The sequence below is a fragment of the Macaca mulatta genome, chromosome 4 (assembly GCF_049350105.2).
Source record: "Macaca mulatta isolate MMU2019108-1 chromosome 4, T2T-MMU8v2.0, whole genome shotgun sequence".
NCBI lineage: Eukaryota > Metazoa > Chordata > Mammalia > Primates > Cercopithecidae > Macaca > Macaca mulatta.
In genome coordinates, this window is record NC_133409.1 from 39,979,663 (window position 1) to 40,040,610 (window position 60,948).

Consider the following 60,948-nt stretch of genomic DNA (forward strand, 5'->3'; position numbering starts at 1 on the left):
TACGTACTGTGGGTCTTGTGCTACCCATGCTTATAAACAAGTGGATCCGTCTATTACCCAGAGAATTTTCATCCTTGGGCCTTCTCATCATGTGTCCCTCTCTCAATGTGCACTTTCCAGTGTGGATATATACAGGACATCTCTGTATCATCTTCATATTAACCAAAAGATTTACAGAGAACTGTGGAAAACAGGAATGTTTGAACGCATGTTTCTGAGACAAAATATGAACATAGCATTGAAATGCATTTGCCTTACACACATAAAGCCATGGAAATCCATAAGAATGAGTTTACCATTATCCCTATTCTGGTTGGAGCTCTGAGTGAGTCAAAAGAACAGGAATTCAGAAAACTCTTCAGTAAATATCTAGCGGATCCTAGTAATTTCTTGGTAGTTTCTTCTGATTTTTGCCATTGGTGTCAAAGGTTTCATTACAGTTACTATGATGAATCCCAGGGGGAGACTTATAGATCCATTGAGTATCTAGATAAAATGGGTGTATTATAGAATTAGACCCTATATCTTTTAGCAATTACTTGAGGAAATACCATAATATTACATGTGGAAGACATCCCTTTGGGGTATTATTAAATGCTATCACAGAGCTCCAGAAAAATGGAAGAATATGAGCTTTTCGTTTTTGAATTACGCCCAGTCAAACCAGTGTAGAAATTGGCAAGACAGTTCAGCACTTATGCAGCTGGAGCACTCACGGTCCACTGAAGCTCTGAATCCTCAGGGAGGCCACCTGCACATTCTCATACTCAGTCTAGGGTCCTAGCCTAACTTTTACCAAGATATTGGTCCTGGTTTGGGGGGATTATGAAACCTCAAACTAATAGAACTTTCTTCTCTTTTTTTCTAGTAGGCATAGTCCTTCCTTGATTTCAACTCATTAAAAAATGCTTTATAGTTTAGGGCAATGGTAGTGTGTCCAGAAATGGTGGGTTCTTGGTCTTGCGACTTCAAGAATGAAGCTGTGGACCCTCCTAGTTACAGTTCTTAAAGATGGCGTGTCCAGAGTTTGTTCCTTCAGATGTTCAGATGTGTCTGCAGTTCCTTCTGGTGGGTTCGTGGTCTCGCTGACTTCAGAGGTGAAGCTGCAGACCCTAGCGGTGAGTGTTACAGCTCTTAAAAGCAGCGCGTCTGGAGTTGTTCATTCTTCCCAGTGAGCTCCTGGTCTTGCTGGCTTCAGCAGTGAAGCTGCAGGCCTTCAGGGTGAGTGTTACAGCTCATAAAGTCGGTGTGCACCCAAAGAGTGAACAGCGGCGAGATTTACCATAAAGAGTGAAAGAACAAAGCTGCCACACTCTGCAAGGGGAACAAGGCTGCCGCTGCTGGCTCAGGCAGCCTGTTTTTATTCCCTTATCTGACTCCACCCACATCCTGCTGACTGGTCCATTTTACAGAGAGCTGATTGGTCTGTTCTGACAGAGTGCTGATTGGTGCATTTACAATCCTTTAGCTAGACACAGAGTGCTAGACAGAAGAGTTCTCCAAGTCCCCACTAGGTTAGCTAGATACAGAGTACCTGTTGGTGTATTCACAAACCTTGAACTAGACACAGGGTGCTTGGTATATTTACGATCCCTTAGCTAGACATAAAAGTTTTCCGAGTCCCCACTAGACTCAGGAGCCAAGCTGGCTTCACCTAGTGGATCCCTCACTGGGGCTGCAGGCGGAGCTGCCCACCAGTCCTGAGCCACACAGCACTCCTCAGCCCTTGGGCGGTCAATGGGACCAGGCACGAGGGAACAGGGGAGGGCGCCCGTCAGGGAAGCTTGGGCCACATGGGAGCCCACCACGGAGGGTGGGGCCTCGGACGTGGCAGGCTGCAGGTCCTGAGGCAGCTGAGGCCTGGCGAGAATTCCAGCCCGGTGCACGTGGGCCGGCTGTGCTGGGGGACCCAGCACAATCTCCACAGCTGCTGGCCGGAGTGCTAAGCCCCTCACCACCCTGGGCCGGCATCACCGGCTGGCTGCTTGGAGTGCCGGGCCGCTGAGCCCGCGTCCGTGCCCACCGGAACTCACGCTGGACTGTGAGTACCACGGGCAGCCCTGGTTCCTGCCGGCACCTCTCTCTCCACACCTCCCGGCAAGTAGACGGAGCTGGCTCCAGCCTGGGCCAGCCCAGAGAGGGGCTCCCACAGTGCAGTGGTGGGCTGAAGGGCTCTTCAAGCACTGCCAGAGTGGATGCCCAGGCCGAGGAGGTGCTGAGAGTGAGGCCTGCTAGCACATTGTCACCTCTCAGAAGGAAGGCTGGCATCAAAATATTTTGATTAAAAAAAGATAACAATGTAAAGGCTCGGTTGTGGCAGACAGCTTTTTGAAAGTAACTTGTAAAGCATTTACCATATCCTAAATTTGCACTCTTCACAGACTTGTGCACATATATTCCACTTTCAGAACAGTTTTGCAAATTGTACACAAACAAAAATGGTGGAAGCTTTTCAATAAAGAAATTGCATTTATAAATGGTCTGTATTATATATAATAAATCTCCAGTTACAGTCAATTACTACCCATGTTGTACAACAGAGACCTTCTATTTCAGTTGCTAACAAAGGGCTACACAATTCAAAATAAATAAATAAATTCACATTGTTATGCAACCATTATCATCAATCATCTCCAGAACTTTCTCCTCATCCCAAACTGAAACTCTGTTCCTATTAAACAGTAACTTCCCATTCCCCTCTTCCCCTAGGTCTGGGAACCACAATTCTACTTTCTGTTCCTATGAATTTGACTACTCTGGGAACCTCATATAAGTGGAATCATAGAGTATTGATTCTGTTTCTGACTTTTTTCACTTGACATAATGTTTGCAAGGATCATCCATATTGTAGCGTGTGTCAGAATTTCAATTCTTTTTAAGGCTGAATAATATCCTATTTCATCTCTATGTACAACCTTTTGTTCATCCATTCATTTGTTGATGGTGCCCTGCACTCCTACTTCCTTTTTTAGGAAATAGCACGTCACTTTTTTTTTTTTTTTTTTTTGAGATGGAATCTCGCTCTGTTGCCCAGGCTGGAGTGCAGTGGCACGATCTTGGCTCACTGCAAGTTCCACCTCCCGGGTTCAAGCCATTCTCCTGCCTCAGCCTCCCAAGTGGCCAGGACTACAGGCGCCCGCCACCACACCCAGCTAATTTTTTTGTATTTTTAGTAGAGACAGAGTTTAACCATGTTAGCCAGGATGGTCTCGATCTGCTGACCTTGTGATCCACCTGCCTCGGCCTCCCAAAGTGCTGAGATTACAGGCATGAGCCACTGCGCCCGGCCCACTTTTTTTTTTTTTTAAAGAAATTATCTTCCCCATTGAGTAAAGTCTGGTGGAAGTATTAAGATTCTCTGGGCAGAAAACAACCCAAACAACTGCTTTCTCATAGAACTTGAAACCCAAGCAACCTGATAAATAGAATAAAAATGAAATACGCTTTTAGAAAATATATACACAGCTCTACCCAGGCAAGTCTGAATCGTAGTTTTGGCTACATAGAGATGTTTCCATTCTAATTCATTTCCAAGCCTGGTTTTCCACACTTCCCTTGGATTATGCAATTTACACTATGGCCAATGTTAGATTCTGCTGCTGGAAACCAAAGAATTCTCACATTTATCAAAACTAAATAAGGGATACCCTACTCTACAGCCTCCATTCTAGCTATGGGTATAACTTATTTCCTCCTTAAAGAAGGCATCTAGGCCAGGTGCATTGTCTCACACCTGTAATCCCAGCACTTTGGGAGGCCGAGGTGGGAGGATCACCTGAGGTCAGGAGTTTGAGACCAGCCTAGCCAACATGGTGAAACCTGTCTCTACTAAAAATACAAAAATTAGCTGGGCGTGATGCTGGGCACCTGTAATCCCAGCTACTCGGGAGTCTGAGGCAGGAAAATCACTTGAACCCAGGAGGTAGAGGTTGCAGTGAACTGAGATGGCACCACTGCACTCCAGTCCGGGCAAGAGTGAGACTCCTTCTCCAAAATAATAATAATAATAATAATAATAATAAAATTTAAAAAGAATGCATCCAGTGTTTATTTTTGTAACAACTTAATACATTTGTGGGGACAGGATGCAGAATGTAGCGGGTAGGGAGAGGGGAAAACAGGATAGGACTGTGGTACCCTCTATTTATCCTGTAAATGAACTTGAATTTCCTTTAAAAACCTATTTAGATTCACTTTTGGTTATTTTTATGTCAAATCTGGGCCAAAGATATAAGGCCATAGCTGTCAGTATTTCCAGGCTTTACAATTCCTTCCGGTCTTGTCTCCTCAGATATCTTGAGGGTCTTTGAAATATGTTTCTAGGGGGTTCTATTTTCCTAAGTGTTCTACAATACCAAATACCATCAGTAATGCTCCTGCTTTCTCCTACAAAAAAAAGAATTCTATTTCCCTCAAAATATTCATTCAGTCAGTCAACAAATATTAACTGAACACTTAAAATATACCAGGCACTCGGCTAAGTCTATGGATCCAGCAACAAAAGGACAGACATGCCCTCTATCCTCAGGAAACATGCCTTTCAGTGGGAGAGGCCAGTAGTAATTAAATGATAGGGCAAAAATATGTAAAATTCCAACTCAGCTACCTGAGAACTTTGAAGCAGGATGCCACCTGGTCAGGGATGCAGAAAAGATTTCCCCAGAAAAGGGTGACTGAAATTAGGTTTTTAGTGCTGTTTTGTTTTGAGACGGAGTTTGGCTCTTGTTGCGCAGGCTGGAGTACAATGGCGCAATCTCGGCTCACCGCAACCTCCGCCCCCCGACCCCTGGTTCAAGCAAGTCTCCTGCCTCAGCCTCCCCAGCAGCTGGGGTTACAGGCATGCACCACCACACCCAGCTAATTTTGTATTTTTCGCAGAGACGGGGTTTCTCCTTGTTGGTCAAGCTGGTCTCAAACTCCCAACCTCAGGTGATCCACCCGCCTCAGCCTCCCAAAGTCCTGGGATTACAGGCATGAGCCACTGCACCCGGCCCGAAATGAGTTTTTAAAGCTTAGTATGGCTGGGTGCAGTGGGTCACACCTGTAATCCCAGCACTTTAGGAGGCCAAGGCCAGTGAATTGCTTGATCCCAGAAGTTCAAGACCAGCCTGGGCAACATGGCAAGACTCCATCTCTAAATAATAATAATAGTAAAAGACCAGTAGACTAAGTAGGGGTTATAGAGGCCTAGAGGAGGAAGAAAGGGCTTTTGCAGAAAAACAGACAGCTGAGACAAAAGTTCTATGCTTGAAGATGCCCTTGCATCTCTGTCTTATAAAATTTCTATGGAGAAGCCTCCATTCTTATTTGACCTGAGTTTTCACATGAATTTTCTTTCTGAAATTGCTTTAATATACGATACCTAATGTTGAACTCACAACAGCCCTGTTAGACCAAGAAGTATCAGGCTTAGGCAAGGTCCCAGCATCTGTAGCTCATTTTTGCCCCACCTCTTTCCCTTCCTCTGCACACACATCATCCACTTGACCTTCACCTCTAGGTTCAACCCAGCTGAGCCTTACTGAGCTGAGAAAGGAACGATTCAAGGACTCCAGGTTCAAGTCAATGTGGTGGCTAGCTTATTCCTGACACGGTGCCTCAGTTCTGATAATAGGTCACTAAGATAAGACTCTTTAAGTTCCCTGAAAACGTAGTAAAAACTCCCTGTCTGGATAACCCTGCCGGTGCTCCCATCACTGTCTAGCACTGGGGTTCTGCCTGGCTTTTTTCCTATCTCCCTGCTGGGAATCAGAGCCCCACCCCTGAATTTCAGCAGAGCCCTGCTGTCTATAACCAGGTTTCCTGATGCCATACTCTGCCTGCCAGAATTTGGGAACCTCTCCTGCTTCCCACTGTAATGCCCTGGCCCCGTTAAGACAGGAGGTGCCCTTCTGCTTCCCCCTGCTTGCAGCAACCACCCCCTCATGATCATTGCCGTAGTCATGCTCTCAATTCCTATCAGAGCTCTGCTGGGTGTCCTACCCTTCAGCACTCGCCTCAGTCCTTTGGGAACATCAAATGCAGGGTCCTGCCCCTTACTGGTCTCCTACAACAACCAGGCCATAGCCCAGTCGCACCACCAGGCCCCAGCCTGAAACACAGCAGAGCCACCTCTCCTAAACCCCTGGTCTGGGACTCTTTCACACTGCATCCAAGTAAATAAAACTAGCTCTGCAAACTGGGACTTGTGAGCTCAGATTCAGATGTCAAAAATAATTCATGATTAGAGAAGGATTTTATTTTCATTGTACTGAAAATAAAGGAGCGTCATTGTACTCAGTATATTTCCTTGGCTTCGTTGCAGAATGCTATTTTGATCAGCCATCTTCAGCCTGATGAAACTCATACTGTCTACAGGGGGACAGAGACCATGAGACATAGACCAGGGGGCCAAGGGCTATGATGATTAGGTCAGGATATACAAAGAGATCTGACCAGATCTCACGCACTTCCCCTTCCTGAAGTCGGCCAGGATTTCTGCGGGGACAGGCTGCAGAGAGCCACCAAGTTTCTCTGCTCAACTCTCAGCAGCATCACGCTCCCAGCCCAGCGCTGACCCACACCAGGGCCCTCAAGGCAGTAGAAAAGTAAAAAACATCGATTATTTTCAGTATTGAGCAGCTCCATGTAAGGAAACACTTAGCTAAAAAGGAGCCTATATTTGCCCAGACATCTTAGCAATCACTGTACCTAGGAGGAATTTCAGCATGAGTTAGCTCTCATGCCATGTCAATGGTAACAACCAGCCAGGCTGGACTTTTTTTTCCTGTTTCTGATCTTCAGCACAATTTGAAAAGAAGATAAGATGGGTGTCTCCTAACATGTCCCCATTCCCTGCCACTCAGCCAGAACAAAACCACTCAGCCATTTCCTTGAAAACTGCACAGGTTGCAGAAAGGCCAAGCTAGGAAAATGTGCCAGGGAACATTAGTCGTCACACCACCTCACATGATGTCTCAGGATCTGTAACCTAATACGGATCCCCGTAATCTTAACACTTCATCTTATTTAGCACTACTCAGTGACACAAATGCATGTACAGATTGCTGAGGAGCCCATGATCCAAGCTCTGGGTACAGGCTGTTCCGACGGTATCGAAGAAATACTTAAGGGTAGGAGAGAGGGAGGAGGGTGAAAAATGTTCGATGGCGCAGATATTTTTAAAAACCCAGAGATCTGTAGACAAATAAAGTTACAATGTAAAACATACCAAAAAATAAAAATAAGGAGAAGGAGGAGAAGAAAATGGAAGAGGAGGAGAGAAAGTCATGTAAAATGAGGGAAGGTAAGGAGGCTTCCCAAATCCCCACACCCAGAGTAGGTGTCCACACGAGCACACACCACGACAGACACTTATTCCTGTAGGCCCTCTACCTGGTTCCACAGAGAGCGTTTAATGTTCCTAAAATGACCAGCCCCTACCTCCTTAACTTTGGTAAGCAAACTTGCCATCCCTAGATGCCCACACTCCTCGTCTTATCACTTCTCCATGATTTATTACCTTTTTTTAAGATTGTATAAAGCCCCCCAAATTTAACCATTTCTTTGGATCTTCTTTTCTACGAAGACCTTTGTGCATGTAAATATTAAATAAAATTGTATGTCTTTTTTTTTTTTTTTTTTTTTTTGAGACAGAGTCTTGCTCTGTGGCCCAGGCTGGAGTGCACGATCTTAGCTCACTGCAACATCCACCTCCCAGGCTCAAGCCATTCTCATGCCTCAGCCTCCCGAGTAGCTGGGATTACAGCCATGCACCACCATGCCTGGCTAACTTTTGTATTTTTAGTAGATATGGGGTTTTACTATGTTGGCCAGGCTGGTCTCAAACTCCTGGCCTCAAGTGATCCACCCACCTTGGCCTCCCAAAGTGCTGGGATTACAGGCATAAGCCGTGGCGTCCGGCCTATATGTCCTTTGTTTTCTGTGAATCTGTCTTTTGTCAGTCTAATCTGCAGGTCCCAGACACAAAACCTACCAGGATAGAGGAAAGTTTTTTCCCCTCCCTTCCAAGGTATGTGTCTATTCTATCCATTTAAGGAAACAGAAAGGAAAAGCTATTCAGAAGTTATGATAAGAAGAGCAAACTGAAATGTGATATGACTTGGATAAATAGAAGGGTAAAAGTAAAAGGAATCCATTTTTTCACCTTTTTGGGTGGATATTTTTGGCAACATAAAATAGTCTTTCCATCTTTATGGACCTTACATACTATTTGATTCTGCAATTAATATTTATCTTATCTTTTGTTTGAGACAGGGTCTTACTTTGTCACCCAGGCTGGAGTGCAGTGGCACCATCATGGCTCACTGCAGCCTCAGCCTCCTGGGCTCTAGCAATTCTCCCACCTCAGCCTCCCGAGGAGCTGGGATTACAGGTGCACGTCACCACACCCGGCTAATTTTGTTTAGTTTTTGTAGAGATGAGGTCTCATCATGTTGCCCAGAATGGTCTTGAACTGGCCTCAAGCAATATTCCCACCTCGGTCTCCCAAAGTGCTGAGAGTATAAGCATGAGTCACTGTGCCCAGCCTGTATATTATCTTAATATTATGAATTTCTCTTATTGGTTTTTATCCTTCTTTATTTAAAGTCAAGCTGTAGACAAAGTACAAAAAGCTAACTTAAAATTACAGAACAGAGTGCAGAAGTTACTAGCCTAGATAATAAAATTAATCAGCAGGCGAGTTGAGAAGGGAAAGGATGGAGGCCTGGGATGGTGGTTACCATCTACTTTCCTCATCTTACAGAATAAGAAGGTAGATAATGTCAAAACTCGATAAATCAACAGATTAAAATTTATACATATTAAAGTTATCCACGGAACAATTAAATATCTTAATATATATTTATGTATTTTATATATATTTTATATATATTCATATATAAATATAAAATATATATTTATTAAATATAAAAATATATAATATATGTTTTATATTAATATATTTTATATTAATATATTTTATAAATATATATTTTTATATTTATAGAAAATGTATTTATATACAAATAAATATATATATATTTTTTTTTTTGAGATGGAGTCTCACTCTGTCGCTGAGGCTGGAATGCTGTGGTGTTCACTGCAACCTCTGCCTCCAGTTCAAGCGATTCTCCTGTACCAACCTCCCAAGTAACTGGGACTATGCTCAGCTAATTTTTGTATTTTTAGCAGAGGCAGGGTTTCACCGTGTTGGCCAGGTTGGTCTCAAACTCCTGACCTCAGGTGATCCACCCGTCTCAGCCTCCCAAAGTGCTGGGATTACAGGTATGAGCCACCACACCTGGCCAAATGTCTTAAAATATTAATGTAACTAATAAAAATTGGAAGGGGAGTTGCAGATGGAATGAGGTAGGGTACGTGTACTGAATTTCACACCTTTTCATTGTAGGAAACTGAAAAACTGTGTATTATTTGAAGTTGATATGGCCAGAAATGTGCGGCCACATATGGGTTAGTTCTGTTGTGTAGAAAACATAGAAGACCTAAATCCAGAACTATTTCTAAATGGTTAAATTCTGGGAAGAACAATTAAGGATGGAGAGGGGAGTGTTTAGCTCAACACGGAGAGAAATACTTTTACTTTCATTTGCATCATTAGGCACTCTTAAGGTTATTTTTATTTTTTTTTTACATGTCACAATCAGCCTTTTATAAATAATAATGTATATATTTACAAACTCCTGTTGCTGCTTTGGGAGTGGGAACTGGGAAGGTTGAGCTCCATGTTCTCCAAGGGTATCCCAGGTCTCTAGCCCTCTTATCCCCAGCTGCTTTAAGGAATGTGAGATTATCTGGTGTCATGATACACCCAGGGACATTGGAGAGAACACCTTCCCCAGAGACAACCTGGAAAGCCTGTTCCAGGTGAGGTCAAAGGAGAACAATGTCCTCTCGTGCGCCAAGTGCTGCCGGCTGCTCAGCAGGAAGACCTGGAGAGGCAGATCTCCTGGAAACCAACTTCCCATTGCACTACTCTTTCCCTTCTGCCTGGCACAGGGAGTGCCAGGGGCTGGTCTAGGATACTCCACCTGCCTTCAGGCCATCCATGTTAGATATTCCCATAAGCCACTGAGCTCAGACTTTTGAAAGACAATTTTGGCCAGGCGCGGTGCTCACACCTGCAATCCCAGCACTTTGGGAGACCGAGGCGGGCGGATCACCTGAGGTCAGGAGTTCGAGACCAGCCTGGCCAAAGTGGTGAAACCTCATTTCTACCAAAAATACAAAAATTATCCAGGCGTGATGGTGCATGCCTGTAATCCCAGCTACTTGAGAGGCTGAGGTAGGAGAATTGCTTGAACCTGGGAGGTGGTGGTTGCAGTGAGCCGAGATCACACCATTGCCCTCGAGCCTGGGAGACAAGAGCAAAACTCCATCTTAAAAAAAGAAGGAAGGAAGGAAGGAAGGAAGGAAGGAAGGAAGGAAGGAAGGAAGGAAAGAAGGAAAGGAAAGAAAGAAAGAAAGAAAGAGAAAGAAAGAAAGAAAGAAAGAAAGAAAGAAAGAAAGAAAGAAAGAAAGAAAGAAAGAGAAAAAGAAAGAAAGATTGATTCAAAGCCGTTGGTCCTTGCTTCAGATCTGCTTATCTTCTGGGAATTTCCAGTGTTCTTTGCTTGGGGCTGCCTGCAGCTGACTATGACTCCATTAATATAGGGTAGATTCACCCCTGAGATGTCCCAGGGCCAAGCCTCTCACTTCAGGCTTTGTTCATGAGTGTTTCGGGTTGTAGTGTGGGGAAGATATTTTGGTCCTAGGTATCTACAGCAAGCCTTCTGAAATGCGTGTAACAGTCCAGAACAGTCACTGTCAGTCTCTGCTGCCAAGCTTGTCGGTGCCTGGTGTCAGTGCTGACTCACCCAAAGGCCAGTGCAAATCATCGTCATCACGATTCTGAGTCTTCTGCCAAACAAATCATAGGCCGCTCTTCGGGGAAGAATCGTAATTCCGATTGTAGCTGGCCATTCATCAGGTGCTGGGAATCTGCCTAATCTTGTCTATTGGCCTAGGATATGCCAGCTCCACGCATCTGATGATGACTTTCCCATCCCACACCTCGTCACAGCCCTCCTCCACATTCCTCAGTCCAGTCTTACCCTTGGAGCGATCAGAACATTCCAACCTCATCTCATAATGGCAATTCATTTCAGTGTGACTCAACAATTTCCAACAAAGCCTTGAAAAATACTCCTGGAATATTAAGAATTCATGGAGTCACTGAATCATAACAAGGTTAATTGCCAGGGATGTTGAAATCACCCTGTGTAGCTCTCTCCCCACTGCCAGATGGACAACTGAGGCACGGAGAAGCTTATTGGCTCGCCAAGGATCTTACAGCAAACAATTCCTAAACAGAACTAGAATACAAAATATACAGAACCTATAGAAATAGACAAGAAGTAGAGGTATTCTGAGGACAATGACAACTAATTGCAAATTCTGATTAAGTATTTTGGAGCTCCTGCCTACATATAATAAGCAACTGGCCTCTATGTGTTCTTAATTACAGCTGTTGGCATTGAGTTACATGTGAAACCAGTACTCTATTTTAATATTTCAAGCTCAGACATAGGGAATGGCAGGAGAGGGTGGAAACCCCTTCCCTGGGGAACTGAAGGTGGAGTGGGGCTATCTGGGGTGGTTGGGCTGCTGTGTGGGGAGCAGCCTCTGATTCTACACAATTTATGTGACAGCCCCAGAGCCTCGGGCTCTGTGACTACAGGTGCCAATTGCCTGCAGGAGCAGGTTCCTGCACAGAGCATAAAATGCTCTCCGGAAGCATCTTTTGAAAGTGCCTACATATCAGGTCCCAAGGACTGCCACTGGGAAGTAAGCAGCAGGCGCTCATGAATTTCTAATAGAGGAAATCTGATTTTCATGCGACATCCTTGAGAAATCAAAGCATGTGAGAATCATCAAGATAGGTAAAAATTTGCATATCAGCATGTTTATCTCTTCAGGGGATTTTTGAACAATTTCTCTGATGTTTCAAGTTCAGCAAAATACATACTTCTGAGGTCCTCTTTGCATTGATTTTAGGTATTTTAGGGGAAATGCATTTTCCTACTAATAATCCACCAGAAAGCAGCTCTGAGGGCTTCTCTCTAGTAACTCCTGGGGTTCTGAGGCTTAGGACTTGGTCTCAGTTAGTGGTCTGCATTCAGGTTGAGTTCAGTCGTTGGGATGGAAGTGATACGGTCCCCCATGGAAGCGATACCAAAGTGCTTACCGAGCGCTTGCTTCAAGCTGAGATGACTGAACTCTCCTCCCCTCTCTTGCCCCTCCCTCTGATATCCTAAATAAAGGGAGAGAGTTCACAGCTCCTGGACAGTATTCGCAGAACATGTACTGCACCCTTTCCTCAGGATGTATTTAGTGCATCCTAATCTCGAGAAAGACTGACTCCCTGAACTTTAAGGTCAGAAATAATTAGACAAGAAAATCCCTTCTCTGAATTTCTTGTAACTGTCAAAAATGATGAGTAGTGGAAAAATGGCTTCAGGTCAGACTTCTCGCTCTCCCTGAACCTTTGCACTGTATTGTGTATAAAAAGAATATAATGTTCCTGTGGCATGATAGGGTGCATGTTGCTATTTCTGCCTTTTGACTGTTCATTATCATTTGCTATCATAAGCCAAGGGCCTGATAGATAGCTGCAGAAACCTAAATAAATGCAATAATTACTCAGGACTATTCAACCCACTCATCCTCTCATTCACCTCTCCTGTGCTACAGAAAATACCTCCTTTTGTCTTGGCAAACACAATTTGGAAAAATGATTTAAGCCTTGGCAGCAATAGATAGCTATTTATATTCTATTTTGATTGCCTTAGAGGTTAGCTATCCAGAAAGCAACGTTTCATTTCTGCATTCTGAAGAATCTTAAGGCATCCCAGTCCATTTTTTCTTTTTCTCTTTTCTATTATTTATATAGTTTTAAATATACATAAGCATTATCTCTATGCTTCAGTGCTCTGAAAATGCATTCCGACACTCTTCCATTCTTCATAGAGTGCAAACTCCTTGAAGGCAGAGATTATTTTTCATATTAGATGTATGCCAGGATTTATTTTATCCCTATAGATTCAAGATCAATGCCGTGGACAGCATAGAGACTCCACAAAAATCTGCTGCACTGAATGTAACAAAAATCAAAATCACTATAGTAATTGTCCTGTGTCCTGGAGAAATGACACACTTGTTTACAATGAGGCAGAAACCAAATTATAATTGTTATTCTAGGTTTTATTGATTTCTGAGTAGCACCCACACATCCCCTAAGTGAGAATATGGAAGCCAAGTGCCCTGGCTCATCAGATAGTGCAAAATCTGCTAACAGGCGCCTATTGCTTGGCAAGGACTATGGCCCAAAGAGTGAAGAATGGAGCCAGAGCCCTCCGACCGCCACCAAGATAGGTATGGCCTTGCCCAGCCCACTGCTCAAGTGAATCATATTTAGAGAGTTCATTACCCCTTGAATAGCCCTCTCCAGGGCTCTACTCTTCATCACGTGATTGAAAGACTGTGGTTATAACTCATAGAGTGAATCACAGCATTTCTATAATGTTCTCCAAAGTATGTGCTTGGGCTTTGAAAGAGAAAATAATACTTTGTAGTTGAAAACTTAGGAGGGAGAGTAGGTACTAATAAATCAATCTAACAAGAAAAAAGTCAACTTGGGAGTATGGAGTAATATTTTGTAGGAATTTACTGACTCAAGTGTTTTGGATTAAACTTATTAAAGTAATGAATTCTTCTCTTATAAAATGAAGCCTTCTAGTAGGATGATCTGACCATTTAATGAGGAGATAACATCCTGGCCAGAAAAGTCCCTGGGGCCAGTACTTAATCATGTCATCCACAACCTCTAATTTTAGCTCCTAAAAACTCTGAAGCCATCTTTTCCTCCTTTTTTAAAAAAATTATTCCTGTGCTAGTTCTAGAATCATGGCAAATGTAAAGTTTTGAGTTTGATCCATGCTTGACAAACACAAAGTAGACGAACATGCTTTTTATCTTATTTCTGTAGGAGAGGAAAACTTTTCCTCTACCCTCTTCAGTTGGGCCTTGTGAATTAAACTGGCAAAAGTCAGATTGACAGGGGGAAAAGGCATACAAATTTTATTTTACATTTTATGTGCATGGGAGCTCCATAGAAAAGAAATAAAAACCCAAATAAGTGGCTAGTCTTGGGGCCTTAAGTACTATTTCAACAAAAAGTGGTAAATTGTTGAGAAATGACTAACAAAGAAGAGGGGGTTTGGGCTTTTAGAGCCAATAAATTGTAGGAAGGTAAATATCTGGGGGAAAAAAACAGTGAAGGTAAATGTCATTTTGTAAGGTTTGTTTATGCAGACATCTCAGCACCATCTCTATCTCCAGAAATAAAGGTTATTCTTTATGTCCTGGTACAGGAGAGAACACTATCATAAGATAATGTTATGCTCTCCTTTTAGGCAAATAGGGGGAAAATAGCTTTTCCTGTGTCTGCTTTTTCTTAATTACCCTCAGCTCAAAACAATCAATGTGCCAAAGTAGCATATTTTGGGGTGGCATATTTCTGTTCCCCTTTAGCTTTTTCATATATCTAAGATCTTCCAGATTATTAAACCATATTTTTAAATCCATATTCTTTTTAAAGATGTTCTTCAATCACCATGTCCTGTCTTCCCTGTCCTGACTTGAGCCAATAGCTTTCTAGGACTCTTTTTAATATCTAACAACTTAAAATTTATTTTCATTTCTTTCTTCAGGCAGTTCTTCTGTTCTGTTGAATTCTTCTTCCTTTTGCTGCATTACATCCCCCAGTCAGTCGTTAAATATCTTATTGTACCTTCATTCGCAAATAAGAGTTTGGCTGCATATAAATTTAGGTTCAAAATAATTTTCCTTGAGAACTTTGAAGTTTTCCTTCTCTGTCTTTTAGCATCAATGTTACTAATGAAAAGAGTGATGACAATCTTATGTGCTTTTTTTGGGTAGGTATCCTGTTGATTCACTCTGTAAGCCTTACACTAGGATTTTTTTATTTTATTTTTAATATTTTGAGACAGGGTCTCGCTACATTGGCTAGGCTGGTCTCAAATTTCTTACCTTAAGATATCCTCCCACCTCGACCTCCCAAAGTGCTGGGATTACAGGTGTAAGCCACTGCACTCAGCCTACACTAGGAATTTAAAATTTTCCACTGAGTATTTCTTGAAACATGGTATTTTCCATCTAAAAAGAGTTTCTCTAGTTCAGATAAATTTTATTTTTCTATTTATTTGGTTATTTTCCCCCGTTTGTCTTCTTTTTTTTCAATACCTTTTGGGGAACAGGTGGTATTTGGTTACATGGATACGGACTTAGTGCTGATTTCTGATATTTTGGTGCATCCAGCACCTGAGCAGTGTACACTGTACCCAATGTCTTTCATCCCTCACGCCCCTCCCACCCTGCCCATTGGGAAACTCAGAGTCCATTATATCATTCTTATGCCTTAGCTTAGCTACCACTTATAAGTGAGAACATAGGATGTTTGGTTTTCCATTCCTGAGTCACTTCTCTTAGAGTAATGGTCTCCAACTCCATCCAGGTTGCTGTGAATGCTGTTATTCCATTCCTTTTTACGACTGAGTAGTATTCCATGGTGTATATGTATGTATACATATAAAATATGTATACACACACACACACACACACATACATACCACATTTTCTTTATCCACTTGTTGGTTGATGGGCATTTAGGCTGGTTCCATATTTTTGCCGTTGTTTTTACATTTTGAACTAGTTACATATTAATAGCTCTCTAAAACTATCCTGCATCTCGCCAACTCTCTCAGATTTTTCCTTTTCTGTCATTCTCTACATCCTGAGCTATTTTCTCAACTTTATCTTCCAGACTACTAATTTGTTTTCAGCCCTATTAATGATTCCATTCTATAAATTTTTAAAATTTGTTTGGAGAATCAATTGTTTAATTTCTCAAGACCCCTTTCATGTTGTTTGCTTGCTCCTTTTTCATAGAAGCCTGTTCTTATTTATAAATGCGCTATCCCCTCACATCTTTCTGAGGGGACTCATTCAACTTTTTAGTGTCTCTGAAAAAATTGATAATTCTTGGTTGCTTGGTACATGTTTTGTTGTTGGGTATTTTTGGTTTTGTTTTGTTTTGTTTTGTTCTGAGACAGAATCTCGCTCTATTTCCCAGGCTGGAGGGCAGTGGTGCAATCTCCACTCACTGCTGCCTCCGCCTCGCGGGTTCAAGCAATTCTTCTGCCTTAGCCTCCCAAGTAGCTGGGATTACAGGCGTGTGCCACCACGTTTGGCTAATTTTTTATATTTTTAGTAGAGATGGGGTTTCACCGTGTTGGCCAGATTGGTCTTGAACTCCTGACCTCAGGTGATCCACCCACCTCTGTCTCCCAAACTGCTGGGATTACAGGCATGAGCCACTGGGCCTGGCCAGTAATTTTTTAATAAAAATGATATTGTTGGCCGGGCTCAGTGGCTCATGCCTGTAATCCCAACACTTTGGGAGGCCAAGGCAGGTGGATCATTTGAGGTCAGGAGCTTGAGATCAGCCTGGCCAACATGGTGAAACCCTGTCTCTACTAAAAATACAATAATTAGCCAGGTGTGGTGGCGGGTGCCTGTAATCCCAGATATTCAGGAGGCTGAGCTCAAGAATGGCTTTAACCCAGGAGATGGAGGTTGCAGTGAGCCGAGATCGTGCCACTGCACTCCAGCCTGGGTGACAGAGAGAGAGTCTGACTCAAAGAAAAACAACGACAAAAAAAAAAAAGTATATTATTGATTGGCATGGGTAATTAACAAAGTTATTTTTTGAAATTTGGAAAAACAGTTTACTCATAAGACCCATTGCTGAATGGGGGACTAAATCCCCATTTTCTGAAGCAAAGAAGCTTCCTTTTAAGAAGTGTGGAGAGTTCATCTTGCATCCTCATTAACTACCAGTGAGGAGGACTTTGCCTTGGGTGGTGACATTTTGCAGTGCATGTCACTCTGAGACGGGGCTACCTCTCCCTTCCTCCTCCCCAGTGTTGCATGGAAGGTCCTGAGCTATCTCAGGCTTTGTGCCTGGAGCCCCATTAGAGGCATTCCTGGGAAGTTCTTCTACTCTAGTATCTCCAGCAGGGAGCAAATGTAGCCAGCTTCTCCCGAAACCTAGGAAGAGGAGAGGAGGCACTAATCTAGTGCCTAATTAGTCTTCTAATCAGTGTTTTCTAATTCCTCGACACTCCAAGTGCAATCTCAGGTCCCACCACAGAACTACTGAATCCAACTCTGTACAGAATCCCTGGTGATTCAGGAGCACTTCCAAGTCTAAGAAGCACTGCTCCTCAGCTGCTGTCCATTCCTGAGCCTCAAGCTTAGGACCTCTGGGCTCTGCCAGGAGGAGTCTCTCCCACCTTTTCTCAACTTCTCCTCTCAGCCTGTTCCTGGCTGTCCCTTCAATATGATCTACTTTCCTTTTTTGGTATATAAATAACTCTGACTTATGAAATAATATAGTGAGCACTTATATGCCCATCAACTGGCTTAAAAATGAAACCCTTGTGGACACCCTCACCCCAATTCTGTCTTTCGTCAATTCTGAGCACAGTACAGCAGGGGTGTGGAAGCCCCAAGCCAGGACACACCAGTCCCGTGGGACTCTGCTGCAGTGTAGGCACAGAATGGAGTGGTGCCTCCGCTGCTGTGGGGACCTGAGACTGCATGGATGGCCTGGGAGGAGTTCAGTCTCAGATCTGTAGGGGCTGGAACAAAACTAGGGAAGTTCTAGCTCGACTGCTAAGACTCAGACAGTGTTATAACAACTGACAGATGGAATAGTGCTGGTTGGAGGAAAAGCATTTGCTCAAATAGGCATTAATGAGGCTGCCTTGTGAGCTCAGGAGGAGTTTGAGAGATCCAAAAGACCCAGAAGTAGGGAAATGGCCTCCAGGATGTCTGCCAGCCGGAAGCAGGCCCCTCCGCAGGCAGGACCCAGGGCCAAGACAGGAACCAACAAGAGCAGGGCTGACTCTGAGCCCTGGAGAGAACAGTCTCCTGGACCAAGACAAGCCGGTGGAAGGTGGCTGTGCAGGCACAGGGAGCAAGGAGTCAGTTGCTAGAATTTGGAATCAAGATATGGTTTGGGTCTCAGGAATAAGGATGAGCTTCGGCCAGCCCATTTACAAGAGTGAAGATGCAGATTCCTAGAGACTGGAGTTGCTGAAATTCCTCCTGCTGATGTTCAAATTGGTTCTTCACTAAAGTGATTAAGGTCAAGGGGACTCAACTGAGGAAGAGAAGAGGCGAGGAAAGGAAAAGGGAAGGTAGAATCTAGAGCCAGGTATCATCCAACACCATCACTTGATCTGAAAGGGGCTGGCTTTTATTTCTCAGCATTTGCAGGTAAGCCAATATATCTGAAATCCTAAGCAAAATTATAAAGCTTGGTCTTCCCCTCTCATCACCCTCAACCACACACACACAAACCATGGAACAAATACCCCAGAGCACCAGGAAGACTTTGTTCCCTTCCCAGAACTTGCTTTGAGCACCTTCTGTATGCCAGGCACTATGCTATGAATTGAGACTCTTCAGAGTGCAGTTCCAGCAGCCTTGGCCTTCGACACTCCTGTCCAGTTACGGAGACAGACATGCAAACAGATCACTCCCATCGGTGTAGGAAGGCCCATGCTGGAGGTGTTCCTGAGTAGCACGACTACTGAGCAAGGGCCTTAAAGTGGAGGTGGGTAGGAGAGAGGAGAGGGGAGGCAAAACAAGAAGGAAACTTGGAGGGGAGATGCAACACCATGTGTGCCAGGAACCACAGGTACTTCACTGCTTCCTGAGCACCAGCTAAGGCAAGTGGAAGCGGGTGAGAGATCATGGGTTTTGGAACCTGAAAGTCCTGGGTTCAAACCGTACCTCTACCCATACCATGTGTGTGACCTTGGTTATGTTGCTCGACCTCTATAAACCTCAGTTTTCTCCTGTGATCATTTGGGGATCCAAAAAAGAAAAAAGCATTTGAAATCTTTATTACTTAGTAAAACGTCCATATTCCTAAGAGGATGGGGATAAGGAGGAATGCATTCAAAAATAAGATACATGCCATACTGGTTACTAAAATTGTTTAACATTTATTGCTTCTTTTGGAGTTAGTAAGTTGTAAGCCTCACTAGATGCACACACTAAGAAATGGAATTGATTGGACTTGACCATAGGAATAGATCAAACTATGTCCTCTTCTTGTTCCAAGTTTCCTCCAAAAGTGGTAGTTATTTTGCTTTTCTTCATCCTTGTAGAGATACATTTAGTAGAGCTTACCACATAAGCTTCCCCTAACAAATTCCAAAGACATCCACTGCCTCCTTATGTAATGAGGTACAATCAAAGATCAATTAGCCATGCTAGTGGTTAATAGACAAGGAGAACATCTCCAAAGATGGCAAATTATGGCTCTTTGTTTCTTTTGGGGTTTGTAGCATTTTTTTTTTAAAGACAAGGTCTTACTCTGTCCCACAGGCTGAAATGCAGTGGCATGATCATGGCTCACTGCAGCCTCAACAGCCCGGGCTCAAGTGATCCTCCCACCTCAGACTCCCAAGTAGCTGGGGCTATAGGCAGAGGGCACAACACCCAGCTAATTTTTAAATTTTTGGTAAAGACAGGATTTCACCATGTTGCCTAGGCTGATCTCGAACTCCTGAACTCAAGTGATCTGCCGCCTTGGCCTCCCAAAGTGCTGGGATTATAGGCAGGAGGCACTGTGCCTGATTGTAGATTTTTTTAAAATTTACCATATACTTGCAAATGAAATAATCTGATTGTCTGGAGATTCCGAAGAGTTCAATGAAGATGATGAAAGAAACACTATAAAAACATAACCTGGGAGGAGCTTGACAACTGTTTGGCATCATTGTTCTGTCTTCCTACTTAGAAGTCTTTTCTTCTGAGCCCACATTGAAAATAGACAGTATCTCTTCACTAGTGGGTAAAATTACTAAGAACTGAGGATAAGCTAGAGATATCCTTCTGCCAAGTCAAGGCATAGCTGGAATTCATGCCGTGATTTTCATCCAACACGTTGAACAACTGATCCCAGCAGCCAGGCATCAGCCATAGTGGCTCCACCATTAGCAAAGATCAGTGTTTAACGGTGATGGTTTTGATCTCAGTGAAGAAGTCGTAAGAGTCCTTGGCTCCTTCTCTACCTATTCCAGAACTCTTCATCCCCCCGAAAGGAAGGTTCAGCTCCCTGATGAGCCAGCAGTTGGTCCAGACCAAGCCAGACTGCAGCTTCTTAGCCACCCGGTGGACACGTCCCACATTGCTGGACCACACAGTAGCTGCCAGCCCATACTTAACGTTGTTGGCTCTTTCAATCACCTCCTCTTCGCTATCAAAGGGGACGACACACGTCACTGGACCAAATATCTCTTCCGTCATGCAGCAGGATTCATCCTTAATGTCTGTTATCACCGTGGGAAGCATGAAGTAGCCTGCCTGGCTCCTGGCGGGGAGGTTCAACTTATCCACCCCCTCCCCGCACCAAATCTGGGCACCTTCAGCAAGAGCTCTCTTGACGTAACTTCTGACCTGCGTGGGTAAAAATCATAATTAGCAATGTCTTACCATGTGGCTTCACACAAATCAGCAGAAAAGTCAATGTTTTCTAATCGGCTCAGAAGGTCATTCCTAAGAAATCTAGGGTCAATTATCTTATCACTCAACTGCTAAGCAGGAGGGCAGAGGTGCTCCAAGCATCATTTGGGCATTCACCTTTCATACATAAGTGAGGGAAGTAATTATTTAATGTCTAAGTGCCAGGAACTCAGATAAGTGCTTTTCATACAATCTCAGTTGATTGCCTCAAAACATTATTAGCTATTGTTAATCTATTATTATCTTCTATTTGCTGATAGTATAATTGAGTGTGAAAAATATAAATGGTTCATAGAGCTAATAAACAGTAAAGTTAGAATTCACACTCATGTATATTCTGTAGCTAAATACACGAAGAATATTTTCTCCCTTTTTGGAAGCTATGTCCATTGCAGAAAATGGGAAGAAAAAGATGTGTAAGATTTAGTTAAAGGCCAGAATGCCCTTTAATAGATGAGCTTCCAGAACAAATCATTTCTAATTTCTAGTCTCATTACTTAATATACTCTGAAAATATACCTAGGTAATATATTTTAGCTAACTATAATGGGAAATAAATTATGTAGCAAGTTAACTCGTAATAATTATACATATAAATAAACATTGTTGAAGTCACAATTATATGTTTTGCTACCCCAAGGGGTAATATAAGCAAAAGAGAAGTGTAAAAGTAGCCCTAAAAATTAAAAATGTAGAACAGCAGTAAAGAAGCAAACCAAAGACAGGGTAAATTTCACGATAATGTTTTGGATTTTTACTTATCTATCGAGAATTCTGCCCCAGGATTACGTTAGAACTCCATTGTAGAACTGTATTCAGTGTAGAACTATATTCAGTGTAGAACTATATGTATATTTTCCATGTAAAATAGAGGTAATATTATTCTATTATTAAATTTGCTCCAGGTTTGTAGAATTAATAAGCCATGAAGTTAAAGACTTTTTTGGAGACAGTGTCTCACTCTGTCACCCAGGCTGCAATGCAGTGGCACGACCATGGCTTGCTGTAGCCTTGAAGACTCCTGGACTGAAGAGATTCTCCCACCTCAGCCTCTCGAGTAGCTGAGACTATAGACACAAATCATCATGTCTAATTCATTTTGTTTAAATTCCTAAAGAGATGGGGTCTTGCTATGTTGCCCAGGCTGGTCTTCAACTCCTGGTCTCAGGTGATCCGCCCTAAGTGTTGGAATTACAGGAATGAACCACCACACCCAGCTCAAGACTTTTTTTAAAAAGTAGAACATTTGATACAGATTTATATCCCCTTCCATTAACCTCCACCCCCAACATCCATAGTGATCTCGAAGTTTTCCCAGAATATATGCTATTCTAGTTTGTGGGTAGAAACTAAAATAAGTTTGTACCTCTCTTGATCCCTACTCTCTTTCTTTTTTTGAAACTAACTCATCCACATTAATTAAAAGGCTCCAAAGGTGAGTGTCCTGTGTGAACAGGGGAATTGAGGTGCAGCTGTCCGGAGGCCCTGCTGGGATGCAGTGGCTGGACTTCATCAATGATTCAGCACAGCACAAGGAGTACCTGGCTTTAGACCATTATGTCTGAATGAGATCACATGATTTATCTCTCAGAAGCTCTTGGAATAATAAAAGATAAAGAGAAGTGTCAGTCTTCAAATTGTGAACTTATCAAAACATTTAATATCTAAGGTGACACACTAATTGAATTCATTTCCTAGAGAAAGTATGACTAGATGATATCTACCCTAGCAGCTTGGGAACAGAGATTTTCAATAAATTCTGGGGGGGGGTGGGGGGTTGGAGAACAAAACCGTGACTAGTAATATGCTATAAATGTAAGAAATTATTATAAAATTTTTTCTTCAGGAGAGAGAATAGTTAGTACTCAGTAGCTTTAGACATAAAATCAGAGCACAGGGGTTAGAAGAGTAACCCCGAGAGCCAAGCTGTATTCAAACCCCAGTTCACCCGTTTACTAGCTGAGGGCTTTTAGATGTCCTATGCCTCAGTTTCCTTATCTGAAACATAGAATTACCACAGTCACTAATTCATAGGGCTCTTGAGAGAATTAAATAAAATAATATATACCAAAGATTTAGCATAATGCCTGGTACATAGTAAGCCTTTTTGACTGTCAGCCTCTGTTGTTATTGATGATGTTGGTGATGACAATGAAATGACTGACCCGACACTTATTAGCAGAGAGACCTCAGAGACACCCCTCATTCTGTAGGTCAGGTTTTTTATCTGATAAAAGGGGACAGGAAACTGCAACAGTGGGCCTTGGTTAGGTCTGAATCTTGGCCCTAGCAGGGGATACACCCGTCAGCTTTTTCTGTGCTGCCTCCAGTCTCATTGTAAACCCTGCAGAATTATCTCTGTATAGTTGCCTGCATCTTTAGGCAGACAGGTACACAGCCAGATCCTCCAGAGTGTCAAGTAGGGAAGGATTCAGGAGGTAGAAAGAAAAACAAAAAGCAACCCTGCGAAAAGGCAAATGGAGCCTTATCTTCAATCCACAAGGATAGAATTCCCTGCAGGTTACTAAGCATTCCATGGAGTCACTGGGACCCTGGGAAATCATACCTCCATTTAGGAGCATGTTCTATCTCCATAAGTCCTTGAGCCCTCAGCCATTACAAAACAACTTGTACATATTCTAATTGGATTCTTTTGCCAACGGCATTGCCACCTATTGCAGCAATCACGCAGAGGTAGGACGGACACGAAAACTCCAGACTCCACATGGCCAATTTGATTTGGAGAAGACAAAAACACACCGTAGGGGCAGAGAGGGCTGGCATGCGGATGGCAGCCCGGTCTTCCTGGGCACTCAGCCCCAAAGCTTTCTGGGGTAACACGAGGAAAGATGACCATCAGCAGAGGGCAGCCACTGCCTCCTCCAGCAAAGATGGTTTGGCACACAGAACTTAAGAGTCACAATCTGAAGAGACCATACTTAACATTTCTCTAGGTGTTTCTATTAGCTGTCTCCCAAAAGGCAGATACAGCAGGGCTTTCTCACAAGAACTCAGCTGAAAGCCTCATGAGGAGCCCAGCTGGTGGGAGGCTCACTCAGTGTAAAGCCATATCTCATTTCATCTGTGCACACACTCAGAGTGAAGCAGTGAGGATGGCGGATGCCCAGTGATCCTCTAAGCCACAGGAAGATGGGGTCAGCAGGCTGTTTCTCAGCAGAAGGTAGATCCTCCTGAGGCTTTATACAGAGGAGGCATTGCGGGCAGAGCTGAGAGGAGTCCTACTCTATGTGGGAGGGATCGAACAGAGAGGATGACAAAACAAGGCAAGCTACATAGATACCAGCAGTTTTAGATGTGCTGTGGTTATGGAAATACTATCCTTATTGTTTTTCTCTTTAAAAACTTGGCTGCTGATAAGTACCATTTTCAAGTTTTCAACAGTGAATAAGTTTCTTTTTTTTTTTTTTTTCCTTTTTTTTGAGACAGAGTCTCACTCTTGTCACCCAGGCTGGAATGCAATAGTGCGATCTTGGCTCACTGCAACCTCTGCCTCCCGGGTTCAAGAGATTCTCCTGCCTCAGCCTCCCGAGTAGCTGGGGCTACAGGTGTGAGCCACCATGCCCAGCTAATTTTTGTATTTTTAGTAGAAACGGGGTTTCACCATGTTGGCCAGGCTGGTCTCAAACTCCTAACCTCAAGTGATCCGCCCTCCTTGGCCTCCCAAAGTGCTGCGATTACAGGCATGAGCCACTGTGCCCGATCTAACAGTGAATAACTTTTTAACCATGTCCAAAATCTTTCCCCTTTGAAGCAGTGGAATTTTGGAGCTTTCTGAGATGAGTACAAACTATTTAGCTATACTTAGTTTTAATAAGAATAGTTGCTGAAAAATTATTTTCTATAAGGATCAAGCAGAAAATCAAAAGTAGTTGATTGAAAAGTCTTCAGTTGAGTTAATAGTAACATGCTGGTTTCTTAGCATGAACAGATGTACCTTAGGACTGTAAGATGCCAACAACGGGAAAAACTGGGTGAGTGGATATAAAAATTCTCTGCCTTATCTTTGAAACATTCTATAAATCTTAAATTATTACAAAGTAGAAGGATTATTTTATTTTTTGAGACAGCATCTCACTGTCGCCCAGGCTGGAATTCAGTGGCGTGATTTCAGCTCACTGCAACCTTGACCTCCTGGGGTTCAGGTGATCCTCCTGCCTCAGCCTCCTGAGTAGCTGGGACTACAGGCATGCACTACCACGCCTGGCTAAATTTTTTTGTATAATTTTTAGAGACAGGGCTTTACCATGTTGCCCAGCCTGCTCCTGGGCTCAAGTGATCTTCCTGCCTTGGCGTCCCAAAGTGCTAGGATTACAGGCATGAGTCACCATGCCCAACGAAGATTTATTTTAAAAAAAAGAAAAAGAAAAAGAAAAGAAAAGAAAAACTGACTGAGAGAGAAAGTGTTCAATGGTAAAAATATCTAGGGGCTTTCAAAAGTTTTGTTTAAAAGATAAATATGAGTTTATGGCCTTATATTTTAATGTGGTCAGAAAAAAATTGGTAACTGCTAAGATTCATCATTTCCAAAGTGATGCATGGCACCTAAGTATACTAAATTGAAATGATATTAAGATAATACAACTAACATGTGAAACAGATGCTTGATTTTCAGGCATAATTTGGTTCAATAGAAGATGGCATTTCTGGACTTAGATACGTCCAAGAGAAGCTGGCACCATGTCTAGGGCTTTGCCAATATTTCAAGTTTTAAAAATATTGAATAAAATAAGTGGTTTAGATCTATTAGAAATCTTGGTTTTTGTCCACAGCTTCTGCAGCTGTGATGCTAGAAATAATGAGGAATGAGAAATGAGGAATAATGGCCTTCCCATTTCTCCTTCCTTTAGGGGAAGATGGGGTTGGTAAAAACACGTTGTATAAGATGGGGTGATGGAAGCACTACGTTAAGGCAAATTTATTATTAGGGAGGTGCAAGGGATGAAAATTAGTTGTAAAAATATTAGGAGCTCCAACACGAGAATCTTTTTCCTGGGAGTCATTGTGGTCAAGCCCAGCAAAGTACTCTAGGTCCCCTGATTCCCTGCATGCACAGCTTGGAGCTGGTCAGAACAAGGTGAGCCCTAGGGAAACCAAGCTCTCCCTGCATGTCTTAGTCTGGATTCAGATAAGAACTTGCTTGACAAAATCCAAATAGAGAGCTGCGCTGAGGCAGGAGGGCCGGCCAGAGAGCGACACATCTTCAGAAACTCAGAGTAGGGTGTCCCTCCCACATGTATGCCTGTGCTTCTGGGACATGAACTTGCAAACTGAGTCCTCTGCTACCATCTGCCATGGACAGAGTCCTCACACATATTTGCCTGATAACAAAAACTATCACAAGAGACTCTACCAAAACCACAACCTTGCACAAAGGCCACCGCAACCTTGCCCCAAAAATTGTCCGTTCAGCCTTGGACTGGTACTCCCATTTAATAATAAATCACCCTTATTATTGATCCTTGTAGCCAACGATAATTGTTTCAAAACAACATTCTGTCACCTTCCTCATTTGCCCTTTAAAAACCCTCGTCTTCCTTTACCTCCCTGGCTATGCCCAGAATCCATCACAACACGCATATCCCAGTTCATAATCTTCTGGCATTAATTCCCAAAGAAAGTCGCTTTTATTTTCTTTAGAGAGTCCTTCTCTATGTTGTTATTTTAGGTTGAAAGATTCTAACCACAAACCTACTGAAGAAAAGGTAATCTAGGTCTTCTCTGTGGAGTCACTCATAGACACAATGTTCAGGGTATATATTTTACTCTAGGGAAAAATATGGATATTTTATGCTGAAGTATTCTGACACCTAAACTTGCTAAATTCTGTGTTTATTTTATGGGTGATGAAAAGTAGGAATCACCAAAACACAAAGCTAAAGTTTAAGAATTTGGGAGGCATTCCAAATGTGAATGGTGTCTATAACTAAAATGTGTTATAATAGAAATATTTTGGTACCTTTTTAATATGTTGATTCTTGAGAAACACAAGGACAGTGGAGAAATATGAACCTGCAGAAATTTTTTCACTTGTATATTTGTAGTAATGCTATAGAAATCTGAAATTATTTTTGATAATCTAGATGTAATTTTTATATTCCTAAATTGGCATTTAAAAAGTCAGATTTGTATACTCTTGAGGTATTAAAGATCCATATTTAACCAAATGTTTTCAGAAAACTAGAGTTAGATACCAAAACTACTTGTGACCTAAACTGGAATCACCAATACTTGTACCAATGGTGAGCAGTTAAAGAGGAATTTCAAGCCAAACCTCAAACGCATGTATGTGTCTATATAGCCCCTTTATCATTGCTATGATTTAGTGATCAGTGATACTAGAGGCTCCAGGCTCGGATGGTTCAAGCATTTTCTTGGAGAAAGGCTGGGTTCTAGTTTTTGTATTTATTTTGTTTTTCCTTTCAGAGTCTTGATGCTGAGTCATGCTGGCCAGAGATGGCCAGGACCTGTGCATTTTGGACCGAATTCCAGGTAGTTTAATCTAAGGATCAAAAAAAAAAAAAAAAATTCAAAGAAAATGGATACCTTAAATTTGGGGGATATACTGTAACTGGAACACATCATGTGGTGTTAATTCAGTCATTCGCCCAACAAATACTATGCACCTACTATGTTCCAGGAGCCTTCTAGAGTCTAAAGATACAGCAATGAATGAAATAGACCAAGAAGCTGACATTCTAGTCCAGAGAAGATAGTCAGTAAAGGGGTAAGACATATATATTGCATGTCAGATGACAGTAAGAACCATGGAGAAAAATAAAGCTCCAAAGAAGCCAAAGTTTTACAAGGTACCACTGTGTATAGGGTAGGCAGGAAAGCCATCATTCAGGTGACATCTACTCTAAGAAGGGGAAGGAGAGAGCCATGCATACATCAGAAGGAAGAGCATTCCAGGCAGCATGAGCAACAAGAGCAACCTCCAAGAAGGAGGAGGGTGCCTGGTATTCCTCAGGAAGAACAGGGAGGCCAGTATGCAGGAGTGGAATGAGGAAAGGGAAGGGTCACAGAGGTAATGGGAAAGATTGTAGCCAGTTTCTTAGGTTATTCTAAAGACTTAGGCATTGACTGTGAGTAACATGGGGTATGACCATACACAGCATGACACATCATCACCGGTGATGAAATTACTACGATATTAGAGCAAGGTTTAAAAGGTAACTTCGCTACATTAGAAATGTCAGCATGGGCTCAGGAGCCTTCTGTTGTTGCTGTTGTCGCTGTTGCTGTTTGAGACAGGGTCTCATTCTGTGGCCCAGACTGGAGGGCAGTAGCGGAATCTGCAGCCTCCACTTTCCAGGCTCAAGTGTTTCTCCTGCCTCTGCCTCCCAAATAGCTGGGATTATAGGTGTGCACCACCACTGCCTGGCTAATTTTTGTGTTTTTAGTAGAGACGGGGTTTCACCATGTTGGTCAGGCTGGTCTTGAACTCCTCACCTCAAATGATCCACCCGCCTCAGCCTTCCAAACTGCTGGGATTACAGGCATAAGCCAATGCACCCAGCCAGGACCCTTCTTAAAAAAGGCAGTGTGGCCAGGCGTAGTGGCTCACACCTTTAATCCCAGCACTTTGGGAGGCCAAGGTGGGCAGATCACCTGAAGTCAGGAGATCAAGATCAGCCTGGCCAACATGGTGAAACCCTGTCTCAACTAAAAATACAAATATTAGCTGGGCGTGGTGGCACACACCTGGAGTCCCAGCTACTTGGGAGGCTGAGGCAGGAGAATTGTTTGAACCCAGGAGGTGGAGGTTGCAGTGAGCCAAGATCGTGCCATTGCACTCCAGCCTAGGTGACAGAGTGAGACTCCATCTCAAAACAATAAATAAACAAAAATAAAAAATTAAAAAAGGGCAGTGTGTGTGAAGCATCACAAGGTTTTAAGCCACCTCTTCTTGACCTCTTCTTGGATGTCATTAAGCTACTTGTTATGTCATAGGAAATCCCCTAATGGTCACCCTTAAGCTCAAACGCTGGCCTTGATCACCATTCTCCACTGAAAGGAACCAAGGCTCAGTAGAGAGAGGTCTTGTTGTCCATGTGTAGCAGAGCAATTGAGACCACCTGAGGCCGCCTGTTGTCACAGGACAGAGATGCCTACAGGTGGGCCTCCGGTGGGCTCAGAAGGACAAGAGAACAGGTTAAAGAGGGGGCTCCTGGAGTGGTTTTAAAGGTGAGGGCATGTGGCCTATTTAGTGTTGCATTTCATAAACACATAGAATCTGCAATCTATGCCAATTACTAGAACTCATTAGCGTCTTAAGTCATCACAATATTAAATATTTAATTCTCCAATAGTGGCTCATTTCAGCTTAGTACATGTTAAAAAAATAATAATAATAAGAAACCTCCTGTGGCCAAGGAGGAACATACTGGGCATCAAAAATATTGTATGAAAGTCCACAGGAATTACAACATATTGAAGACAAATTATTTAGAGTGTCACAGAGAAAAGCCATAGCTACCAATATGAGTCAAAGCGTGGCATCGATTTCTCTCTCTTACACACACACAGAGAGAGAGAGAGACAGAGAGAGAGAGATCATTCAACTGATACAAAAAGTTGCTACTTCTATTTGTTTCACTAATATATATTCTCTCACTGGGTAACTAAAATAGTTATTATGGTAGCGACTAAAATAGAAAAAAATAGTGTATCTGTTGAGTTGATACAGAAAGAACTTTGAAATTCTGAGTGAGTGAATTGCACAGGAACCTCACCCTGCAGTATTGCCTGAACCTGCTGAAAGGTACTCTAGGAGGTTAACTTTTGTTCCACCCCTTCCTGTTTCCCAGGAAGCGATCGGGGGCATACTAACATTGTTTTTCACCAGTCATTTGCAGGTGTGGGCAGGCAGGCAGGGAGCCCTAGTGTCCAAAAGAGCCAGAATGAGAGAGAACAGGGGAGTCTCTTGCACCTGGAAAATCTTCACTCCGTGCAGGACCATCAACAGCTATTGGTCTCACTGGACATTCGGCGGACCATTGTCTATGTACCCACAATCCTGTAGGTAAATTTCGCTGGAGAAAAAGACGCCATGCTGGTCAGCCTCACTTTCAGTAAATGACTACACGCCTCAAGTGAGCCCTTTGAGCTGCTCTGCTAATAACTGGGTCATTTTCCAGTTCTGTTCTCATGACCTACTGCGAGATGATTTCATACCCTCTCCTTCCTCCTGAAACCTTCCACACCTTTTCCCCTCCTCACCCTGATGCCTATTTCACTGAGAAAACAGAAGAAATAAGGACAGGCCTTCAAGCTACTTCATCTTTCCATCTGCAAGCAACTGTGTTGCAGTGTCCTGAAAGTCAAAGTTAAATATAGTCAATGTGGGAGTGCACTGTGCAGTGTCAGGGATTTCTACAAACTTACGCAAATGCTCTGTCTCTCATTGGCTGGCTGATGGGGACAAGTTTCCCTCAGTGGCCCTGAGCTGAAAGCAGAGTCCTTCTGACTCCAAAATGTATGACTTATTTTGGGAGTCACATCTGGTTATAAATTAAAATAACCCTAAATTGCAGTCAAGGGCCAGATCTGCTTTTCTTAAAAAATGACCCTAAAGATCTGAGTTTCATCAATCACTCAGAGACTATCAGTGGTTTCTTCCAGATGGGCTACCCCGGTCCCCCACTGACTAAGGACGACACAATTTGGACTGTTTGTGTTGGCACTTCTGGCTATAAACCAGAGGCAGACCTCTTCCAAAGAGAATGCTTGCCTATGGAAATCACTGGCACTCTTCCACATCACCCTTATTAGCTGACCTTTCTGTTTTGAAATTTGGCTTCCCCTCTCTACTGGTGGTATCTCCACGCTGACTTCTCAAGTTCATTAATTTCATGTGGATGCACTTTCACCGGGACTGCATTTGCATATTCTTATCCACAGTGTCTAGACTCTGTGTCCAAAAATGGGGTAGTAACTAACAATATTTCAGAGTCTGATGTGTGCAATGCTCATACTGAGCTTCTCTTCAAATAAGAACTTATTCTGTAACTTACATGGCAGAAATTTACTCACTTTCTCCAAATGTGCTTTACTTATCAGAGCACCCATGCTGGCCAATGGATCAGAGGGAATGCCGACTTTCCACTTTCTGGTAGCTTCTACAAATCTCTTTAAAAATTCAGTGTAGATGCTCTTCTGGACAAAGATCCTGCTGGTACAGAGACAGATTTCACCCTGCCAAGAATGAGAATAGGGACAAGGCTGGAGACACTCTCCTTCATGGATAGAGCACTCCGCACTTTTGAGTACCTGCCATGTATCAGGCGCTGGTCTAGGCAATGGGGTACAATGGTAAATAAGACAAAGTCCCCACCATGTGAAACACATAGTCTTGTGGGAAAGACAAACAAAAACACAAGTACAAAAACTCGATAAATAATATAACTTCAGGTTGTGATCAAAGCCATAAAAGAAAATTAAGCAGAGAATGGGAACGGAAACTGACGGCAGGGGCAGGGGCAGCTGTTTTACAGAAGGGAGTCATGGGGGGCACGTGCAAAGAGGGGGTATTCGCCTGGAATCTTGACTGATGTGAAGCCATGAGACGGGAGAAGATCTGGAGGCGGGGAATTCTTCAGAGTAAGTACAGAGGACCTGCAGCAGGAATGAGCTGGTGTGCATGAGGAAAAGCAGCTGGTGGGGCTGAGGCTGGAAGAGGAGGCAGGGACAGGAAGTGCATGGTAGGAGAGGAGGTCAGGAGGCTAGCAAGGCTCTATTGTGCAGTCTTGTAGTTTCATAAAGAGATTATGTTTTATTCTCAGTATCATGAAAAAATGAGGGAAGGTTTTAAGCATCAGAATGATACGATCAGATTTACATTTTAACATGCTCATTCTGGGAAAACAGGATGGAAGGAAACAAGTGTAGGAACAGAGCAGAGGAGTTAAGAGAATATTCCAGAAGTCCAGATGCGTGTAGGTAGCTGGGACCAGGGAGGCATCCATGGAGATGCAGAGAAGTGAAAAGGACCCACTGAGTTCAACAGGTTCTTCCAGGGGCCCGGGACCTCCGAAAAGTGATGAAGCTGGCACAGATGCACCGGAGAAGTGATGGGATTCAGGATATACCTTAAAGACAGAACCAACAGGACCTGTCGATGGAAAGAGAGGGCAAGAACAAGAGTAGGCCGCACAGGGATTGGGGGTGCTGTTCCCTGGAAGGGCAGACTTGAGGTGGGAAGAGGATTGGTATTGCAAGGAAGGGAGAGGGAGGGAAATGAGAGCTCTGCTTTGGACACGCTGGGTTTCAGATGCCTCACAAACATCAAATAGAGATGCTGAGTGTGCAGGGGAGGGGTTATAACAGATTTCTCAGTGAAAAATAACCCTATCATTTGAATATAGCATGTAACAGTTTACAAACCACATTCTAGACTTTCAAAGCATCATTTATGCATGACAAGTACATAAACGCATAAACATTTTCACCATGTTTGTGTTTGACTTCACAAAAATCCTAGGAAATAGAAGCCTCCTGATTGTCCTGGTATTTGTACAAAGATTCATTGTCCAGATTAAACCATTAATGTTTTGAAATAATATATTCTTTCTGCAACCAGGATTGCTGTTAGGATCATCTCCATATCTAGCTTGGGAAATGTCTAAACACTTGATACTTTCATTTGCACAAGTGCCCTGTGACATCAGGGAAGGAGAGCATGACCAAGAGGCTAGAGGGGTTCACCCAGTTCCCTGTTGCTCAGTGCCCAGAAAGCATCGGTAAGCATACCAAGATGCCCAGAAGAAAGACTTTGGAGAGAGTAAGAAAAGGATAGTATCATTCACTGAGTGCCTATCGTCAAGCCAGACACTGCGCAGGGTGTTTTCCTCATTATAAATAATTCCGTAGCCTGTTAGCTTTTCCAGTTTACAGTTAGGAAAAAATGTTTTGAATTAGTACATGTCCAAGGTCACACAGAGATGCTTCAAAAAAGCCAATTACATTCAATTAAGGAAGAAATATGCACGACATAGAATTCATTGCTCAGCTAAATCAAGCTGCTTTATTTATTTTGCCTAAAATCCATTTGTGACCTTGGATTAGCCAATGAGTTAGGTACATGTCTCTTTCCCCATTGACATTTTAAAACACTCCCAAAAGGAAGGTTATCTGGGCAAACTCAAATCCTTGCACAATTCTGGTAGGAGAGAAGCTTACACTTCTTATCTCCATGCTCAGAATTTGTTTTTTTGTTTTGTTTTTGAGATGGAGTCTTGCTCTTGTCACCCAGGCTGGAGTGCAGAGGTGCAATCTTGGCTCACTGCAATCTCCGCCTCCTGGTTTTAAGAGATTCTCCTGCCTGAGCCTCCCAAGTAGCTGAGATTACAGGTGCCCACCGCTATGCCCAGCTAATTTTTGTATTTTTAGTAGAGACGGGGTTTTGCCATGTTGGCCAGGCTGGTCTCGAACTCCTGACCTCAGGTGATCCACCCACCTCGGCCTCCCAAAGTGCTGGGACTACAGGTGTGAGTCACCATGCCCAGCTCCTCAGAATTTGTTTAGTACAGAGTTTAGCTTTCTTTCATCTTAGTTTCTCAGTCCACAAAATTTGTCACTCTGTTGTTGTCTCTAAGCCATGAAAACACTTGGTTTAATTGTTCACTTGAAACTTGCTTAATGGTTAAATTAGTTGTATTGTAAAAGTACATTGTCTATTTATCCAGAAACTAACTTTCTAGCCACTTCAAGAGCTACAGTGAGAGAAATAATTACACGTATGATTATCATGAAGATAATAATTGAAAGTAACATTTGTCACTCTATACTCATGAAAACCCTGTTAGAAGACATCATTATTGTTCACATGATTTTATCAGTGAAGCAATGCAGGTTCAAAAGTTTATGCAATATTCAATGTCACCTGAGTTAGCTCAATACACATATCTCTCATTTCACTGCTCTTTCCTTCTGTGAAGTTCTAAGTCTTTGGCCTATATCTTTATTCTCTGTTAAAATAAAAATATCCTTTGAAGAAAATCATCCAGTGTTTATGTACATCTGCTATATCCTAGGCAGTATTCTAAGCATTGACACTGAAAATACCACACAAAAGCAGGCACCGTTTCCATCTTCTTGCAACCTACTGTTTAGTTGATCTGGTCTAGTGTTCTTAACTCTTTGGAATGCCATAGCCTTAAAGAATCTGCCAAAAACTACAGAGCCCAGAGAAATATCTGTTATGTAATTTCAGAAGCTACAACGATGCCCTGAAGCTGATCCATGAATCCACGCCGAGAAATCTTCTCTAGTCAGTTTCAGGTATTTGGAACTCAGTGTATGAATGCATTTGGAATACTTTTGAAATGAGAGTAAGATTTACTGGGAATAGGACATTTGAACCACAAGCAAAGACAAGGTTTAAGAAAAGAATAAAAGACAAGACAGGGCAACTGTGTGAATAAAGAAATGGAGATGCTCGGAGCAGCAAAATCAATCATTCCACCCCCGGCTGGTGCCTGATAAAAGCTGTGCAACTCAAGAAGAGGAGTTTGCTGAACAGAAGCTGTGACTCCACAGGGCCACTAATTAATGTTCAAATTGAGCAGAGAGTTAAGGGAATCACACAATGTACTGGTCCTGCCTTCACGGAAATGGCACTGGATTGAGTTGCTTGCTCCAGGCATTGCACTGTGATGAACCAGATCCAGCTTGACAGGGCCATGGAGGGGAGGGAGAAGAACCCCAGGGGACATACCTGGTTGGCAAAGCTGGACCTGACGGTTGCCGGAATGCACTCATCCAGGTTGGCGTCCTCGAAGATGATGGCAGGATTCTTGCCCCCCAGCTCCAGGGAGAGCTTCTTGCAGTGTGGAGCGCTCAGCTGGGTGATCCGCTCGGCGGTGGGCTGGCTCCCGGTGAAGGAGATCAGGGGCACCTCTGGATGGGACACCAGGGCCTCACCCACCCTGGGCCCAGTTCCAAACACAATATTGACCACACCTGGTGGAACACCTGGATAGGAAACAATATCAGTTATAGTAATTCTCGGTATGTTGAAGAGTTCAAGTTACATGGAAATTCTCCTTGAAAGTCCAATCGCTTGAATGGGAGTGGGTGGGGATGGAGGAAGCACTTGGGTTTTACAACACTTGGAACTTTCATGACTGCCTCTGGTTTAATAGCAAAGCAAAACCCACAGAGTCACCTCAGCCCACAGTACACACCAGGTAGGATCCCACCGGATGCTTTGCCCTAGAGAGACGCAGGGTGGAACATATTTTAGGTGATTCGTTCCATAATACTGGCTAGGCCTTAGGGCTTGAGGATGCAGAGATAGTCTCAGGCAGGTCAAGCCCACTAGGGGAGCAGCCCCCTGCTCCATCCTGGTGTCCAGGAGTCACAATGCAGTGTGAAAATGTTAAGTAGAGAGGTGTATACACGCTGCAGAGGAGCAAAGAAGAAATCGACTATCTTGGCCCAGGGAAGAAGGGCGAGGCTCCCAGGGAGGGTGGGTTTTAGGTTGGAAGTCCTGTGCACCATGCTTATAAACAACATCACAACACTGTAGGGCCAACTTACAAGTACCACAAACAACCAAAAATGGGTGCCCCAATCTTTTCTATCACAAGACCCTGCTACCCTGTATATTTGTGCATTTATGCATGTGTTTTCTTTTTTATTATTTTATTTTATTTTTGAGATGGAGTCTGGCTCTATCGCCAAGGCTGGAGTGCAGTGGCGCCATCTTGGCTCACTGCAACCTCCGCCTCCCGGGTTCAAAAGATTCTCCTGCCCTCAGCCTTCCGAGTTGCTAGGATTACAGGCATGCACCACCATGCCTGGCTAAATTTTGTATCTTTAGTAGAGAGGGGATTTCATCATGTTGTCCAGGCTGGTCTCGAACTCCTGACCTCAAGTGATCTGCCCACCTCAGCCTCCCAAAGTACTAGGATTACAGGCATGAGCCACTGTACCCGGCCTATCCATGTGTTTTCTGGACTTACTTGTTCATTGCCTGCACACAACTAGAAGGTACACTAGCTAAGGGCAGAAACAGTATCTGTTCTTTGCTCTCCGTTGTATACTCTGTGCCACAGCCTAGTTTGGCATTGAGAAATAAAAATAAAATCCTAAGCTCCCCCAGTTCACTGAATAGACCCTCTCTTGGCCAAAGGGATACCAGAGAAACCTTAAAAACTGAATTCCCAGCCATTATAGGATGAGAGGTCAAACACGCCGTAGTATGACCCTTCCTTATTAATCTTTAACCAGAATTCTTTCCTGAGTGTAAGCAGAAGCCAGCTCTAAAAAACAAGAAATGAACAACCTATTCCTTTATCGCCTTTAGCTAAACATCTGAAACTGCAACCAAATTTTCCTCCCTCTTTGCAGTTTAGATGTGGCAGCTCACCAGTCTCACAACGCATCCCTTCCTAAAAACTGACCACCATCTCTGGACTGGTTTTGGCCGACTGCCGAGGGTATGTCATGAGGGTTTTCATGTCCTCTGCTTCACCTTTTGACGTCAGATGACCAAAAACTCCACCCTCGGAACATGCTAAGGCTGCCATCTTTTTGAGCACGTGATCCAGTGAAGACACATGAAGCTCACCTGTGCACGCACCTGTTTCTCCTTTCATAAATATTCATGACTCCTCCCATATCCTACTGAACATGAATATTCAACTACCCTGCTCAGGATAAATTTCTGTTCCCTTTACCCCTCCTCCAAGTACTTGTTCTCCACTTTGGGCAGAGGCTACGCTTCCCAGCCTGCAAGATGGCCAGTCTGCAGGCTGCAACGATTTATAAGAAATAAAACCCTCCTTTCCAAATGCATGAACCTTATGATTCTTCAGCTGATAGCACAGGGAACTCAGACCAGTAAATGCAAACATTAGATGGGGTGCTTACTGTGGGGTCACCACTGCTATCCGTGACTCACACCCTTCAGGCCTCACAACAACCTTAGGAGGTAGGTAGTTTTATTACACTTAGTTCACCAGGAAGAAATTTGAGGCAAAGTGAGATTGAATAACAAGCAGTAAGCAGCAAAGCCAGCAGGTTAATGACTTAAGTAAATGAATGAGTGAATGAATGCTTAGTGTACATTATTCAAATTAGAAATGGTTCATGAATGAGGAAGTTTTAAAAAGAAAATCATCTCTATAATGTCCAAAAAGAAAGTCATCTGTATAATCCCGCTGTGTCTAGGCAGTTCTTAGGATTGGCCTAAGTGTTGCATCTCTGTACCCAACGTGCACATTTGTTGAAATCTAACTTAGGTCAGTCCCAGACTGTAGGTCACTGTCAGAGGAGTGGCTGGCACCATGTGAGAGCACCCCAGCTCTGGGTTGGGGCAAAGAAAAGTGTGGAAGGAGAGGCCCTCCCTTGGGATGAAACAAGGACAAGTTTCCCACAGTTTCCTGGGCGGGGCCCAGCATCTCCACCAGTGATGGGATGTGCGTGTGGGTGAATGGGGTGTGGGGCAGGAGGGGGTGGACTGTTAGACTTTATCAATCCTGAAGGCAAAAACTGAATGGAATCACTGCTAATGTTCACAGTAGTTTCTTGGTTGTTTTTTTTTTTTGAGACAGAGTGTCTCGCTCTGTCATCCAGGCTGGAGTGCAGTGTCGCCATCTCAGCTTACTGCAACCTCCACCTCCCAGGTTCAAGCCATTCCCCTGCCTCAGCCTCCTGAGTAGCTGGGACTACAGGCGTCTGCCACCCCCAGTTAATTTTTTTGTATTTTAGTGGAGACGGGGTTTCACCATTTTGGCCAGGATGGTCTTGATCTCCTGACCTCGTGATCCGCCCGCCTCGGCCTCCCAAAGTGCTGGGATTGCAGGCATGAGCCACCACGTCCGGCCCACAGTAGCATTTTAACCGAGGGTGAGAGAGAATGCAGAAGCACTGCATATTTATCCCCACAGTAAAATGAGCCCATGCCGCAGTGAATTGCCTTCCCCTCGATGGTATTAACATTTTGATCACATTCCCTTGGGCTTGGATGCTAATGTCGGCTGGCCATTATTTCCCAGTACCATTTTGACGTTTTATCCAGAAATTAATGGAATTTTTCTCAAGATGTCTGCCCTCTAACCCTGAAGAGATTCTGGTGATAAGAGAAGGAAAGCAGTTTAATTGACAAATAACAAGTTAGCAAAACTCAGGGGAGGTGGCTAACAGACAAGTTAGGAACAGACGAGAACAGACTAGAAGGAAACCCCTCAAATGCCGGGGCTTGGCAGGGTGGCAACAAGAAGAATTTTAGGCTTAAATAGAGCACATACACATACCCCCTCACACACACACATCCCCTGCCCCACACCCACACCCACACACACACGTTCCCTACCCGCCCCCCCCCACACACACACACATCCCCCACCCCACCACCCCACACAGCTAATGGGAAGAGCCAGGAAAATGCAGTCAATGGGCACTCCAGGAATTAGGGCAAATATTTGGTGCCCCCAAGAAACAATGACTATTCCAGGAATCCCATAGAAGTATTCACTGTGTCCTTTTAAAAATTAGTTTATTTCAAAGGAAGGTTATCCGTCAAGTCTGTTTAAATGCCCAGGACTAGAGGAGCTGACTCTTTAAACATCCAGAATGAATTAGTTATTTTCGCTTTTCCCTCCCCACTAAAAGCTTCTCTTACATGATTCTAAAGCAGATGACACAGATGTGGTTCACATTCCTCCCAATCCCAGTGGAGAAACCGAGGGCTCAAGAGAGGAGCAAGGTGAAGATGACATGCTGTATTTGTCAGGGGAGGAAGTTTCAGCCCATGGAGGAAAGAGGAGAAGGACTGTCTTAGTTTCATGGGCTTATTAGCCCACAAGAAATAAGATCAATGCTGTGCGGAGATGGAAACAGAAACTCTCATGCAGGCCAGATTCAGGACAGACTGGCTGGGAAAGATAACTCATCACTGATCCAGACGTGCTTGGTCTCAGGAGAGAGTGGTTAAGGGAACACGGTTCTGCGGCGCCACCCCTGCCTCCAAGTCCCAGTAGAGGGGAAGCCCCAGGCCTAGTCCACTCTGGGGAACCTGCAGTCACCAGGCAGGGAAGAAATATGTCGTGCCTTTGCAGACACCACAGACTTCATTTCACAAAGAATGGGATTAGACTGTGGGGTCTTTTGTAGAGGAGGAACATGGGAAGGGTCGGCACTTTGAAATTATATGCCCCACCCCACTCCCTCCACTTCGAAGCCTGGGATGTCCACAGATGACAACCCAGAGTCCTAGGCTGGAAGGCCTCATTCCTCCGGAGGACCTGGGATCCGAAGGCCCAGTGCCGTTCCCTAAACAGCCTCAGTTTTGAGCCATCATCTTCCTCGTGGACTAAAGAACTGGCTAGGGTTTACTGGAAGTTAATGTGTCTGTCTGTGCTTCTAAGAAAGGTGTTCTGAAGAGGGAGAGAGGGATGGGCTCTTACCCACCGGGCATTCTGTGGATACAGGAGAGCCCAGCAGTGCCCCTCTATGAGCTGAAAGGCAGCAAGGAAAGACTCAGCTAGACAGACGGTGAGTCTGTCCCCACCACCCAGCACTCCTGCCCTGGCTGTGGGGTGACGTGGCCAAAAGACCTTACATTAAGGGGACTTCTCACAGGAGGGCTGCTGGGGTCTCCCGCCTGCTGCCTTGAAACAGTGCCAGCCTGTGCCTGTGCGGAGCTACACCCCAGAACAAAACCAGGAGCGCATCCTGAATGTGGCCAATAAACTATTACCAGAAAAAGAACAAGGAGCAAACGCGTGAACCTTGATATGCTAGGAAGAAGCCATATTGTATTAGCTTTCCAGGAGCGGTCCCAAAGGCAGGGAAAACTGAAGGATGTATATTTAGAGCTCTTAAAATCGGGTTACTTCTACTAGGTATTCTGTAGCTAAGCACACTATAGGTGTACCTAGCAATATTCTTATTGTCATCAAGATTAACTTGTGATTCCAACTTAAGATTTTATTTTTTATTATTATTATTTTATTTATTTATTTATTTATTTATTTATTTATTTTTTGAGACAGAGTCTCGCTCTGTCGCCCAGGCTGGAGTGCAGTGGTGCAATCTCAGCTCACTACAAGCTCTGCCTCCCAGGTTCATGCCATTCTCCTGCCTCAGCCTCCCAAATAGCTGGTACTACAGGTGCTCGCCACCATGCCTGGATAATTTTTTGTATTTTTAGTAGAGACGAGGTTTCACCGTATCAGCCAGGATGGTCTCGATCTCCTGACCTCATGATCCACCTGCCTCAGCCTCCCAAAGTGCTGGGATTACAGGCGTGAGCCACCGCACCGAGCCCCAATTTAAGATTTTAATTGACTCTCTGGAGCAGGCTGGTGTCTTTGATTTGATGGGGCTGTTTAAGTCTGTGTCACTATTGTGCTGCCAGTGGCCCACCCTGGGGAGTGGAACTCACCTGCATTAGCACCTTTCTGGCGTTGAAGACAGGACGCAGGATGAGGGAACCCTGTGGGTGGAGGGGATTTCCCAGACAAGGATCAGAAGACAAAGCCCAAGGCGTCACTGGAATCAATTGTGCTGCTGAGTGGAAGATTTCTATAAACTATAGCTTTGCTCCAACTCTGTGCCTGCCCCGCAACCCCAACACCTAATTACCTGCTTTATCCAGGAGAGTGCACAACATCCACGCCGTCACTGAGGTCAGCTCACTGGGTTTGGCCACCACAGTGTTCCCTGCAGCAATCGCTGGAGCTATCTTCCAGGTCAGCAAGTAGAGTGGCAAATTCCACGGGCTGATTAGACCAGCTAAGGGATGAGAGCAGAAGCACTGCCTGTGACAGAGAGCACACCCCTCTGAGGCGGACTGGCCAAGTGGGGTTATTAACGCAAAACTCCTTCATGCTGCAGGAAACTTAGCTTACTCTTCTAACTTCTTCCCAAGCTTTGCTTATATGTAGCCACCTTCAGGGAAATGAGTCTAAAATATATTCCAAGCAACTGCACCTTTTAAAATAGAGTAAAGTCAATATGATTTACCCATTTCTGGATGGTTCATGATTATGAACAACAGCAACACAAACTCCAGAGCTAAAGAGTTGTCACCTATCATATAGCCAAAGCAATATAAATCATTCTGTTACAAAGATACATGCACGCGTATGTTCATTGCAGCACTTTGCTATTCACAATAGCAATAGCAAAGACATGGAATCAACCCAAATGCTCATCAATAATAGACTGGATAAAGAATATGGAGTACATATACACCATGAAATACTATACAGCCATAAAAAGAAACGAGATCATGTCCTTTGCAGGCACATGGATGAAGGTAGAAGCCATTATCCTTAGCAAACTAACACAGGAGCAGAAAACCAAACACCTGAATGTTTTCACTTATAAGTGAGAGCTGAACAATTAGAACACATGGACACAGGGAAAGGAACAACACACACCAGAGCCTGTCAGGGAAGGTCGGGGAAAGAGCATCAGGATAAAGAGCAAATGCATGCTGGGTTTAACACCTAGGTGATGGGTTGATAGGTGCGGCAAAGCACCATGGCACACATTTACCTATGTAACAAACCTGCACATCCTGCACATGTCCCCTGGAAGTTCAAAAAAATATAAAAAATAAAAAAACAGTTGTCACCTATCACTAAACAGTTCCAGAATGTGATGCATTTTGAGATTTATAGACTGAGCTTTACTTTTTCAAAAACGTCTCCTTCCTCATTATTTTAACTGTCCGGCTGTTATTTCTTCTAACACGTTTCTTTACCTTTATTTCAAATCTGTTGTGGGTTGAGACATAAAATCTCAAGCTTTCTATAATTATTCATAAAATAGGGGCCAATAGGTTCGGCGTATTCCTTGTGAGGGCCCTCCTATCAGTAAAGCCAATAAACTTTGGCACATAGACTGTGACATCCATTTTGGCTAAATATTTTTAAATAAAAATTCTCTCTAGATTATCACTTGTATCCTGATCAGAGAGATTTGCTGGATGAATAATGTAATCAGCAGCTAGAATGTGTCTCCATGCAATATTCTGAAACTACCCAGGTTTCCAACCACAAAACACACAAATATAAAAATCTACCTTCTGAAAGGAAATTGATTCACCTTATTTTATACTCTTCCCTCAAGCCTGTGCTATGAAAGTAAATGCATCTCTTAGATTATTACATTTCCCATTGAAAAATCCATTCTTTAGGGGATAAAAATATTTTTGCAGCAAAATGTATTAGCACGTTTCTTAGGAGGAGGTAGAGCTTTCCACAATGCCTTGAAAACATAATTTCTGAAGGTTTCAAGGAACCAAAGCAATGAGATGTCCCAATTTTTTTTTCCTTTTAACTTATATTCATAAAATGTAACAAGTTAAAAAATGATTGTTTTTTTCTTCGAGGAAACAGTGACATCTAGTGGAAAGTTTTAGTCATCGCAGACATTTATTTATACGTTCCTCCAAAGGTCAAGAGGCAAAGGAATGCATGAAGTAAGAAAGTTCTCAGTAGAGGCTTATTTATCACATACCTGGCACCATACTACATGCCCTACGCTTATTAATTATTTAATGTACATAAATAGTTCCTCCTTTTTTTTTTTTCTTTTGAGACGGAGTCTCGCTCTATCACCCAGGCTGGAGTGCAGTGGCCCGATCTCAGCTCACTGCAACCTCCGACTCCCGAGTTCAACCTACTCTCCTGCCTCAGCCTCCCAAGTAGCTGTTGCAGATGGAACCTCACTCTTGTCACCCAGGCTGGAGTACAATGGCATGATCTCAGCTCACTGAAACCTCAGCCTCCCGGGTTCAAATGACTCTGCCTCAGCCTTCCAAGTAGCAGGGATTGCAGGCGCCCCACCACATCCAGCTAATTTTTTGCATTTTTAGTAGAGACAGGGTTTCACCATGTTGGCCAGGCTGGTCTCGAACTCCTGACCTCAGATGATACACCCATCTTGGCCTCCCAAAGTGCTGGGATTGCAGGTGTGAGCCACTGCGCCCAGCCTGGTTTTTCCTTTTTTAAATATAAGTAGAAAAAAAAAATCCTAGCATGTGAATTTATGTATTTACTCTTAGCATCATTCTTTTCCCTATGATTTTCCAAGATAATGTTTCAGGAATAAGTCGAGAACATGAGGCCTGGCATGGTAGCTCATGCCTGTAATCCCAGCACTTGGGGAGGCCAAGGTGGGAGGATCACTTGAGGTCAGGAGTCCGAGACTAGCCTGGCCAACATGGTGAAACCCTGTCTCTACTAAAAATATAAAAATTAGCTAGGTGTGGTGGCTAGTGAGCCGAGATCATGCCACTGCACTCCAGCCTGGGCGACAGAGAGAGACTCTGTTTAAAAAAACAAAAGTAGGGAATTTGACACAAATAAAATAAACTAGAAATAGATTTTTTAGGCCAATGGATTTTAGGTAAAAGAAAAATATCAGCTTTTCCTTTTCCTTAGCCTGTTCCTTGAGGACAATGACATAGAATGTTGTGAGCATCTGCAAGCATAAGCAGGAGGCGGGCTCTCACTGAACAGCACCTACCGACTCCCACCGGGGCCCGAACCGTGTAGTGCATGCAGCCCAGGTGGTCCATCTGCGTGCACTCCGACGTGTGGTGCAGGATGGAGGAAGCGAAGAACCTGAAGTTCTGCACAGACCGGGGAATGTCCATGGTTCTTGCCAGTGCTAAGGTTTTCCCTGTAAGAAGCAAACAACATAAAGCACTATCGGCTAATGGGGACACTCTATCCGTCAGCTTCCACCGCCCACGTGTCCCAACTCACACTGAAACGGCCTGGATTCCTTCCAGCCTGGGGCAGGCATTTCTTGACCTCACAAATATTTGATCATGGTTTGACAAAACCATAAAATATTTCGGTATAAGGTTGGAAACTGAAGTGGGGGGTTTAAATGGAGTCAATAATCTTTGTTTTGTGGACTGAACACATCATTCTCATCCTCAGTTTGCCAGATGCCACCACTTCACCCACACAAACTCTTGCAATTCAGTCACCAGGCTTTGTACCTGTGACAAAGGCATTGAAATATGGGTGTTAGGACCGTTGTATTTGCACAGCAGAAAACGAAACACTTTCACACACGTGGAATGTGTATTTCATGACCTCTCAACACATGGGAGAGTCATCAGAAGGGCGGCTGGGAATTCCCTGGCATGGGATGCTGCATGGCACCTGCTCGCCCATCACATGCCCTGCACGTCCTCGCTCCTGGATGGAGTAGAAAGAGAAATAGAAGCTTACCTGGACTGCTACTGAGTTCTCTTTAGCGATGTAGGGAGACTGGCCAGGAACACCAACAGAGAACTATTTCCTTTTCAAGGGCTTAGGACTCAGGCTGCTTTCTAATTTGGGCTTGGTTTATAGCACACATATAATTTTTAAAACTCTTGCCTTATCCTAACAGATATTCTTGCAAACATTTACAGATATTTACTCCATTACCCTGACCTCAGGGAAGGAGTGGAAAAAAAAAATCAGAAAATGTATCGGGGGTGGAATGGTGACTGACATATCAGAAAACATCCTAAATAACCTGACTGCATAACTGCTTTTCGAATTATCTTTGCTTTGAAATTTTCTGCTTAGAATGAGTAGGAGACTGCATGATCAGCCCTAGTTCTTCATCTCTCTATGTCCATGCCCTTTGCTGTATATATTTGCACTTCCTTTCATCCAATGGACAGAGTATATTTCTTTGCCCCTCAGCTTTTGGGTCCAGCCATGTGACTTTCTCTGGCCATCTGAATGAGATGGGGTGGGCCAGCTGCAAATCCTGGCCTTCCCAGGCCTGGAGCAGGAGAGGGTTTGCTCTCCACTTCTACTATTGACAGAGGAGCAGGCATGTGGGCTGGTCCGATGGCCCCAGGAGGGGTAACATGAATAATCAGAGATGCCCTGAGTCCCATGTTACAGTTAAGAGGCAACTCTCACCTTGGTCTTTAGACTCGGCCTGGGCAAACTCCTCCAGGGACTGCTCCAGCAAATCCGCCACCTGGTTCAGGACCCGCGAGCGCTCCTGGGGGCTGCGGGATGACCAGCCGGGAAAGGCTTCTCTGGCGGCCTTGACCGCGGCTTCGATCTTTGAGGAGCAAATGGGAGAGAGGGTCACCTTAAAGCTGCTACTCCTGAGGGGATGGACGAAACCAGAATCCTCAGGTCTCCATACACCTCATTTTTTTGTTGTTGTTTTTTTAGACAGATTCTCACTCTGTAGCCCAGCCTGGAGTACAGTGGTGCAATTTTGGCTCACTGCAACCTCTGCCTCTGGAGTTCAAGTGATTTTCCCACCTCAGCTTCCTGAGTAGCTGGGATTGCAGGCATGGCTAATTTTGTATTTTTAGTAGAAATGGGGTTTCACCATGCTGACCAGGCTGGTCTCGAACTCCTGAATGCAAGTGATCCACTCGCCTCAGCCTCCTAAAATGCTGGGATTGCAGGTGTGAGCCACCACGTCTGGCCCACACCTAATTTTGAATATTCAGCATGCCCCAGTGCTGGGCCACCCACCAAGTAAATGACACAGGTGTTTACATGACCAGCAAAGGAGGGGTACCACAGAAACAAAGAAACACACTCCATTTCAACCAATGCATCCTGAATGTGGTAATCAGAGCATTAGAAAGAAGCTATTTGAATTTTAACAGATGTACATTTTCAATCACTTCAGAAACTAGAATTTTTAAAAATATCGTGGGCCAGGAGTGATGGCTCATGCCTGTAATATTAGCACTTTGGGAGGCTGGGTTGGGAGGATCTCTTGAGCCCAGGAGGTTGAGACCAGCCTGGTCAACATAGTGAGACCCTGTTTCTACACAACGTTGTTTTAAAAAAATTAGTTGGGCATGATGGTGCATGGCTGTACTCCCAGCTACTCAGCAGGCTGAGGTGGGAGGATCACTTGAGCCCAGGAGGTAGAGGCTGTAGTGAGCTGTAATTGTGCCACTGCCCTCCAGCCTAGGTGACAGACTGAGACCCTGTCTCAAAAAAATGTATATATTATATATATAGTGCATATATATAGTATATATATTACAGAAGAAGAAAATTAATCTAGATATGTGGAATCTCTAAAGCTTCTAACTCAGCTCTGACATATCTTATAAGGTCTGAAATTTTGGGTGAAATCACATCCTCAGATTGTCAATTTCACTTGAAATGACTAATTATATTCATAATTTATTGACTAATTTTTATATAAGGGAATATGCTAAATACTTTATACAAATTATTTTGTTTAAGTCCTTTTAAAATTCTATAAAATAAGTATTTCTATGCCCAATTTACAGAGGAGAAAACTGAGACACAGAAACTCAAGTAACTTGCCATAGGTCACACAGCTAATAAGTGGCAGAATCAGGACTCAAACCCAGATTTTGGTGGTTCCCAGGATCACAGGTTGCTCTGCCTACTGCCTGGTTCTGCCCAGTGGAAGAGGCCTTACTGGGGAAGAGGAGATTTGTGGCTGAACAGATGGCTTGGGTACTTGCTTTTAGAGTTACATACAAAAGGAAACAATATATGTATGAGAAGGTATGGGCAGGATCAACTGATGGCCAAAATGTGATGTAGGCAAAATAATTTTCAAGTCCTCTTCTGCCTTTCTCTTCTCTCTAGCAATGTCTAAGTAATGCCTTCTCCAGAGATGACAAATCCCTAACCTGTGTCTCACTCCTGTCCTTTCTCACATGCATGAAAAGTTATTAGAATCACAGCTGTCTTCCACCACTGGGCCCTGGCTCAGACTCAGAATCCTTTTCCATAGGCTTCTGGCAGCCGTGAGCATCTTTTTTGGAGGACTTGACCTGAAGCAATCTAGCCACCCAAGCCTGTGCTAGCCCTTATGCAAAACTTGACCCACACCCCTCCTTCATTTTCCTCATGCAAACTGACTGATATGGTTAGGTTTTGTTTCTCAACCCAAATCTCATCTTGAATTATAATCCCCAGACATCAAGAGAGGAAAGTGATTGGTTTGTGGGGGCTATTTTCATGATAGTGAGTGAATTCTCATGAGATCTATGGTTTTATAAATGATAGTTTTTCCCGGGCTTCACACGCTGTCTCACCTGCCGCCAGACATGCCTGCTTCCCCTTCAGCCATGATTGTAAGTTTCCTGAGGCCTCCCCAGCCATGCAGAACTGTGAGTCAATTGAATCTCTTTCCTTAATAAATTACCCAGTCTTGGGTAGTATCTTTATAGCAGTGTGAGAACGAACTAATACAGTCACTTTTAGCTGAGGTGAAGTAAGGTTTAAAATGATTCTCATCTTAATTAGAAAATTCTAGAAATATGGTGGCTTCACCTCAAAAACTAAATCTCAGATGTGGACCTGTAGACAGGATGGGGGAAGAGATTCCTTTGGTTTCTTCCACCACTAGCTGCAGCCATGAGGAAGCCCCACTGCCAGCCAACAAGAGGAGCATGAATTCCTACTCAATGTAAAAATCTGATCTTTTTGCTATTCAGAAAATTCAAGTCCACTCATATTTTCTAAGTTGCCTTATAGCACATCTTATGTCCATGTAATACAGAATACACATTAATGTACTACATACAATAATATTAGCATAAGCTAATACATAGAAATCATTTACTATATGCCAAGCACTAAGGGCTTTACACATATTAGTCTGTTTAATCCTCAGAATAACACTACAAAGTAGATATCATTATTATCCTCATTTTATAGATGAGGAGACTGAGCCTTGCAGAAGTTCAGCCCTAAGTCAAGGCCATGGATATCAAGTGGTGCAGCTTGTCTTTGAACCAGGCAGTCTGACTCTAGTATGTGCTTATAACTGCAATGCTATAATGCAAATGTGCTATGCACACAGGTGTGCATGTGTGTGTGCACACATGTGCACATACCAATGGATCTAAGCATCAGAGATGAGAGTGTTAGCACTGTCCTCTGTAAAATAAGGATCATAATAGAGACTTCTAGGTTGTTATAACTTGCTTCTTTGGATAATCCATGTTAAAGGGCTTACTGAATGTACACTACCAGACTTTAAAATATACTACAAAACTATAGTAACCAAAATAGCATGGCACTGGTGTAAAAACACACACATAGACCTATGAAACAGAATAGATAATCCAGAAATAAATCCATGCATTTACAGCCAACTCGTTTTTTACAAAGCTGCCAAAAATATGCATTGGTGAAAAGATAGTCTTTCCAATAAATGGTGCTGGGAAAATTGGATAACCATATGCAGAAGAATGAAACTAGACCCCTATCTCTCACCAAATCAAATCAAAACAGATTAAAGAAAGACTTAGACAGATGTTAAGACTCAAAACTTTGAAACTACTGTAAGAAAACACAGGGTAAATACTTCAGGACATTGATTTGGGCAAAGATTTTTTTGGGTAAGACCTCAAAAGTACAGGCAACAAAAGAAAATTAAATAAATAAATAAATAAATAAATAAATAAATAAATAAAATAACATTAAGCTAAAAATCTTCTGCACGACAGAGGAAACAATCAACAGAGTTAACAGGCAACCTACAGAATGGGAGAAAATATTTGCAAACTATCCATCTGACAAGGTATTAATAACCAGAATATATAAGGAGCTTGAGCTTTTATGTATACATATACAACTCAATAGCCCCCACCAACAAATCCAACTTCAAAATAGGCAAATGATCTAACTAGATAGTCCACAAAAGAAGACGTACAAATGGCCAAGTATATAAAAAATGCTTAACATCACTAACTATTAGGGAAATGCAAGTCAAAACCACAACGAGCTATCATCTCATCCCAGTTAAAATGGCTATTATTAAAAAACAAGAAATAAAAAAGGCTGTTGAAGCTGCAGAAAAAAGGGAAGACACATACACTGTTGGTGTGAAAGTAAATTAGTGCAGCCATTATGGAAAACATATAAAGGTTTCTAAAAAAAAAAACTAAAAATAGAACAACAATATGATCCAGCAATCCCACTACTGGAAATTTATCCAAAGAAAAGGAACTCGGTATACTGAAGAGATACCTGTACCCCATGTTTGTTGCAGCACTATTTACAATAGTCAAGATATGAACTCAACCTAATGTCTATCAACAGATGAATGGATAAAGAAAATATGGTATATATACACAATGGAATATTATTCAGCCATAAAAAGGAACAAAATCCTGTCATTTGCAGCAACATGATTTCAGCTGGAGGATATTATGCTAAGTGAAGTAAGCCAGGCACAAAAATACAAGTATTACATGTTCTCACTCATATGTGGAAGCTTAAAAAAGTTGATCTCATGGAGGTAGAGAGTAGAATTATGGTTACCAGAGGCTGGGAAGGGTAGAGGAGAGGATAGAGGTTGGCTAATTAATACAAAAATATGGTTAAAAGGAATAAGTTCTAGTAGAGTGACAATAGTTAACAATAATTTATTGTATATTTCACAATAGTTAGAAGAACGATTTGGAATGTTCCCAACACCAAGAAATGATAAATGTTTAATGTGATGGAGATCCTAATTACCCTGATTTGAGCATGACACACTGCATGTATCAAAATGTTGCATATGCCCATAAAGATGTACAATTATTATGTATTACTTTTTTAATTTTTTTTAAAAAGAGCTTAATGACTGCAAAGCACATAGCAAAAGCTGAATAAATGGGAGCACCAGCAACATTTTTCTGAGTGATGTTTTGGGAAATTGGACATGCGGTTTGTATGGTAACCATATTTTTGAAGCCAGAAAAAAACTATGACTTATGGGATCAGATAGGATATTTGGAAGTTGGATTGCTGAGAAATTGAACATATCTATTACTCTACTAGCTAGTGCATCCATACCTCACTCTATTTTCTAAAAAGGTATGAGCAGTTAACTGCAGGAAATATTTCAGCTGAAATTGGCATGTTTGTCATTTTTAACTTCACTTTGGCAAACAAGGAAGAGTGGAAAACACAAAGCTGGATTTCCCAGAGCTGTGTTAGGTCATTTGAAGCAAACAAAATTGCAGATTATAATTTAACCAATGCATTAACCAACATTTGCAAACATTAATCCCTAAGTCTAAAGGTTTATTTTAAATGCAAGACGGATTTGAAGTATTAACAAAAAAGAAAAAAAATAGCAGTGTTCTTCAAAAAAAACTTTGCATAGAATATGTATCTTTATATAAAGGCTATAATTATATTTTAAATAATCTAGCTCTTTGTGCCTTAAAAATAATAAATTATAATTCATAAGGCATTAGATGACTATATATACATCAGCTACATTTACCACTTCAGATATATTTACATTCTCAGTGCAATAATTGATAGCTAATCAAATATATCTCAAATATTTTACAAAATTCTCCAAGTAAAATTAATACTACATTGCTAAAAAAATGTAATGCATATGCCATTAAACACTTTGAATAAGAAAAAAGATGCTGTTAAATCTAACTCCAAAAATATATGGGAATTTGATTTTGAGTTTCATCATTCAAATGATTGATTTTATTTTACTAGGTATTTTGAAGACATGAGAAATTATGAGAAGACAATCTAAAATAAAGCCCACAGTTTTTTGCTTGTTTGTTTTAGTAACGCCACACATTTTTTTAAATTCCATGGATATAGTGGTAAATTTAAGCAGTGCTTGGTGGAGAAAAGGGAATATTTAACAAAGCGATAACTCTTACAAATAATACTTTGTACTAGACACTGATTAGGAAATGTTTGAGAATTACAAAAAAAAAGAACTGCACACAGGGCTGTGTTAGGTTGGCTAGAAAATGACTTACTTCTGAATATAGTAAGAGGTTTGTTCTATGTATCATACAGTCCAGTTACAAGGTAAATCTTCTCAGAACTCAAATCTTCCTTCTATCATGTTTAACAATCCTACATCTTCCCCCAACTGCCTCTGCTTTTAGAAAATTGTTACCCATAATTGGCCAACATATTAAACACATTTCAGTCTTCTTTAAGTGCATATACTCACCTCATCTTTTCCACTATTTGGCACTCTGCAATACACTTCCCCCGTTGATGGGTCGTAAGAATCTATGTATGAGCTACAAGGTAAAAATTTTCCATCTATGAAGTTTTCCAGCATCAAAAGTGCCTTTGTTCCAGCCATAGCAAGGAAAAATTCTGCCTTTCCTCTTTACGACTGAGCACTCAGGTTGTCCCCACCACTGTCTGGACTCCTGAGTGAGCCTCCCCCTTCCCAGCCCCCATCTCCCCTTTGCCAATCAGTGAACGTGGGAGGACACCTGACACTCTCAGAGAGCATTCCAGTCTCCAAACTCAGAACTAAGAGAGTGGCTGAATGTTTCACAGACTTCTAGTGCAGTACTTGACATGGATAATTGTGTGTAAAACTAACAGCTACTTACGTATGTGTTCACAACCCTTTAAAATCGTCAAAAGGCATCTGAGCGTGTGATTTTATTGGGTTCACACTGTAAACTGTTCATTGCTCAAACACTGATTGGATGTCAGGCCCCGAAGCAAGTCCTTTACATGAATTTACTCATTTGTTTCACACAACAGTCCTGTATGAAGTAACCATTACTTCCTCTCTTTATAGAAGAAACTGAGCCTTGGAGCGGTTAGACCATTTTTCCACGGTCACATAGCTAGCAGGGGATGAACTGTAGCCTTTTAATCTCCAAATCATACACTTTTTTCTCAACACATCACTGCTCACCCTGCACAGGTGACTGAAGACAGATGCCCTCTTTCCATGGCTCATCTGTGTTTCTTTACCTTGGCTGCCCTCTCTCGGAAGAGCTGTCTCTCCATCCCAAAACCGGGGCCACAGTGGCTGTTCACATCTTCCTAGATGTGCCATGGAAATAAAGACAAGCCAAAAACATGTGTGACACATATAGCAAGGGGTTCAGATCCATGATGTAGCTGCGAATTTCTACAAATTGGTAAGAGAAATGAGCACCCCAACAGAAATGATAAGCAAAGATACAAAAAAGCAATCCATAGGAAAAGCAACACAATTGACTAACGAATATATTAACAATGCTCAGCTTTGTTGTTAAGCAAGGAATGTGAAATACAGAGGTGGCCTGATTTGCCAATCAGACTGGAGAGCATTTTTAAAGATTGAGAACATCTACTCTGTGGGGATGTGGAGAAGCATCCCTAGGCCATAGGCGGGAGGGTTCGCAGAACACTGCTTGGGGCAATTTGTCAGTGTCTGGTCAATTTCCTTTCTAGGAATCTCTCCTACAGAATTACGTGCTCATGAACAAGTAGGTAAGTCACAGGACATCGTTTTTTATGATAATTTAAAAATCAAAACAACCTAAATGTCCATGAATTGGAGAATATTACAGTATAATTGTTATATTCATAACAAGGAATACTACTTAGACATTAGAAGGATGTATTGTTAAGTGAAAAAAGAAAGCTAGTGAATAATATATATGGTATAATTTCTTTGGCTATTTACATGGTTGAGGGGAAGGCGTTTTTACTCTAAATACTTTTAAACTGCTTAAATATTTTATGGCAAGCCTATATTACTTTTATAATTATGATTTATAGTTGTAATTCAGTTGAACATTAGGTACCGATATTCTAAAATTCATTGATCACATGGGGGCACTTGCTGGCTGTGCACCTCCTTAGGCCCTCTCTGCTTCCATCTTTATTGGTCCCTAGATATTCTCCAAAATTCTTGCTAATCTCTGATGCAAAGCAATAGGCAAACCCATTCCCTGTGAAACTAAGCTCCGGGCCCCTGTCGGCCTATCTAAAGACTGTCTATGACACTCTGCGGAACAAAGGACCAACTTCTTGGTCTTTTTTTCTTTGCAGCTCAAAAGTTCTGCAGAAGCTTTGGAAATATAACTCATTATCTTTAGCATAACTACATTCTTTTTTTTTTTTTTTTTTTGACAGTCTCACTTTGTCGCCCAGGCTGGGGTGCCGTGGTATGACCTTAGCTCACCGCAGCCTTGAACTCCTGGGTTCAAATGATTCTTCTGCCTCAGCCTTCCTAGTCACCAGGACTACAGGTGTGTGTCACCACGCCTGGCTAATTTTTGTATTTTTTGTAGAGATGAGGTCTCGCTATGTTGGCCAGGCTGATCTTGAACTCCTGGGCTCTGGTGATCCTCTTGCCTCAGCTTCCCAAAGTGCTGGGATTACAGGCATAAGCCACTGCACCCAGCCATAACCACATTCTTGGCAAGAGCTCAATCTCCTCACCCAGTAAAAAGTAGAAAAGCTGTATAAAGATGTTAAAGGTGTACATTTTTTCTCAGCTTAAAATTTTTAACATTCCTTTTCTAGGTTACTTTTTTGTTTTTAAATGAACTTTTATTTATTCCTCGCACCATATGCAAAAATTATTTTTTGAATCCATTTTATTTTTTATGTTTTTATTTTTATTTTTGGATACAAGTTTCCCTGTTACTCAGGCTGCAGTGTAGTGGTGTGATTATAGCTTACTGCAGCCTTGAACTCCTGGGCTCAAATAATCCTCCTGCCTCAGGCTCCTGAGTAGCTAGGACTACAAGCATGCCACACCATGCCTGGCTAATTTATTATTATTACTATTATTGCTATTTTGTAGAAACAGGGTCTTGCCTGCATTGCCCAGGCTGGTCTCAAACTTTTTTTTTCCTTTTGTTTTGTGTTAATGATTTTTGGTCGTATTACTATGCTTTTGTTGAAAATATCTTCTGATTTTTTTAAACACTGGTCACATATATATAAATACAGTTATCACCACATAACAACATTTCAGTGAACGACAGACCCTATATACAACGAAGGTCCCATAAAATTATAATGGAGCTAAAAAGTTCCTATTGCCTAGTGACATCATAGCCATCGTAATGTCATAGTGAGAGGCATTACCCACATTTGTGGTGATGCTGATGTAAACAAACCCACTGCACTGCCACTTGTGTAAAAATCTACCACATACAATTATGTGCAGTACCTAATACTTGATAATGATAATAAATGACTGTTAGTGGTTTATGTATTTACTGTCTGTACTTTTATCATTATTTTAGTGTATATTCTTTCTACTTATTAAAAAAAAAAAAAGTTAACTGTAAAAAAACCTCAGGTGCTTCAGGAGATTTTCCAGACGAAGGTATTGCTATCTGAGGAGATGGCAGCTTCATGCATATGACTGCCTCTGAAGACCTTCCAGTGGGACAAGATGTGGAGGTGGAAAGTATTGATGATCCGGACCCTGTATAGACCTAGGATAATGTGTTTGTGTCTTCATTTTTAACAAACAAATTGAAAAGTAAAATTTTAAAGTAAAAAATGTAAAAATAGAAAAAAGCTTATGGAAAAGGGGATATAAAGAAAATATATTTATACAGCTGTACAATGCATGTGTTTTAAGCTATTATTACAAAGAGTCAAAAAGTATTTTATAAATGGAAAAGTTCATAAAGTAGGAAAGTTACAGTGAGCTAAGGTTAATTTATTATCGAAGAAAAGTATTTGCTCATAACTTTAGTGCAGCCTAAGTGTACAGTATATTGTCCAGTACTGTCCTAGGCCTTCACATTCACTCACCATTCACTCACTGACTCACCCAGAACAAATTCCATGGATAAGTGGCCTACACAGGTGTACCATTTTTTATCTTTTATACTTTATTTGTTATGTATTTTTCTGTTTAGATACACAAATACTTACCATTGTGTTACAATTGCCTATGGTATTCAGGACAGTAACGTGCTGTACAGGTTTGTAGCCTAGAAGCAATAGGCTATCCCATTTAGCCTAAGTGTATAGTAGGCTGCACCATCTTGGGGTAAGTACAAGCTAAAAGTTTTGCACAACCATAAAATCAATTAATGTCACATTTCTCAGAATGTATTCCCATAATGAAACAAGTATAACTATAAATACATATATGGGTAAATAAATACAATCATCTATACATTAGGGTCCATTCAGAAAACGGAAAGCATGGCAGGTTTGTCAAAATTAATACCAGGAAATGTTTACCCAGACAAAGCTGAAACAGCATGTAAGGGCTGCTGAGATAACCCAGAGATTAGCAACCAACCACAAAAAGCAGCTGCCATTCTTTAAACTGGAAGACAAAAAGGAAGAGGTGGGCTACGAGAAACCAGAAACTTTCAGGGGACCGCCCCCCCCGCCCCCCCCGCCCCCCCCGCCCTCTGCCCCAGCTGGTGTTGGGACTTTTTTTTTGAGATGGAGTCTTGCTCTGTCGCCCAGGCTGAAGTGCAGTGGCTCCATCTCAGCTCACTGCAACCTCCGCCTCCCAGGTTCAAGCGATTCTCCTGTCTCAGCCTCCTGAGTAGCTGGGATTACAGGCGCACGCTGCCATGCCCGGCTAATTTTTTGTATTTTAGTGTAGACGGGATTTCACCATGTTGCCCAGACTGGTCTCGAGTTCCTGAGCTCAGGCAATCCACCCGCCTCAGCCTCCCAAAGTGCTAGGATTACAGGTGTGAGCCACTGTGCCCGTCCGGTGCTGGGACTTCTGAAGGGCATGGTGTGGCTGATGCTGGGAGGCCCAGAGCAGTTGGAGTCTGGAGCTGGCGCCGTTGCCTGTCGCCGGAGAGTCGCTGACAGGCACTGGAGACAGAAGGTAGTCTCAGGCTCTTACTGGTGCTGCCCATGGTCAGAAGGTCAGCTGGAGACAGAATGCGAGAAATACACAGCTCCCAGCCCTGGCACCACAGAGCAAAGTACCAGTAAGTGAATTTGGTGCTGAGAGACAGTGAGTACCACCCGGTGTGTGTATAAAGACTTCTGTAGCCCATCTCCTTGGGTCTCCAACAACTCTGCCTAATTGATGGACTTATCAGAATGTTTGTCTTTTTGTACAGAGTGCAAAGGATTCTAATGGGAGGACTATGAAAGGGAGATCTTTTTGAAGAAAGGACTTTTCCAAGGATGGCATGAGAGAGGAATTTTCTGCCACGTGACAGCAAAAGAGGACGGAAACCAGACACGGTGCTTCAAAATAGTGCCTGGTACTGATCAGAACTCCAGGTTCTGATCAGGCCCAGCGGCAGAGCAGGCGTGTCTGTCAGTTACAGTGGCGTCCTTGTGCCATTGGCTGCTCAAGCTGGGCCTTCGCTGGTTTTTCTTTGTTTCTTTCTTTTTTTGAGACCGTTTTGCTCTTGTTGCCCAGGCTGGAGTGCAATGGCATGATCTCAGCTCACAGCAACCTCCACTTCCTGGGTTTAAGTGATTCTCCCACCTCAGCCTCCTGAGTAGCTGGGATTACAGGCGCATGCCACCATGCCCGGCTAATTTTGTATTTTTAGTAGAGATGGGGTTTCACTCTGTTGATCAGGCTGGTCTCAAACTCCTGACCCCAAGTGATCCGCCCTCCTCGGCCTCCCAAAGTGCTGGGATTACAGGCCTGAGCCACCGCGCCCAGCCTCGCTGGGTTTTCATAATGTGCTGGGCCTTCCCTCCCTTCCCCTCTGTCCTGTCAGCCCTTTTCTGTCCGCAGTGCAACCACTTGATCCCCACCTGCAGGTCAACCACAGAGATGACTCTGGAACCAGAGCTCAGCTGAGCTGAGAGAGACTTTCACTCTGGAGGACAAAGCATGGGCCTCACTCAGAGTCTGACCATGTCCGTTGACCCCAGTCCCGATACCTGAGCTCTGACATGCCCTCAAGGCCTTCTCTCTAAGCTTGGCACAGATGTTTCTCCTGTCAGTTTCCCTTGAAGAGACATGAAATCCTATATCTGGGCCTAGTGGCTGAGAACCTACTTCCAGGTACTTCCACCTGCTTCACCGGACGTGTGGGTTATCACCTGCTCCTGAATTCTTCTGGCTGGCTCCATCTGCTGGCCACTGTGTCCTGCTGAATGCAGATTTGTTCTTACCACATCCCTGTAACACCATTCTGACCCATGGGGGAAGTGTACTCCCATTTGCGGTAACAGAATCTACCTACCACCACATCCCAAGGGGTGGATTCACTGCCAGGTCCTGCACAGTGAGGACAAGGGACTCAAGACCTTGAGTGCACTGAGAAAAAATTATAAATGGGAGGTATTAAGTATACTAATATTCTAAGAGAGCTAGTTGCTCTAGAATATTACAAAAGAGAATAAGGTGGTTTTATCTAATAGAACAAAAGTTATTCTCTTTAAAAGGGGAGAGGCAGTCTTGATATAGGGGGCCCCAGGTATACTGTAGTTCTGAACTACCAACAGTGGTAAACAAAAATCACAGCATGGCAGCATGAGGCAGCTGGGAGGGGTACGCTAGACTCAGGAGAAACACAGAATGGGGAACGGAGAGTGCCCAGACAGTGAAATGAAGCCATCAGAGATGAGGCTTTGGAGAAGGATAGGGGAGCATGGATACAGAAGCACGGAGAGGAAGTTAAAAGACCAGACAGTAATTCCAGGCCAAATAAATACCTGTTTTGGGGCACCATTTTCCTTCTGTCTCCACAAGAACCTTGCTCACTGGATTATCATCTAACTTTTCATTCTTCTCCTCTCTCCTGGCACTTTCGGCCTCTTCAATATAATATCACATAAAATAATATAATAAACAAACATTTAAAAGAATCTTCCCTGGCTCTCTGGCCTCTGTCCTCTCCTCTATAATCCTTCTCTCCTACTGAAAACGTTACATAGAATGAATTAAAATGAAAGTGCTATTGTTATTGGAATAACTACCCTCACTTATATGTGGCAGGATGCTGTTCTCTTGCCCATTTGCCACCCCCAAACCCCAATCTTCTTAGCCTCACTACTAGGAGGAAATATTGTGCACAATCACACATCAGAATTATCCTATGCAAGGTTATCAAAATGAAACACTAGAGGTTTCTTTGGTTGCATGTGCTCCACTCAAGAATTTGGGGACATGTCCTTGCCCTCCAAGGTCAGCGCTCAGAATGGGACCACTGTCTTGGGATGATGGTTGCAGGATCCCCCAAGAGATACAGCTGAAGGCTAGAAAAACTGGGTGAGGAGAGGAACAATGTATAAGAGAGAAATTCAAGAAGTATGTATATGGGATTCTGTTTCAAGTGTGAACAGATAAGACCTTAACACATATGCTTATATTAAACTCAGTCATTTTGGGGAAAATGCCAGGTGCCCCCTGTGGTGGCCACCCCTAACGTTCTCTAACATACAATTCTCCTCCTGAGTACTCCTCAGCCCCTTTGCAATGAGGTGGGGCCGTTTGGATAGTTCTGGCCAGGGTCTTTGAGTAAAAGCCAAGCCTTCTGGGGACTGTCCACTGTCTCTCCCACTTCCCTGTAGACTAGGAAGGCTGTGTGTTCCCGGTGGCAGGTACAGGATGGAGAACCTCTGTCAGCCTGGACTAAGTCACTCTACGGAGTACAGTTCTATCATGTGGTGATAATTAGCATGAAATAAACATGTGTTTTCCCATGCCACTGTATTTGGGCACCAATTTCTAACCAATCACAGCATAAACAAGCCTACCCTGGTTAGCAGGCATGTAACTTTAGTTGGCTAAAATTTCAAAATTTCTCATTGATGCTCTTTGTGTTGCAGATAGCAGTCCCTGGGCAATGATCCCATATCTAGACAGGAATAGAGCCCTCTGTGAGGAGACACAGCTCTTTTCCTCAAAGAAAAGGGCATGGTCAAATGCGTGGGGCCTGACAGGTGTTACATACCATGTTAATGATGCAACCCTAGCCTACTTCCCTAACCAAGGAGGTGAAAGTCCAGTGCCCAGCTCAGAGGCAAGACTTAAAGCTGTGGTCAGTGGAGGGAAAGTAGGAGCCTCCAGGGCGAAGGTGTACAGCTTCTCCGGTATGGAAACAGTGCTAAGATGTCAAAACTTAAACCTAGGTAAGGGGTGGCGAATTGATATTACAAAGGCCACAAGCTGTGGAAGCAGCTACCATCTGACTCCACAGTACCTTGATTGATATTTGTGACTGGACACTTGGGGAGGATCAGACATTAGGATCAATTAAGATGCAGTTCTTCTGGGCCAAATGGCCAAGGATAATCAGAGAAAATAGTATCTTACACCAAATATACTAAGTGGAAAAAACTGCTCAGCAAAGTAGACTTCAGAAATGATTCTGACCCACAATACCTTAAAATGGGTGTGACTGGCATTGTTTTTCTTTTCAAAATGTACTAAGATACGAGACTCCCTCACTCTCAACTCCCATGCAGCGGCAGATCCTCCAGGCTTCCTAACTCTGTGGTCAGATCCAGTTCACCAAGGGAAAGCTTTTTAGGAATTGATTTTCACAGGAAGGATTTTACTTGGCCAGGGACCACTTCTTATCATCCAGGAGATTTAACAAGATGTTTTCAGGCATATCTAGAAGAGGTGCAGGGCTTCTAACATGGGCTTCTCGGGCCATGTATACAATTAACCAGGAATGAGGCCAGGGATCTCACTGCTTATTTGTTCACCCTGGGAGGAAGCCCTGGTTGCCTAGACTTTCATTCAGGGATCAAGAACAAAGGACAGATGCAAAGACTTGCACAGTATATAGCTGAACAAGGATCAGCATTAGGCAGAATAGGTATCCAGAAATCTACATTGACACTCTGTTAAGGTGCCAGGAATAACAACAAAGTGGAGATAAAAATTCTCTATGGCATGTAGGATTCACAGGCAACACAAACAGGGATCTTTCAGAAAAAGGCTCTGTATCTTGAAGTGGATTCTTTAATGCCGGGCATGGTGGCTCAAGTCTATAATCCTAGGACTTTGGGAGGCCCGAGGTGGAAGGATCACTTGAGCCCAGGAGTTTGAGACCAGCCCAGGCAACAGAGTGAGACCCCTATCTCTACAAAAAAATAGAAAAAAATTAGCCGGGTGTGGTGGTGCATGCTTGTAGTCCCAGCTACTTGGGAGGCTGAGGTGGATCACTTGAGCTCCAGGAGGTCAAGGTTGCTGTGAACCGTGATCGTGCAGTAGCACAATCATTGCTCACTGCACTCCAGCCTGGGTAACAGTGAGACCCTGTGCTGGATGCCGAGCCAGAAAAGTGAAGGTCATGTTCTCAACAATTCTCCATCCACTGAAGAACTATGGTGGTGGGAGTGGGGGCTGAGTGTGGGATTTCCCTAACCCCTAGACAGCAGGGCTCCAAGACAAGTCAGAGAATAGCCTTGCCCTCCCTACATCAGGAACAAAGTGGGGTTAGAGACATTTTTGTTTCAATTGGTGAGATGTTAACAGAGGCTAGTTGAACAGCTGTGATCTACACACATTAATTTCTCAATTTTGATTATTATTATTGTGGTTGTGCAGAAGATAGAGCTAGCTAGATAGATATAGATAGACAGATAGATAGACAGATAGATGATATAGTCTCACTCTGTCACCCAGGCTGGAATGCAGTGGCATGAACATGGCTCACTACAGCCTCCACCTCCTGGTATCAGGCAATCCTCCCACCCCAGCCTCCCAAGCAGCTGGAATTATAGGCATGCACTACCATGACTGGCTATTTTTTTATTATTTTTTGTAGAGATGGGGTCTCACTATGTTGCCCAGGCTGGTCTTGAACTCCTGGCTCAAGTATTCTCCTGGTCTTGGCCTCCCAAAGTGCTGGGATTATAGGTGCGAGCCACCGCACCCAACCTCTGGAGAATACTTTGTAGGAAACAGATATTCAATTCAGTAGTGATGGGACATCATGTGGCAACATGGTTTAGGAAAAAAATTGTTTCTATTGGACTTGGAACTTTTCATTTGTTTGAAATATTTTCCAAAATATTCATAACAGAAAAGGAAGTGGATTCTTACCTCATATTATGAACATATTATTAATATCCCATAAAAATTTTTTTTTTTTTTTTTTTTTTTTTTGAGACGGAGTCTCGCTCGCTCTGTCACCCAGGCTGGAGTGCAGTGGCGCAATCTCGGCTCACTGCAAGCTCCGCCTCCCGGGTTCACGCCATTCTCCGGCCTCAGCCTCCCGAGTAGCTGGGACTACAGGCGCCCGCCACTGCGCCCGGCTAATTTTTTTCTATTTTTTTTAGTAGAGACGGGGTTTCACCATGGTCTCGATCTCCTGACCTTGTGATCCGCCCGCCTCGGCCTTCCAAAGTGCTGGGATTACAGGCGTGAGCCACCGCGCCCGGCAAAAAAATTTTTTTTAAAGAAGGGAAATGTCAGGGCTGGGGAAAGGCTGTGATATATTAGAATAGCTTCGATGGCACTTATTGCTAATGTTCTAATCATTAGTAGAGGGAAGAGTTTATGGGGTTTTCTTAATTGTTTTAATCTATATATGAATTACAAATGTTCTTTCGCTTGTATTAAATACTATATAACAAAAATTTAAAGACTTTATTATTTAGAACAGTTTTATATTTA

General features: G+C 43.0%; 1 protein-coding gene and 1 pseudogene across 4 annotated transcripts; one reads left to right on the top strand and one right to left on the bottom strand.

Moving 5' to 3' along the window:
• The window catches only part of LOC100425390 (protein MEMO1 pseudogene), a 1,764-nt pseudogene extending 1,038 nt beyond the window's left edge, over positions 1-726 (top strand).
• An 18,291-nt stretch (positions 727-19,017) lies between these two features.
• Positions 19,018-51,454, bottom strand: ALDH8A1 (aldehyde dehydrogenase 8 family member A1). Of its 4 annotated transcripts, XM_015137405.3 has the most exons (9): positions 51,325-51,454; positions 50,614-50,686; positions 44,580-44,727; positions 43,171-43,326; positions 40,276-40,425; positions 40,076-40,126; positions 34,400-34,656; positions 30,718-30,879; positions 19,018-20,595 (listed from the first exon to the last, which is right to left on the bottom strand). In XM_015137405.3, exons 1-9 carry the CDS (start codon positions 51,360-51,362, stop codon positions 20,143-20,145), a joined length of 1,488 nt encoding a protein of 495 aa, XP_014992891.2. In that variant the 5' UTR covers positions 51,363-51,454; the 3' UTR covers positions 19,018-20,142. The 4 variants fall into 4 exon arrangements, with proteins under 4 accessions (XP_014992891.2, XP_077855562.1, XP_014992890.2 ...); XM_077999436.1 differs by lacking the exon at positions 40,076-40,126 and having other exon boundaries at positions 51,325-51,451; XM_015137404.3 differs by lacking the exon at positions 51,325-51,454 and having other exon boundaries at positions 50,614-50,832.
• Between the last annotated feature and the right edge of the window lie 9,494 nt (positions 51,455-60,948).

What these genes read in the sequence shown, in the direction of transcription:
- ALDH8A1 (XM_015137404.3), bottom strand. Translation starts at nt 50,751, where the DNA reads ATGGCTGGAACAAAGGCACTTTTGATGCTGGAAAACTTCATAGATGGA. An exon ending in TCGGGCCCCGGTGGGAGTCG is followed by an intron (nt 40,426 to 43,170) that starts GTAGGTGCTGTT and finishes CTCATCCCTTAG; the next exon opens with CTGGTCTAATCAGCCCGTGG. An exon ending in GGTCCAGCTTTGCCAACCAG is followed by an intron (nt 30,880 to 34,399) that starts GTATGTCCCCTG and finishes CATTCTTGGCAG; the next exon opens with GGTGAAATCTGTCTCTGTAC.